The sequence below is a fragment of the Malus domestica genome, chromosome 01 (assembly GCF_042453785.1).
Source record: "Malus domestica chromosome 01, GDT2T_hap1".
NCBI lineage: Eukaryota > Viridiplantae > Streptophyta > Magnoliopsida > Rosales > Rosaceae > Malus > Malus domestica.
In genome coordinates this window covers 24,618,637-24,689,985 of record NC_091661.1, presented here as the reverse complement: position 1 = coordinate 24,689,985, position 71,349 = coordinate 24,618,637, and the positions used below count along the sequence as shown (strand labels likewise).

The following is a 71,349-nucleotide window of genomic DNA, read 5'->3' as shown; positions in this document are numbered from 1 at the left end:
TATACAGGAAGATTAAAAGATGCTGTCGAAAGAAATACTACTGGAAATTGGTAGTCATTGATGTTGATTGATATTATAGTAGATGACGAACTCAACATAAACTTAAGCTGCTTAAAGGCGTTTACATGATTATGAACAAAGGTTTTTGCATTCATACCCTAAAGATTTGAATACTTCGTAATCACGCGTATAATGCAGACTACTATTTCTGAATTAGTAGTATCCAGGGGACCTGGCGTATCCGTGATTAACTACAAATTCATCAGTCAGACCAAAAAGACTCGATTCATCAGAAGTTTAAAACCTTTGGCACATGCCTGCATAAATCCCTCAGAAACTTGTCTCACTAAATTTAGTACTTATCAAATATCATTTGCAAGAAAAGCATGGTAGGTTTTGAAAGAGATGGGTGAGTGGGATACGGGCTGAAGCCCCACAGAAGGGTCTACTAAATCATACCTTTATACATCCTGAGATATTGTTCATAGTCTTATAAGCTGAACTGAATCCTCGTACATGCTATCAGATAATCTCTTGCCACTATTCTAAGTTGAACATCATGTACATGCACATCGATATCTCTTGTATCTACATTTTCAGAAAATATTTGGACATTATCCATTATATATGATTACATTTGTAACCATGGAACTCATACAACTCCCTATCCTAATACATAATAACCCGAGAAAATAGAACTAACTTACTCACAATCAATGTAATTTGCATTATAGGGTGAAAAAATAAGTCTAAGGATTCCAGTGCATTTCAAGGTGAACAGACATGGTATGAAAATGGTAATACTTCTTTAAAGCGCATACACGAAAAGTTGTAATAAATAAATATTGGATTATATGTGTAGCACCTAAATGGCCATGGCAAGGAAGGAGAATTACATGTTCCACAAGTGAGGTTCTAGTGTACCAAGGGCAGACAGCATTGCTCCTGATATTGTCTTTCGCCCACTCACAAGCCAGATTTTTCGTAAGCTGATTGATTGCAGCTGAAAACAGAAAATTGGTGACAATACCAACAAGACTTAGCTTTCTCCTTCGCTCTCAATCGAATATAATCCATAAGATGCGGCAAAGAAAGACACCAAAACAGAGCAATGACTCACCTTTACTTGCTCCATAAATGGACCCGGAAGCTATACTGGCCAGCCCGGCAACAGAGGATACAAACACAATGCTTCCTCGCCCAGATGCTTTCAAAAGAGGATGTGCAAGTTGGGAAAGATGGTATGTAGATTCTAAGTTGGTAGCCATGAGTGATGAATATTCTTCAGAAGTGTACTCAGTTGTTGGCTTCCTGATGTTAGTCCCAACATTGTTTACCTAAATCCCATAACAAAATTCAAAGAAATTCTACGAAAAGACGCCTATTTAATTCGAGACTCGAATCGAAGTCACAACCACAAACCATTTCTACTCATCCACTGAAATATCAAAAAGTTTTCTTTTCTTCTTTGGGGCATTTATACAAACAGCTAGAGAGCAAATCACACAGACACAGGGTGAAAGGGAAGCTTACAAGTATGTTGAGCTTGCCATTGAAAGTGGAAGCGACTTGCTCGATGAGCTTTTCTCTCTCGGTTTTGGAAGAAACATCGCAGATTGACCCAGTGACTGAAAAGCCCTTAGCCTTCCATTGCTCTAAGCACTTGGAGAGTTCTGCTTCGTTTCGAGAACAGGTGTGCACCGCCGCGCCGAACCCAGCTAGCTCCTCCACCAAAGCGTACCTGAATTCAAACAGGACCGAAAAATCAAATCCCAAACAATTAATTTCAACGAAAAATTCAGTTTTTATTAATGTTCTTTAAGATATTAAGAAACCCACGAGACCAATTGAAGAACTTTGTAAGATAAAGTGTGCGTGAAATAGAGAGAGACCCAATTCCACGAGTTCCGCCGGTGACGAGGGCAGCCCCGCCGTGGAGAGACCATCTGGCGTTTGGGTAATTGCTCTCTGCCTTGGCCATTTTCGCGGTTTGCAAGCAAACTTCAGTGAACTGTAAACTTATCGCAAGTTGCCAAAGAGGCAGCGCCTCCAATACTACAGAAGAGACGTACCAAACTAAAGTTTCCATTAGCTTTTTTTTTTCACCGAATAATATTAGGTAGATTAAATTTATCGAGAAAATTTAGCATTCAAATTTAGAGATGAGCTCGGAAAACCAAATACAGAACCAATTGAAAAGGGAATTAATGCTAATATAATCAAATTGAACTGAAACTATTGGTTTGGTTTCAGTTTTGTTGGTTCAAAAATCAAATTGAACAGAATTGAACACATATAAATTAGTATTTTATTTATTTATTTATGTTAAGTATTTGATTTTCAAGCTCAATTTCAAATAAATTATTAGTTTAATTTCAACTTTAAGCCCAAATATACCGAGATCCTCTAGATTTTTTTTCTCTTCATCTTCTCTCCAATTTCTAAGTTAAAAAGAAAAAAAGTTGAAAAGAAAAAAATATCAAACCGAAAAAGTCTAACCGAACAATAAATTGGGTTTGGTTTTCAGCAAAAAAACAAACCGAATAAAACTGCACCCACCCCTATTTAAATGTTCGATTTGTGCCACTTTTCTTTTTTAAGTAGTTAAAAATATTTCCCATACACGAGGCCAGGTGTTTGATTCCCCAATCTTCCAATCTTAGTACTATTCTGGCCAGCCCATTACCATGAATTACTTGGGCCTCATACACAGTTCAAGTTTTGGGCTTCTTGGCCCAAACAAGATTTTCCTTCACTAACTGCAGTTGGTTCGGATGCCTTGGCATACAGAGGCCCTTTTTGCATGCTCGTTAATTTACGTGCAAAAGCTAAAACGCTACAAAGCTTTGCGGTCTAGTGGTATTCATTTTTACTTGTAAGTGAATGGGTTTAGATTTGATTCTTACAAAAGTCGAATTTGAACCACATTATTATTAGCCCATTGTGAGGTTAAACCCATCGCATCCTCCTTAAAGTAGATAATATTGTTGTTAAAAAAAAAATAAAACTGTTCAAACACTAATGCATTCCAATAAAGAAGCTCAATTTACACGCTTTTTTTTTTAATGCAAAAGCGAAAATACTACAATACTTTGGTGCATAAGCTGCACCAATATATTGGACGGATAGGTATTGCATGATTAGGGTTGAACAGTCTCAGTTTAATCATTCAAATACGGATATGCATCGCATACAACAATATTAAAATCACATAAAAAGCACCCAAAACCAAGTAACCCACCAAAAGCCACAAGCAATTTGTCAAAAGCTCACTTAAAGCTGAGGAGTACTACAATATCTCCTCATTCCCTTGTAAAAATTTCCTCTTTAGTGAAAGAAATAAACAGAGAGAGAGAGAGAGAGAGAGAGAGAGAGAGTTCATATATCCATGTGCTTTTCTGGCTCTACAACTGCACCTTAAATTAACCTCACTCTCAATAGCATTTGCAGACCTCGATAACTGGTAAAAAGTAGAACCAGACCAACGAAACTACTTGAACTGCCAGACCAGACACTGCCCCAAATAATATCGTTACCTTTTCAAACCCTCCCTCCCTCCCTCCCTCCATCCTCCATCCTCCCTCCTTACACAGAAACAGGTTCCTCAACCAAACCAAAGGAAAACTCCATATCTATTTACCCTTTTTACCCACCTCCAAATTCCTGCTCATGTAAATGTTCATGTGTGTGTGATGAAAGCATGCACATATATGTAAAAGTAAAAAGTCTTTCTCATTTTTCACACGTCCATCACCCAAAAGTGGTAAAAATATTGTTGGGGTAACATAAATTCCCTCCAGAGAGAAGAGATCATCTGAAAGTGCATTAAGTCAAAAGCGATGTTTCATCATCGCTTTACCTTATAAAGAAAACGTTGGAAAAAAACACACATTAAACCCTAGAAGGAATCTCCGTGTATTCTGCAGGAAGAGACCATTGTAATATATATTCTAGGGTTGCTGCACTACTATAACCAGATAGGGGTCTCGTCTATATAGGGTTTTGAAAATTTGACATTAATTTTGAGAACTTATTAGGAGAAGACTTTTATGGCACAATTACACTGTCACTGTAACGTTTTGTGCCAATGATATATGGTGTCATGTAAGGGGCGGCTGGAAATAGAGACCATGGTGGTCCTAGGACCAGCGAGTCCGGAAAATATATATGTGAAAGTCTTTCGTGGACCCTTCGAATGGTTGGTATGAGCTCATTTTGTGCCTATTAAATATTTGATGTAATGTATTACATTGACAACACTCACAAATTCTCTCTCTATATCACTTATCAGATTGTTTTGGCATATGCCAATATCTGTTGACATGTGCACAACAATCCCATCAAGTGATTAACTAATTTTTGTTCCTATCTAAAAAACTTGTATTTAGCACATGAACCCCCTAGTGTTCAAATCATTGATCCACCACTGGTCATGTATGAATTTTTTCCTTCCACATGACACAATATCATTGATAGCAGTGTAACCATGTCATGAAAGTTGCCTTCCATTCTTATGCTCTTTTTTCTATCTAGGGTTGCTGATTGGTCGTTGAGGGTTTCAACATGTAGCTAGAATGGTTCCAAAAGTAAAAACAATGGATTATTTGTTTCTCTCTGTGCCCGGATTAATTAATGGTTGCTCTTAATTTGTGGATTACATTATTTAATCGAATTTGATTCCCCTGGGTTGGTGGACTATTTGGAGGATTAGAGAGAATGATGGAGCATAGAATTACACAAGAGATCAACAGATCCATATTCCATAGAAGTGCTTCTTAAAATCTTAGAATTTATTAAGAAGGGATTTGACTTGATTTCATGTTGATTATATATTATGGGATGTGTTATCCACACATCCCTTTTTACTTCTCACATACCCTTTGTTAATTTCTGTCCGTTGATCTTCTTCAATTCATTTGATCCGACGGCCGAAAATTAGAAGGATATGTGAGAAGTAAAAAATGATGTTGTGATATCACACCCCTATACTATAATGTGTTATTAATTGATCTCTGAACTCTCTCAGTACTTTGGGATATTGTAGCTGAAATGACTTTTGATGTCAGTTACTAGTCAGTCCTTTCAACAATTTACAACTTCATAGATACAGTTAAAAGTTCCCTAGTTTCCACCTCTCTTTGGCAGAAGGGTAAGAAACAAATGAAATAAACATAAAAACAAGCACAAAGAAACCTCCTCCCTCCCTCCCTCTCTCATGATTCAAGTAGTCTGAGAACTGGCAGTCAACTAATGGTAACTACTGTGTATTTGTTTGAATTTCTGCTTACAACCTGAACAGGTACCTAGTAGATCTGAAAAAATTGATGGGAGTTTTATGTCTTTGGACCTCCATCTATCTAGCTATCTAACATGTGGAATGGAATATATATCACACCTCTCATAAACCCTAATGCAACACTACTTAATCATCATATCTTCCCTGGCACATCAAGAGATATAAAATTCTAACTTCTACTGTACCTTTTTCAGTGTGCTCTCTGCCATTTAACTTCCAGTTTCAAGCATAACATGGTATCGTCACATCAATATATAGCAGAAACTAATACGCTGAAAACCCTCCATTGATCAGAACTGGAAAATGAATATTTGATTGACAAGGCAGATAGTTAAGAAAATAAAGTGCAATCAATTTATCTTGAATTCAATTAATATGTGCACAGTTTGAATCCTTAATTAAGGGTTTGCCAAGAAAGAGATGGAAAAAGATGAAGGAAAAAGGAAATTGAAAGTGATCAGTTTCTTCTAATTCTCTCCTAAAAAAAAAAAAAAAAAAGCATTGCAACAATTAATATGATCAAGATGATTAGCTAGCCAATAATACAACTGCATGCCAATTGGCCAGGCCAACTATACTTTCATTTCACCTTTGGAGGGTCACCAAGCCTGAGCTCGAGATCCAAATCTTCCATGGAGCTTGCCACAAGTGCTCCAGCTACCTCTATTTCTGATTGCAGAGAAAATGGAAATGATGAAGAAATAGCTGCATTAGTTGTAGTCTTAGGCCTCTTACAACTCATGCTTGCTTCTTCCCCACAAGACCCTCCTTGTGATCTACTTCTGCTAACAACCGAGATATTCAAGCCCATCGACAAATCGGTTTCGACATTATAGTAATCACCATGATCATAATTACCTAGAAGTGATACGGAGTCATCTTCCCTGATCATATTCTCCTTTTCCAATTGGTCATCGGGTTTTGAATTATCTGATGACCAAGATGGAGCTACAGTAGCAGCAGTAGTAGATGAAAAAGGAGGAGAGAAAAAAAAAGCTGGTTCTTCAGTACCTGAATTCTCCTTTTGAGCAGCTAGTAAATTAGCTGCAGACGAGGGAACCCTAGAAGAAGAAGGTGAAGAAAATGGATATGATATTGACGAGATGTTATTAGGGTCAATATTGTGAACTGTGGAAGCTATAGGCTGATGATGTTGATGATGATGATGATGGTCATGTGTATAATGGATATGATGTTGATGTGGAACATGATGATGATCATGTGCATCATGGATATTATAATGGTGTGGGACATGATGAGGATCATGTGTAGTGGCGGTAGTATTATGGTTAAGGCATTGCTTAAGTTTAGCTCTGTCTCTCCTGTGGACATTCATGTGACCGCCTAGGGCTTGAGCTGACCTGAACTCTCTCATACAAAAACTGCAAGAGTAAGATCTTGGAGGCCATATGCAACCACCAAGAGGACCATGCCCTGCCGCATCTTCAGCAAAAGCCTTCTCTTCCCATGTTGATGAGCTACCACTCATGAATGCTGATGAGTTCATCGATGACGATGATGGTGAGTTGAAGATCTTCTCTTTCCTGCTGTTTAGCCCCCCCCAGCACTGAACTTGTTCCATCCACAACAGTTAGCCCACCAAAAAGAGCAACAGAGAGAGAGAGAGAGAGATTATAAGACTAAAGTAGAGGTATTTATGAGACCATGAGTTGAAATATATAACTAAGGGAGAATAACTTAAATAATAAATTCTGATCCGTGAACCAAACTTATAACTTAAGTGATCGATAGCAATAATTTTATAAATTTAAATAGTACAATGTGGGCAATAGAGCTTTAATATATATGATAGACCGGCGTTACCTTCGCACCGAATATCATAGTTTAAATCTCCTCTCTCTCTCTCATTTTGGTCTCATTTGTAAAGATGACGATGGTGGGAACTCAAGAACATATGAGTAAGAGAAAGAGGTCAGCTGAAAGGGTCTTGGTATTAGCTTTAAGCTGTGCGTTTCCTAATTTCCTCTATTTTGGCTCTAGCAATGAAGCTACTCTTTTGGTTTTTAGCTCTTTTGCTACCACAGTCCTTGTTTCTAGTATAATCTTGGAAATTTATAGAGGGTCCCAATTAATTAGGAGCAACTATCATGCATTTTCTTTGATCCACATGCATGAAAACACCATGAAGACACTGTCGATAATTGATAACTGATATGTATAAAGAGGAAAACAATAGAAATATTCGCAAATAATGATCGAAATGAAATGCCTAAGCTATATGCAACCTACCTATAGGTAGCTAGACATGCACCAAATTAATTTGGATTGAGATAACAGCTTCCTACACCATGACAGTTCATGTCAATGACACAATGTTATATAGAGATATTTGCACATGACATTGTATCTGTGCCATAAATATTCTTTGATCAAAGTATGAAACTGTTAATATAGAAATGAAATTTCACTCCAAGTTTATACTTTATACCCATCAACCAATCGGGATTTATTATTCTTTGAAAAAGAAAGGAAAAAGAAGAAGAGCATGATGGCTCTATGGGAACCATTTAATTTTGAGACTAGAAGAATATGTAGGATAAGAGCCATGCATTTGCAGTAAGGAGACCAATTCGTAAGGAGACTAGAAGAATATGGGGAAGGGAGACCAATCCATGAGGAGAAAGAGAGTTCCACAGACAAGACAAAGACCTGTGAAGTGAGGGAGAAATTGATATAACATATATAATTATGTATATCTCGATGATATAGTTAACATGGTCCACCTGGTGCCCTTTCTTGGATCTCTTGTTAGTTCGATGAGATATGTAGTTAATTAATTTGAAAATTAATGGTTTTCAGTGCAAATTGTCCTAATCATTTAGTCCTTTTCATAGCGCATAGGAAGTTATCCAGACAATTGTTTAGGAGAAGATTGACTTGTCAACCACTTTTAGCAAATTTTATCTCATAATTACTATATAAATACATGTTTATCATGATAACTTACCATCATTGTAACATGGTATAGTAATTAACGCTAAGCGTAAGCTATGAGGTAAAACGGTACGGCTGCACCAAATACCTAATTAAGAGCATCTTTAATGGGTATGTCAATTTTTTCTATCAAATTCTTAATTAATGATTGATGTGGCATTTTGAAGCATGATGTCAAATTTCTTTATATTCCTACCGGTATGTTTTTTTTTTTTTTTTTTGAAGAGAGACGATAGCTTTTATTGAATCAACAGAATTCAAACAACATCAACGAGGGCCTCCACAATAGGATCCGGAGGCTCCTCAAACCAACAAAACTCAATAGGAAAAGACATAGCCAATTTGGCCATACCATGTGTTGCAACATTCGCAGAATGGCGCACATAACAAACCTGAGATTCCACAAAGGTTTGCGAACTAGCACGAATGTCATCCACCAAAAGATCCATAGGAGAAGACCCCTGGAATCGGCTACCAACAACTTGAACTACCTACAACGAGTCACATTCCACAATAATGTGATCCAAATTCCTTTCCACTTCCCAACAAATTCCCTCACGAACTGCTAGAAACTTTACCATAGTGGAGCATGATGCAGAAGGTATTTGGCGAACAAAAGCTCCAGCATAGCTACCAACTTCGTCACGAAATACATCTTATACACTGCCTACATTCGACCAGAAAGGAAAGAACCATCAACATTGACTTTCACTCATCCAGCTAGAAGGAGACTCCAACGTGTCAGCACCTGCAGGGGACGTGAAACAGGACCGGGCCTAGCTTTAATAAACTCCAACAGTTATAACTTGAAATATGAGAGACTAAGGGCGGGTTCGCCACTTTATTCTCCCAAAGCAAGGCATTTCTAGCACGCCAAATGCCATGTATAATCATAAGCAGTAGCGCAAACTGCCATGAAAAATGGTCATCTCTGAGGTACCATTCCCAATCCGCCAGCGAGACCTTTTTCAAGGATCGATCTAGCTTCAAAGATACCCCGCCAACACACAAAAAGAGATGACCTAAGAGATGATTGCCAGAAAGAGTGATAAGTGAAGTACTTAGCCTTTAATAACTGAGACGCCAAAGAATCTGGGTTTTGAATCAACCTCCACCCTTATTTAGCAAGGAGAACAAGGTTGAAATCATATAATGAACTGAAGCCAAGACCATCCTCCTCCTTGGGTCGGCACATATTTTCCCATGACATCCAATGGATGTGATGAAAATCTTCACCATCCCCCTACCAGAACCGGCTAAGTATGCGCTGGAGATCCTCACAGAAGGTCTTCGGAAAGAAGAAGCAGTTCATCGAGTAAATAGGCAAAGACTGCCCTACAACCTTAATAAGAATCTCTTTGCCCGCAGCGCTCAGTAATTTCTCTTTCCATCATTTCAACTTTTTTCCAAAGATGATCCTTAATATAAGAAAACCGTTCAAAGTGATTTCTCCCAAGCACAATAGGCAAGCCAAGATAACGATCCTACACATCCACACGCATAACCCCAATATACGCAGCTAATATTTGGCGAAAACGACATTGCAACTTTTGAAAGTTTATACACTGTCCCAAAGCCTCCTCATAGAGATGCAAAACTTTCTTTAAGAACCAACACTCCTTAAAAGATGCTCTCATAAATAGGAAGCTATTGTCGGCAAATAGAACATGAGAAATGCTAGGCGTCCCACGGCAGATAAAAGCCCTATGAATAAAGCTAAGCCGTTCATAATGAGCAAACAAACTAGTAAGGCATTCCACACAAAGGAGGAATAAATAAGGGGATAGGTGATCCCCCTACCTAATACTATGAGTTGAAGCTTTATAACCTGTAACTTCACCATTAACCAAAAAAGAGTAAGTGACCGAACTAACAAAGCTCATAATTAACACAGTCCAGTGCAGGTCAAGGTCGAGTTGCAACATAATTCTCTTGAGAAAGCTCCACACCACACGATCGTATGCCTTACTCATATCAAGCTTCAAGGCTAAATACCCCTGTTTACCTCGTCGAAGATTATGAAGATAGTGACCCAATTCAGAGGCTATAAGGGAATTGTCGGAAATCAATCTTCCTGGAAGAAAAGCCCCATGTTTAGTCGAAATAATAGCATCAATCAGACCTTTTAGGCGATTCACAATGACTTTGGCCCCTATTTTGTAGAGAACATTGAAAAACGCTATAGGGCGTAGTTGGGTCATGTTTGTCGGCTCAAGGACCTTAGGAATTAAAGAGACAGCGGTATAATTTGGATTTGGATCCTCTCCTGAGCTAATGGAGAGGATCCTCCTGACCAATTGTTGTGGACCGTTGGATTTTCATCCAACGGCTAAAAACAGGTGGGTCCTGACCAATTGTTGTGGACCATTGGATTTTCATCCAACGGCTAAAAACAGGTGGGTCCTTTTAAAGTTATAATAATTATAGCCGTTAGATGAAAATCCAACGGCTCATAACACTTGATCAGGAGGATCCTCTCCATTAGCTCAGGAGAGGATCCAGATCCGTATAATTTAACTACTTGAGAATGCGACCAGAGGTGAGGAAAGACCTAACCGGTATGTTAGTTATTATTTTAATATCATATATGGCCCACTTTAAAATAAAATAAACAATAAAATCATTTTTAAAGCTTTATCTTGTGGATTACGGGCCTCACAAATTAAAAAAACAATAAAGTAGAAATGAAGGCAGCGTCAAAATTGACGCCTGAGAGCATCTCCGAAGGAGATGTCAAATTTTAAACAAAAAATTTGAATTTGAAAGCCTATGTGTCATTTTGACATCTTTCAAAATTTTGCTGTCCACCTAGTATGCCAAATTAAATATCATTTTATTACACTATTTTATTTTCTTTTTATTTTATTAAACTATTATTTTCTGGGTCTCAACCTTTGAAGGTTGATCAGCCACCACTTTGGCCATAGATAAAATGGGACTGTTTTGAACTGCAAAAATTGATGGGTTCTCATCTTCATACTTCATGGATCGCGGTCTTTTCCTCTTAGGTGCTGCAGATTCAAACCAAGACACTAAATTTTCATCACACCATAAAAACACAAAGAACCTAGCTTTGTTTGCTCACCGAAAAACTAATTCAATCCCTTTTCTCAGTCTCTCAGCAACCAAACAGAGCATTTGGGGTACCCAGAAAGAAATGAACAAAACCGAGAGCTCAGTGAGCTTATAATACCCATCAGCGGCGGACATGGAAGTGATGAAGAAGCAAGAATTCTGAGGGAAGGGCAACGTCTGCTGAGGAACCACACAAGGCGAGTTCGAGATCGGCGACGAAACTCTCGATTTGGCGTCGCTGGTAAATTTGTTATTGGTTTCTCTGGATTCGAACTTAATCGAATCGGTGGCTGTAATTTCTTGCTTCTGCCTCTTCATCTCGTACAACACCTCCACGACCTCTATTTCTATCTCGTCCTGATTAAAAGATGCAAAACTGATAAAAAAATTAATAAAAAAAATATTTGACGCTGTTGTCAAATTTGACAGCAAGGGGAGAGCTGCTATTCCATGTCATGCCACATCATATTTGGCTTCTCGGTTGGAAAACATTGCAACTGTCTTTTTTTACTGTTATTGCTGATTTGGACATTTTGACATCTCCTTTGGAGATACTCTGAGGCTTGGCTGCCATTCCAGGTCAGCTAAAAGACTGTTCAGTTAGAGCAATATTTGTTGTCAAAAGTGCTTAGTGGGCATTCCACCTAAGATTTGGCATCTCCTTTGGAGATGATATAACAATGTATTAACTTACTACCTAGTTAGAGATTACTATCACTTCACATCATATATGTTGTTTTGTATATAATTACAGTTTATCTTTGGATTATTATTAGCATTCTAAAAATTTCGTTAAGTACTCCTCACAAGTGTATTTTCTTTCTACTTATAAAAAATTTGAAGTAAAAAAATAAATTTTTTGGAGTGTCAATAACAATTCTCTTAATCTCAAATAAGCCCCTTAATTAAGATGCATACAATACTATACAACTCAAATTTTCATGTCGTCTTCCTTTTGTTTTCTTTTGTGTTTTACATGAAAGAACACAACCCTAGAGGAACGCTACTCGTAGTAGCTCCAGTAGCTCCTCATCTAACCCAAAGTCACATGTTGGATCAAGGTTTATGGGCACATAAATTTAATGGTGGTGAAAGTATCATTTTCATAAATTCCACATGGTGATGCTTGTTCATTTGAAAGACCCAGTCTTGATTTGATCATTTCAACTTCTTCTTCTGTGCAGAATCTTCGTAATTTTCCTCCATATCACGCCAAGTTAGCTAGTCAATATGTAATATGACATTTTTTGTTGAACATAAATAATAATATTTATTACTTTATTATACAGAACTATGTATTACATCAAATAATCTTGATAGAAGATTAAGACAAGCGTTTGAATATGTTTGTATCATACTTAGGACCTCCGTATTTAGACTTCGTATAAATACTCGGAGGACTCAAATGTAATTATGTAGGGGCAAATATGTAATAAGTGAGGAGCCCTTAATCTATAAAAGGGACTTCTCACCCTCATAAACCTTAGGACTCACATCCCCTAAACAGAGGCTCTCTCAAACTCTCTCTTTCTCCCCCTCACACTTGTAATCCATACATTCATACAGAGAAGAGAAATATATCAGTGTGGATGTAGCCCAAACATTGGGGTGAACCACGATATATTTTGTGTTCTTTACTTTCTTGCAGATTTACGGTCGGATTTACGTTGTCCCAAGACCTCCGGTTTTGTGCATCAACAAAATATATTTTCGTTGTCTAAGTTAATATTAAAATATCCATTAATTAAATTTGTTCTTGGTGAACTGGGTTTGAAGAAAAAGTTTAAAAGGTCAATTTACGGATTACTTATATAATTATAAAAGGGAAGTATTATTGACACTCCAAAAATCTCATTCTACATTCCTCACAAGTGTATTTTTCTGTCCAAATATAAAAAGTTTGGATTGTAAAATGAAATTTTTGGAGTGTCAATAATAATTCTCTTATAAAATTGATAAAATTAGTTATCTTCTGATAGCGTGATCAGTTGTCAATATTCTTTAAAATATGCGGCAGTTAACCCAGCTAGCTAGGTGCAAATGACTAAAGTTAAGCTGCATATATATGTCTAGCCGTAGCACGTATATGATCATATATATATATGGAAAGACCAAGTTAACAAAAGTAGTAAAATGTACAAAAAAAAATTAATTAAGTCGCATGCATGAATTGCGGGACGTTTTAAAAAATATTACCTTATTACCACACACTTTTGGTCGTAGTCCGATTGAGGGGTTCAGCACGTCGATTTTTTTAGTAATGCTACGCTTATTACATTATTTTTCGGATAATGTTAGGAGACTAAATTTATAGATAAAATTTACAAACCAAGTAATGCGTCATTCAGATCAAATTTGTAAACCAAATGATGTGTCAACAATAGGAAATAGGCACGTTAATCAACATTTGAGTAATAATACAATCATCACAAACACATCATTTAGTTTACAAAATTTGGTTTAAAAATTTGTCTCCCTAACATTATCCAAGCAATAATCTAATTGTCAATTTTCATATCATTTAGTTTACAAAACTTAGTCTATAAATTTACTCTTCCTATCGTTACTCTTATTTTTTAATCAACTTTGGTTTTTTTTTTTCAAGGGCTTTTTAGTCTACTTATTTTTAGTGTAGTGAAGCCTTGTAATCCCAAATTGGACTTTTGGTTTTCCAATATTAAAGATATATCCTCAGTGCAAAAAAAGTTTTACACAACCACATAAAAAGTTATTATTTTACTTAAAAATAATACATAGTAACATAAATATAATTTTTGTTAATATATCACAGAAGTGAGATGTAATATCCAACTTTATATGTAACACGTGATCATAAAATATAAGGAAAATTAATGAAAATGGCTTGAAAACTTTGAGTTTTAATGATAAGGACAAAATAAAAGGTAAAGTGAATAGTACCAGGATTGACTTTTTAGTGTAAAAATATGGTTTTTCATTAAAGTGAACAATACCGGGTGTTTTTCGTTAAAGTTCCCTAAAATATACCAGTGATTATATTTTTGGTACCCAAAATTTTATAAGAACTTTAACGAAATGCTCTCAGTACTATTTATTTTAAGAAAAAAATCATATTTTTACACTAAAAAGTTAATTATGATACTATTCGTTTTACCTTTTATTTTATTGTTATCGGTTAAATTCAAAATTTTCAAGTTATTTTAATTAATTTTTCTAAATTTTATCTCTCACTTTGCCCAGAAGTATCGGATGCCTTGCCCCATGCATTCACAGGGTTAAGCTAATTGCCAAACGACAGATGGAGTTTTCTATTCTATATTTTATTATGGGACTAGAATTAAAAGTTGACAAGCCAGTGCATGAGGCCACCTGCCACCCTAATGACCAAATAAATTAACGTATTCGGTGGAGTAAGCACTGTTTTAGTTAATACATATGTACAAATGTCAAATATATGTACACACACATGAACATGAAAACTATCTTATCACACGTCGATGACGTACTAAACGCCCTTTTTATGTAGTTCATGCAATTGGTGGAATGTATCTGTGAGAGAGTTCCAAACTCGAGCTGACAGTTTGAAACTTTTTTTCGTTTTTTACCAGACTAATCCCTTGAATGTATATTTTTACAATTATTTATATTAAGAAATGCGATAATAAATTGATATCAAATTCTATATTTATAAGATTTGAACTTAAAATTTTTGTTCTCACTTACAAATGTAAAAAAATATCACGAGATCATAATATTGAGTTATTTAATTAACACGTGTATGTGTGTATATATATAAATCTAAGATTAGATAAAATAATAAGAAAACTAATGAAAAAAGTTTGAAAACTTTGAGTTTTAATGATAAGGACAAAATAAAGTGTAAAGTGAATAGTACCAGAATTGATTTTTTCGTGTAAAAATATGATTTTTTGTTAAAGTGAACAGTACCATGTATTTTTCGTTAAACTTCTCTTAAATAATAGGTTATTGAATGGTCAAATGTCCTGTTTGATCGTAGTACTTCTAAATTGTCCAACCTTTGGGCTGGTACTGTGTAACTGTTCCACTGTGGAACAACGACGGTCAATACGAACAGAATGCTTTTTGATTCTTTGACTTAAGCCAAGAAGGATAAATACAACAAGAAACAATCGGAACCAATGAAGTCAATCTATCAAATCCAAGAAGTAAAACAGTTGAATTATACGGTAGGAATTATTCATCTATTATTTCACGAGTATATTATATAGGGAGTTTTAACGAAAAGCTCCCGGTACTGTTAAATTTAACGAAAAATTATATTTTTACACTAAAAAGTCAATCATGATACTATTCACTTTACCCTTTATTTTGTCCCTATCATTAAAATTCAAAGTTTTCAAACCATTTTCATTAGTTTTCCTTATTATATATGCATCTAGTCCTAATTACACAAGGAAACATAAAAGGACACAATCTCTAACCTTCCTAAAAGAAAACCCCTATAATATCTACATAATCTTTACTTACTCTTTAGGGTAAATTACATAATAACTTCTCAGGTTTGAGGTCTATTACAACTTCATACAACATCTTTAAAACATTTCACTTTCATATCTCACGTTCTATTTTATTTCAAAATAATACATCCGTTACTTTTTTCATCTATTAATCTGTTAAGTGCTGACGTGGTTGCCACATTTGTGTCACGTGGCTGCCAAATGTATGTCACGTGGTAAAAAAAAAATTTAATTTTTTTTTAAAACTTGAATCTTCTAAATTAAAAAAAAAATAACCAAAAACAAAAGTTGAATCCGCAACCCAAAAGAAGAAGAAGAGGAGAGGCAAAAAAAAAAAAAAATATATATATATATATATATATATATAAACACGCATCTTCATCTTTCTCGACTCTCCCTTCCTTGCAACCCACCCCTTTCTTCCCCCTCTTGTCTTCCCCAAACCCACCGTGCACCCATCCTCCATCTCATCCTCCGCACCCATTACCTGCAACCCAGAAAAGAAAAGAAAAAAAAAAACCCATCTCCCTTTCCTTGCAACCCAGATCCCGTCTTCCCCAATGAGTGTGGATTTAAGGCGGGGGTGGGTGCGTTGGGTTTTTTTTTTTTCTTCCTTCTTTCTGGGTTGCAGGTTGGGCTCGGGTTGGGGGAGCCGAAGATGCGAAGATGGGTGCGCAAAGAAGGTGGAGATGGGTGCAAAGGAGGAGATGGAGGATGGATGCACAAGACGGATGGAAGATGATCATGGTTCCAAGTTCCTGGTTCTTCTTCTTATTCTTCTTCTTTCCTTAAGGCTCAGGTATGGGGGTGGGGGGTAGGGTGATGAGATTTGGATTTTCTAACCTTTTTATTTAATTTAGAAGATTAAGGTTTTTTTAATCATCATATCTTCCCTGGCACATCAAGAGATATAAAATTCTAACTTCTACTGTACCTTTTTCAGTGTGCTCTCTGCCATTTAACTTCCAGTTTCAAGCATAACATGGTATCGTCACATCAATATATAGCAGAAACTAATACGCTGAAAACCCTCCATTGATCAGAACTGGAAAATGAATATTTGATTGACAAGGCAGATAGTTAAGAAAATAAAGTGCAATCAATTTATCTTGAATTCAATTAATATGTGCACAGTTTGAATCCTTAATTAAGGGTTTGCCAAGAAAGAGATGGAAAAAGATGAAGGAAAAAGGAAATTGAAAGTGATCAGTTTCTTCTAATTCTCTCCTAAAAAAAAAAAAAAAAAGCATTGCAACAATTAATATGATCAAGATGATTAGCTAGCCAATAATACAACTGCATGCCAATTGGCCAGGCCAACTATACTTTCATTTCACCTTTGGAGGGTCACCAAGCCTGAGCTCGAGATCCAAATCTTCCATGGAGCTTGCCACAAGTGCTCCAGTTACCTCTATTTCTGATTGCAGAGAAAATGGAAATGATGAAGAAATAGCTGCATTAGTTGTAGTCTTAGGCCTCTTACAACTCATGCTTGCTTCTTCCCCACAAGACCCTCCTTGTGATCTACTTCTGCTAACAACCGAGATATTCAAGCCCATCGACAAATCGGTTTCGACATTATAGTGATCACCATGATCATAATTACCTAGAAGTGATACGGAGTCATCTTCCCTGATCATATTCTCCTTTTCCAATTGGTCATCGGGTTTTGAATTATCTGATGACCAAGATGGAGCTACAGTAGCAGCAGTAGTAGATGAAAAAGGAGGAGAGAGAAAAAAAGTTGGTTCTTCAGTACCTGAATTCTCCTTTTGAATAGCAAGTAAATTATCTGCAGACGAGGGAACCCTAGAAGAAGAAGGTGAAGAAAATGGATATGATATTGACGAGATGTTATTAGGGTCAAGATTGTGAACTGTGGAGGCTATAGGCTGATGATGTTGATGATGATGATGGTCATGTGTATCGTGGATATGATGTTGATGTGGAACATAATGATGATCATGTGCATCATGGATATGATAATGGTGTGGGACATGATGAGGATCATGTGTAGTGACAGTAGTATTATGGTTAAGGCATTGCTTAAGTCTAGCTCTGTCTCTCCTGTGGACATTCATGTGACCGCCTAGGGCTTGAGCTGACCTGAACTCTCTCATACAAAAACTGCAAGAGTAAGATATTGGAGGCCATATGCAACCACCAAGAGGACCATGCCCTGCCGCATCTTCAGCGAAAGCCTTCTCTTCCCATGTTGATGAGCTACCACTCATGAGTGTTGATGAGTTCATCGATGACGATGATGGTGAGTTGAAGATCTTCTCTTTCCTGCTGTTTAGCCACCCCCAGCACTGAACTTGTTCCATCCACAACAGTTAGCCCACCAAAAAGAGCAACAGAGAGAGAGAGAGAGAGAGAGAGAGAGAGAGAGCCTTATAAGACTAAAGTAGAGGTATATATGAGACCATGAGTTGAAATATATAACTAAGGGAGAATAACTTAAATAATAAATTCTGATCCGTGGACCAAACTTATAACTTAAGTGATCGATAACAATAATTTTATAAATTTAAATAGTACAATGTGGGCAATAGAGCTTTAATATGATAGACCGGCGTTATCTTCATCTGTTAAGTGCTGACATAACTGTTATATTTGTGCCACGTGGCTGTCAAATGTATGCTAAGTGGCAAAAAATAATAATTTTTTAATTTGTTTTAACCTGAATCTTCTAAATTAAAAAAAAAAAACCAAAAACAAAAGCTGAACCCGCAACCCAGAAGAAGAGGAGAGGCAAAAAAAAAAAAATATATATATATATATACATATATATAAACACGCATCTTCATCTTCCCCGACCCCCCCTTCCTTGCAACCCACCCCTTTCTTCCCCCTCCTATCTTCCCCAAACCCACCGTGCACCCATCATCCACCTCATCCTCCGCACCCACTACTTGCAACCTAGAAAAGAAAAGAAAAAAAAAAAACCCATCCCCCTTTCCTTGCAACCCAGATCCCGTCTTCTCCAATGAGTGTGGATTTAAGGAAGGGGTGGGTGCGCTGGGTTTTTTTTTTCTTCCTTCTTTCTGGGTTGTAGGTTGGGCTCGGGTTGAGGGAGCAGAAGATGGGATGATGGGTGCGCGGATGAGGTGGAGATGGGTGTAGAGGAGGAGGTGGAGGATGGATGCGCACAACGGATGGAAGATGATCATGGTTCCAAGTTCTTGGTTCTTCTTCTTCTTCTTCTTCTTTCCTTAAAGGCTAAGGTATGGGGTGATGAGATTTGGATTTTCTAACCTTTTTTTTTATTTAGAAGATTAAGGTTTTTTCAAAAAAAAATTAAAATTTTTTTTTGCCACGTGGCACACATTTGGCAGCCACGTGGCATAAATGTGATAGCTACGTCAGCACTTAACGGATCAATGGATGGAAAATGTAACAGAGGTATTATTTTGAAATAAAATAGAACGTGAGGTATGAAAGTGAAATGTTGTAAAGATGTTGTATGAGATTGTAATAGACCTCAAACATGAGGGGCTACTATGTAATTTACCCTACTTTTTATGACTTACGCTAACACTCCCCCTCAAGTTGATGCATATATATCACACATGCCCAACTTGATGAGTGACTGCATGAGTGAAGACATTTGCAAGTTGCTCATTCGAAGTCACAAACAGAAAAGATACAATTTTTCTTTCGAGTTTTTCCTTGATAAAATGTATGTGTCCACATGCTTCGTCTTATCATGTTGTACCGGATTGTCCGATATATCTCTTGCGTACTTGTTATCACAATATAACTTCATAGTATCCTTTAGTTTGAACCTAAGTCCCCATAAAAGCTTACGCAACCAAAGAATCTCATAAATTCCTTGCCCCATACCTCTGTACTCCGTTTCAGCTGACGATCGTGAGACCACTTTCTGTTTCTTACTACACCACGTAACTAAATTACCTCCAACAAAAGTAAAGTATCCAGATGTCGATTGCCTATCAGTTACATCACCAACCCAATCTGCATCAGTAAAACCTTCAATTCTCATATGTCTGTGTCTCCCATATAATATTCCTTTTCCCGGTGCAGACTTCAAATATGCTAAAATACGCATGATCGTGGCCATATGTTCTGCACTTGGTGAGTGCATAAACTGACTCACAACACTTAAGGCATAGGCAATGTCAGGATGAGTATGAGCCAAATAAATCAGTATTCCTACAAGTCTCTGATATCTGCCTTTATCAACCGGTACTTGATCCAAATATATGCCCAGATAATGTTTCTCAACAATAGGAGTGTCTACCACTTTCCTTTAACAAATCCAACACATATTTACACTGAGATAAGAAAATACCTCTGGATGAACGGGCAACTTCAACTCCCAAAAAATATTTTAAGTCTCCCAAGTTCTTCATTTTGAATTCTACCACAAGGTTTAATATTTCATCAGAATCATCCCCTGTAATAATCACGTCATCTACATAGATAATCAAAGCAATTTCTTTATTCAATTTACGTTTCACAAACAACGTATGGTCGGAATGACTCTGACAATATCCATTATTCTTCATGGCTTGAGTGAACCTGTCAAACCATGCACGAGGTGACTGCTTAAGTCCATAAAGTGACTTATGCAATCGACAAACCCCCATCTTCCTACCTACATCATATCCATAAGGAAAAACCATATATACTTCTTCCTCCAAACTTCCATGATTCTTCACTTCGAATTGTTTTAGTGGCCAATTCATGTTTACAGCTAAAGAAATAAGAACACGTATTGTATTCATCTTTGCTACTGGAGAGAAAGTCTCATGATAGTCTACACCATACGTTTGAGTATACCTTTTCGCTACCAACTTTGCTTTGTATCTATCTATGGATCCGTCAACCCTATATTTAATTCTAAACACCCAACGACATCCAACCGGCTTCTTCCCGTTAGGTAGTTTCACTACTTCCTAGGTTTTATTTTTTTGTAAAGCCATCATTTCTTCATCCTTTGCTTTCACCCACTTTGGATCTTTTAGAGCTTCCTCCACTTGAGTTGGAACTTTAATGGACTCTATGTTATTTACTAAAGCCTTATGTTCAGGTGCAAGGTTCTTGCAGGATACGTAGCTGGCAATTAGATACTTCACTTTCCCTTCCGGAGAAAACCTGTCAGGAGACACACCTCGATTTTTCCTTGGTGACAACTTATATGTACTTACAATATTATTTGGATTAGTTGTATAATCATCTACTGTACTTACCTCAAGTATATTCAGAGAAGATGAATTGGACGGCACTGAGGAACTAGAAAGAGGGGATAATACGCTACTAAACTTAGCACTGGGTTCGATAGGAGCTTACAGAACCTGATTACTCTTCTCGGAAGCAGCCTGCTGTGGTGCAGCATTGGGTTCGGCAGTGACTTACTGAATCTAATCACCATTCTCGGCAATCATGACCTATTGCCCGTCTTTGCTATACACGGCAATATGTGTTGTTATGATAGTCACCCATCTTCATGCATTACCATTCTCGAGTTTACCACCCACATCTCCCCTTAAATCACAATCTAACCAACCAAGATCACCTATACTCTCACTCTACCCCTGGTGATCTGAAGTGGACCGGGTAGGAGCATAAAAATATTCGGATTCCGAAAATGTAACATCCATAGTCATATACATATGGCGGGTTCCAGGATGATAACATTTATATCCTTTTTGTTGAGTGGAAAAACCCACAAAGACACACCGAAGTGCACACGGATCAAGCTTACTACGATGAATTTTTTGGATATGAACACACGCCACAAAACCAAACACACGAGGGGTGAGAGTATTTGTGGACACCACATGGGCAGGTTTACTGAGCACCTGAAGTGGTGTTTGAAATCCCACAATCCTTGATGGCATACGATTTATGATATAGACAGCATAAGTGACAGTTTCAGGCCAAAACCGCTTAGGAATGGAGGCACCTATGATCAATGCACGAGCAATTTCCAAGATATGACAAATTTTCCTCTCAGTAATCCTATTTTGTTGTGGAGTGTGAGGGCACGTCGCTTCATGGAGAATCCCATGAGCATAGAGAAACTGAGACAACTCAAAAGTAATATATTTACCTCCATTATCAGAGCGGAAAACTTTAATAATAGAGGAATATTGTGTCTTAATCATCTGAGAGAAAAATTGAAACACCATAGCAACATCAATCTTATTTTTAATCACATATAACCAAGTCATACGAGTGCAATCATCAACGAATATAACAAATCATTTAACTCCAAAATTCGTACTTAAAGGGGATGGACCCCAAACATCAGAATGCACGAGATCAAACAGAAACAAACTTTTATTCATACTTGGAGGAAACGAAACATGATGGCTTTTAGCAAGAATACATACTTCACAATGTAAGTCCGATTCATTTATTTCATGAAATAAACTAGGCAACATACGCCTTAAATAACCAAAAGAGGCATGGCCCAAACAGCGATGCAACATCCATACTTCTTTCAAATTACTAGCAATCGATGTCCGAACCGCAGCAACTCTTCCCATAATGACATCATCCACATAATACAACCTCTTTCTCTTAGTGCCACGCCCAATTATCTCCTTAGTTTGAATATCCTAAAGCAGACAAAAAATGGATACATTAATACAACACAATCCAATTGTTCCGTAACTTGCGGTATAGATAGTAGGTGATGAGATAAGAGCGGAACAAATAAGCAGTGATGCAAAAAAAAAGATTGTAAGATCCCACATCGCCCGAGGGATAGGAGGTGATGTGCCTTGTATGTATATGGCCACCTCCTTATAGTAAGACGCGTTTTGGGTGGATGCTCAAGAACAAATCCGTGAGGGTGTGGCCTAAAGCGGACAATATTTTACTATGCAAACTAAGATGTGACAATTTGGTATTAGAGCCACTCCCCGACTGAAATTATGCCGATGACGGTGTCGAGCCCCTAATGGGGGTGGATTGTAAGATCCCATATCCCCCGTGGAAGATGAGGTGATGTGCCTTATATGTACATGTCCACCTCTCTATAGTAAGACATTTTTGGGGGGAATCCAAAGAACAAATCCTTGAAGGCGTGGCTCAAAACAGACAATATCTTACTATGCAGACTAGGATGTGACAATTTGGTATCAGAGCCACTCCCCAGTCGGAAGTATGTTGACGAGGGCGTCGAGCTTATAAGGAGGGTGGATTGTAAGATCCCACATCGCCCGGGGGAGAGAGGGTGATGTGCTTTATATGTACATGCCCACCTCCCTATAGTAAGACGCGTTTTGGGTGGAAGCCCAAGAACAAATCCATGAAGGCGTGGCCCAAAGCGGACAATATCTTACTATGTGGACTGGGATGTGACAGAGATGGCGTAAGACATACGGTGCCTGCTCCAATAACAGAAGCAGTAGTACCATTAGCAGTCTTCATATATGTTCTACGAGGCGTTACCATATACTGAAACAAATTCTTATCATATGTCATATGATCCGTTGCACCAGAGTCTAGAATCCAACTTGTATGATGAGCAGTGTCGGAGGCTAAGAGAACATGTCCTACAATACTTATATTTGAAGATGGTTCAGCAAGAGTAGTACGAGTCAACAAAGATTAGCTTGGTTCACCAGATTGCACCTCGGCTTGTTTATTGTTGCTCGGTGTGGCAGCAGCTAAGGATGCATATCCGCCACTAAAGCTATTGTTCCCACATTCTTTTGTACACAACCATTTCTTTGACTCTGGAAACCATTCGGGTACTCCATGCTTTGCAAAGCATATATCTTTGGTATGGCAGGTTTGACCGCAGAAAGTACACTTCAAATTATGACGGGAATTCAAAGATAAGCTTGACAAACCACCGAAATGAAAATTGGCAAGAGGCCATGACACCATAACCGCTACAGGTCCCCCTCCTTAGCTGCCAACAAGACTACCACCCATCATAGAGAACACCTCATCGACAGACGGTAGAGGTTGGGTTCGTAAGATATCACTACGAACCTTATCAAAGACATCATCCAAACCTGTTAGGAAGGTATACACTCGGTCCAGTTGGACCTCATTTCGTATGGTCTTCAAATATTGGGCTCACTCTATCTTAATTGGCATTCGTTAATCCAACTTCTGCCACAAGAATTTGAGATCAACATAGTACACCAACTGGACGCCCTTCTTGACGAAGTCGAAATGACTTAACCTTCAACTCATAAATTTGAGAGATATCAGAGCCATCATAGTACGTTCAAGCAACCTTTTCCCACACTTCTTTGGCAATACGAAGGTGAATGAAAAAACTCATGATAGCCGGCTCCATGGAATTAATCAACCATAATTTCATAATTGCATTCCCAGTCTCCCATGTCTCAAACTCGGTATTATCTTCACTGGGTTCCTTAATGCTCCTTGTCATGAAACCCTTCTTACCACGTCATGCGATATGCATCTCCAATGCTTTGGACCAAATAGGATAGTTTGATCCATTAAGTTTCACCACACTCGGCACTGCTGAGGCATAATTCTGGATTACCACAAAGTTCAGAACATAATTGTTAGATGGACCACCAACACCAACTCCAGGCTTCTGCCCCGAGCTCCCATCTTCAACGTTCACCATCTTCTTAATGTGTTACACATAAAAACGCAACACGTCTAACAAACCTTACAACCGCTTCCTTCACTGCAACACAACTACAAGGGCACGGCAAGAGCATCATCATAAATATACACGGCAAGAGAAAAAAACACAGCCCTTGCAGAATCACAGGAGTAGCAGCATGATGGAAATTTTTTAGAAGGCTAAATAGCCAAAATGGTCCATGAGATTTGCATAACTCATCACTTTGGTCCCTAACATTTCAAATCGATAAAAGTAGTCCATGAAATTGTCCACCATCCATCATTTTGGTCCTTCCGTTAAAAACTCCATTAAGTGTCCCGGGGCTCTTGGCCGGAAGTTTGGGCAATTTTCAAAGCTTCGTAACTCAATCGTTTCTTAACCAAAATTGACCCATAATTTATCAAAATGAACATAGGAAAGTGTAGAATAAGACTGTACCTATTTGGAAGCCCAATGGCTACCGGAGATGGCTATAAAATAGTCTCAAAGTTGACTGATCCGAGAGAAAACTGGAAAACTCGCCGGAAACTGGGTAAACTTTAAACGTTCATAACGTCTTCAATTCTCAACGAAATCAAGTGATTCAAAAATGAAAATCATAATTCTCAATGAGATGAAGAGAATGGTATCTTTTTAGATGGAAAAATTGTCTTGGGTTGGCCAGAAAACAGCTCGAAAGTGGTTAACTTGAGACCAAGACAGCCACTTTCGAGCCATGTTCCAGCCAAACCACTGAGAGTTAGCCATAAAAAAGCTACAATTCTCTTCGTCTCGTTAAGAAGTATGATTTTTGTTTTTGAATCACTTGATTTCATTGAGTATTGAAGAAGTTATGAACATTTAAATTTACCCAGTTTCTGGCGAGTTATTCAGTTTTCCTTCGGACCAGTCAACTTTGAGGTTATTTTCCGGCTATCTCCGGCATCCATTGGGCTTCCAAATAAGTATAATCTTATTCTACACTTTTTCATCTTCATTTTGATATATTATGGGTCGAATTTGGTTAAGAAACGATTGAGTTACGAAGCTTTGAAAACTGCCCAAACTTCCGGCCAATAGCTTTGGGACACTTAACGGAGTTTTTAATGGAATGACCAAAATGATGGATGGTGGACTATCTCAGGGATCACTTTTATTGATTTGAAATGTTAGGGACCAAAGTGATGAGTTATGCAAATCTCAGGAACTATTTTGGCTATTTAGCCTTATTAGAATTAGGGTTACGACACACCAGGCTCAGATGCCAAGTTGAATTATACGGCAATAATTATTCATCTATTATTTCATGAGTATATTATATATACATCCAGTCCTAATTACACAAGGAAACATAAAAGGACACAATCTCTAATCTTCCTAAAAGAAAACCCCTATAATATCTACATAATCTTTACATACTCTTTATGACTCACGCTAACTAAAACATCTTTAAGCTCTAGTTTTAAAATCCACTTACTCTTCAGGACAACACAGCCAAATTAATCCCTGGTTTAATTCTGGATTAGAGTAATACAATTTGCTCAACTCCAGGCTGCAGCAGATTAGACAAAAAAGCTTTCATGCATGGTAGGTATGTTATGATTCTGAAGATCAAGCTAGGAGGCTAGGAGCTTAGAGCGAGACAATTTGCTGGACTTGATTCCCTTTCATTTGGTAGTGGCCAAATGTCGTATTTCAAAGACTGTTTTTTGTTAATTGGGTTTGGTCAAGATTTGTGTAATTCTAAAACCCTAAAAAAATCAGAGAGTAAGGCTATAATACAGGATAATATTTCTTAGTTGTATTTGTGTTGGAGGGACAAGAGGTAAGGCTGGGCAAACGGGTCCTGGACCCGCGGGTCGGGGTGGGTAATACGGGTACGGGGCGGGTACGGGCCGGTTCTTAATTTTGTAAAAACAGATCGGGGCGAGGCGGGCCGGGTAATTGAAGTTTTCGATTCGGGCCGGTTCCAAAAGTATAGGAACCGCGAGTACCCGGACCGGCCCGTTTGTGTTACAATGGACGGACGAGATTTAAGATATCATATCTCCATCCAATCTCAACCGTCAGTTTCAACCCTAGCCAATTCCACCTCCTGAGTTCCAGAAACACCCTCAGTCTCTCGGATTCTCAAACTCTCCCTCGACTCCCTCTCCCTATCCCTTCCCTCGACTCTAACTCTCACTCTCACTCACAGTGCTCACCGTCGTCGGGACCAACACAACAGCACCACCAACTCCACCATTGCGACCACCATCACTCACCTCATCACCACCGTCGAGCTTCAACTCTCAGACTTCACAGCGCTGTCGCGACCAACACAACGACACCACCTCCGCCGTCGGTACCACCATCAGGTGCTTCTGCTTAAATCTGCTTAATTTTTCAGCACTATTCTTCGTGTTAGCCATAGCCTATAGGGGAATTTGATTGTTGAAAGTGCTTTTGCAGATGGGATAATTGTGCACAGTCAAATTTCTTTGGGTTTGGGCTTAACGCTTTACATGCACACTCACATTTTCATTTCTCAATTTTTCTTTCTATGCATGTAAATTGTAATGAACCTTTAGGTTTCTGGGTTTGTATGTATATGAATTGAACTTTTGGGTTTCTGGGTTTGTGTTTAACTGCATAGAAATTCTTGGATATTGTGTCATTTCTTTTTTTTTTTCTTTCTTTCATTTTCCGTTTTGGTGTTTTGGGTTATGTTCATACATAAATGGTAAAAGTCCAAAAACTTCTTATGCATATTTCAATCATGGGAGTATAGATAATATATATTGATTATTTATGCATGTATTGAATTTCTGGGTTTTGTGTGATAGAAATGGATTCCTGGGAATTATCCTTTTAAAATTACATTTTGGTTGCTGTTTGTAGCTTTTGCAGGTTTTGGGATTTCAACCTTTTCTTGCGTGTATCTGTCTTTATGACTGCTGATATATTGAATATTTTTCTATTTTCATAGATATATAGGAAGATAGGCGAGAAATATGGAGTGGAGTACTCAGAGGCTGAGATTTTAAACAGATACAGAAGAGCTTACGAGCAGCCTTGGGGAAGATCTCGTCTTAGGTCTCTTCCCATCTTCATTTTCACTGTTTCTATTTCCCCTTTGTATACTGGGGTACATATGGTTTTTGCTAATCCATTTGATATCCTTTAAAGTGTAAATTTTACGTCTTTAGTTTTTGATTCGTTGGCATTTTATGGGATTTAAAATCTTTACATCAATTTTTTCCTTTAATAGCTATTATTTGGCAAAGATGTGATGCTGCATGCAATCAACTCACTTCGTTTTTCATAATCAAGTAATTACTGGAAAAGATCTAACAATCTAATGGTCTTATGGCTCCTTATTGTATTTTGGGAAATATATTGACAGTCTCCTAAAGTTTATCATAGAGTTTTCCCCTGTCTAGCCATTATGTTTTCAATGAGGTTGGTCAAGTAGAAGTGAATCATTTCTTTCTGTTTCTTTTCAGTGTCCCCCTTAATCTTCATGCAAATGTTTGTTTGTTTGTTCCTTTCTTCACAGTCAAATTTCCAGCATGTTTGTTGTTTATTTACTTTGTTCACTCTGTTTAGGTGGTTTTTAACAAGAAGAAGGAGTTCCAGTGGTAGAGGCTCTCTGTTTTCTTAAAAAGTAGGTGCAACTATGTATGTTAACTTGTATCTCTTAAAGTTAGTTTCCTATAGGAATGTGTAAACTGTAAACTGGAATCTGTGCAGCAAACATTTTTAAACAGCAAAAAAAATAAAAGGATTTTTAAATAGCAAAAAAAAAAAAAAAGGACCCGTGTACCCAGACCGAACCGGCTCGTTTTAACCGGGCCGGGTAAGGTCCGGTTCCTATTTTCAGAATTGTAATGCCCGGCTTGGCCCGTGCCCAGCCCTAACAAGAGGTACTCCATCCGGAGGTTTGGTTTTTATATAATTGCTATGAGTGGAATGAAAGTAGGTTGTAAACTTGTAATAGTAGTTCGACTGGCCTAACCCTTCACCGCATTCCGTTGATTTTTACTTCTAGTTGTTCTGTTTGTACGGGTTTGTTTATTCTCCTTCAGTAATGTAATATCAACTTTACATCAAAAAACACAAAATTAAATTACAGAAAGTACGCAACATAAAACATGCTCCATTTAATTGATCACAATCCAAGTTGGTAACCGCATTGGTTCAGTTAGTAAAGTCGTGCTTGTGGTTAATTCCTTATCTAAGTTCGATTCCCGTTGCCAGCAGTTCTCGTTGGTGGATGATCTGTAAATTCTTACGTCAAGCTATATCCATGTCAGCTAGCATTTAAATGACGCGTAAGTCCTTCAGGCTTAAGGTTGTCTATATGTCGCCAATTTTCCCCGAAATTTTTAAAAATTAGAACATTGACTACGTACATGAATGCCTTCTTGATTTAATTTGATAAACAAAAACATAAAATACTATATATTAGGGTTGTCTCCTACTCGTAGGGTTCTATCTAAAATGTCTTCATTCTCAACTTGTGAAACAAGAAAATTTGAATGAGATCCCGATAATCGTTTGATATTTATGACTTTGATTACAAAACAACAAGGAAATAATTATAAATAAACCTTTTTAATTAAGAATAACCTAATTGTTTAGAGATCTGTAACTTTAATATTCTATGTGCCGACTGAGATAAAATCCAGTCATAGACTCGTATATATGGCGTGACACCTGGGGACTAAAAGAAGAAGTAAGCACTAGTTTAACTAAGTAAGGACGTTTGAATATTGAGTAATTCATGTAGTATAAATATTAGGATTTATTTAGAATTACTTTTAAAATGGTTGAAAAAATATATTTGGTTAAAGTGTTTTTAAGTTTCAAAAACATTTGAAGTGTTTTCTACATAAAATACATAAATTGGTGCTTCTTATAGGAAGCTCTTCAAATACTCTTTTAGGATTCACTTACATTTTGACTAAGGATTGGCTTCAAAGCGCTTTAAGTCATTTTAAAAGTACTTCCAAACAAGTTCTAGATTCTTGATCAAGTCTAATTCGATTTATATTATAAACCTATAGTAAACGACTACAAGTAATTAATCATGGACCATAATCAAGAGTAAAACCAATCAATAGCATTACCATGTTCGATTCTGTCTCTACCAATCTTGATAGTTAAGAAAAATAAAAATCAGTATGGCACAATTTTAAGATCGTCCAACGCAACCATTTTCTACTGTCTTTCATAAGTACTAATAAGGACACAAATATCACGAGGCCGTTACTTTTTTTGTAGTAGTAGTAGTAGTTTTTTACTTCTTATATTTCTTGTAGCTGTCTTCCCTTGTTAATATATCATGAGAAGTATTTTTACTTCTTATATTTCTTGTAGCTGTCTTCCCTTGTTAATATATAGTAATTGTTTTAGGATCTAACATGAGCATGCTTATAAGAGGTTTTTGGATTATTAAAAGAATTGGAAATAAGTTAAGAGGTTGTTACCCTAAAAACAAAGACATGCAATATCTAATAAGGCCAATGGAAAAAGCAAACACTGCTAACTTGTATTGGGTGTCCGCACATGAAGGATTAATTCACCTTAAAATGCATTTGAAAAATAATTAAAACTACAAGTTCAAATGGACACTAATCAATATTTAATCGTCATGCTAATTAACTTTAACTATAAGCCCAAACTATAAGTTCAAATTGACACTAATCAATATTTAATTGTCATGCTTATTATCCCATTAAACAATGCACTCAGTACTACAATCTGATGATATTTCTCTTCATTTGTAAGTGAGAGGTCTTAGGTTCGAATCTCATGGATGGAAAATTCGATACAAACTTAGGTTGCTCATTGTGTGGCTTAGCCGAAATCTCTCTCCCTTAGTGTAAAAATATATTGTTTTACTCACAAAAAAAAAACAAACAAATACTATTATAAATCTTCAAGGATGGGCTTGTTTATTTGTTTTTTTTTTTTTGTCAAACGATAAATTTTATTAGATTAAATGTTAGAATAGCCACCGATGGAGTTTGAATTCACACCATCATACAATGATTCAACACCTTTTCACGACGGTAGTAAAAGACAACTTGTGACTTGTTTATTTGTTCTTGCCGTAGACAATATTACCGGATAATTTGGGCTTCTTCAACATGCCAGCGGCCCAAGAAATCAATAATATAATTTTAAAATTTTTCTTTATTTTTTTCTCTCTTTTTTCTTTTAAATGAATGGGTTTTTTATTGACAATGAGAGAATAAATATACTATATATTCATCTAAACTACATGGAGGAAATTTGAGTTTAAGCACATAGCACACTGTTTTAGCCAACTTAGTTAAATTCATATTTTTTAAAAAAAGCATAGAAACGTAGTAAATATAGAATTTAGTCCCATATCTCTAGTTCGTAGATAATTTCTAACCATTGTTGAGACACTTTTGCAATGAGAAATGATTTTCACAAACTCCTTATCTCCTTCTACGCACTTTGCTCATTTTCTTTGAATGTGATTTTAGTTGAATAAATCAAACGAAAAAACGTAAATAAAAAGAAGCCTGTATAAAATCACTTCCTTTTTGCAATCCATGGCTAGACAATTGAACGTGGTGCTGCACATGGTTCGTTAGGACCTGAAAAGAGGGCCCAAACCGAAGGACCATAACATTTTAAGTCATTGGGTCCAGTTTGGTGGTACTTTTTTAGACGGCCTGCATTGCATAAACTGCAGCATAATGATTGTTCCCTATTGAAATGGCCAGGCAAAAAAAGGAAGAGTTTTCCATCTTTGATAACAAATAGGAGATGTAGGATAATCGGATTATAATTTCAATAGTAAAACAATTAAGATTTAAACTTTGGTGATAAAATTTGTTAGCAATTAAACAGTTCATCACAAGGATTTGATTCTTAATTTTTTTTTTTTAAAACCATGGTAGATATATTCCGAAGATTCTATCACAGACACTATTTATATAATTAGACCCTTGTTTAAACAATTGATTTGTTACATTTGGTTGTTGGGCTTCACATTTAGTCGAACACACCCTGATAACGTGAAGGAATTGAGATATTGATCTCAAAACCATTTAACTGGTTGACGTAAAGTATGCGTGGTTGTTGAGTTTCGCATTTCACATATGGATGAACATGTTATGATATCTTGACGAAAGTTAAGGTTGAAATCTTAAGAGCATGTAACTAATCATAATGCAAAACACATGATTATTAAGTTTCACATGTGGGTGAAAGTGGTCTACATTGATTAGTCCTTACAAGTGACTAGTGCACATCCTTATAAGTTCTTACAATAATTTTTAATTATTTTATCACGGCAACTCTTTACATCCTACACCCGAAATCAAGTCCACGGTGCCGGAGTGGACTCAAAGTGTCATGGCCCACAGGGATAAGGCTACATATAGATTACCAATCAAATAGAAGTCAATACACTTCTTCACACTCTGGACCAAACAATTTCACTGAAATGTCTCTGTAATTAATACGATAGTGGTTAGAAAAAGGCTAAAACACCTCTGTAAAATCTTTCTTGTCTCCAAAAGATGGATTGACGTGGTTGCGACCAGCTGGTCCCCTTTTCTGAAGAAAAAATTTTGAATTATGCAACCTTGGTGCTTGAGTGAGTGCTTTGTTAACTCTGACAAATACAAAACCATTATAATTTTAAAGAAAATTAATAGAAATGACTTAAAATTTTTGAGTTTTAACGATAAGGACAAAATAAAGGGTAAAATAAATAGTATCAAGATTGACTTTTTAATGTAAAAATATAGATTTTCGTTAAAGTGAACATTACCGAAAACTTTTCGTTAAATTTTCTTATATTTTAATCGTAGAAACAATTAATTAGACAATAATCCTGGTGTATGCGGAGACACGTGTACAGATTTTTTTATTAACCATGTTAAGGAATCGCCTTCCCTCATGATTCCATTTAGTTGGGTCCGTCGTCCTAAACACCTAATAAAGTAAAAGGGTTTGTTGCTGGGAAAAAGGACAAAAGAAGAACTAGCAACGGGAGATTTTTTAATATCATCGAAATACATAGTAATATATTACGTGTTACTATATAAATTATGAGATATATATGTTAAAAAATTAATAATTTAAAAAATAAAATATTTCATCACTTACATAAAAATACGTGATGTATTATCCGTATTCTCATCATAATAAAAAATTTCTCACTAGCAACGAGGTGGCATTCTCTCTCTTCATCGAATCTGTCTTTTTACTAAGAATTAAAGACTTGCTTGTGTTGGGTGGGTGATGAGGGTAGTTCACCACAAACTCCATCAACCTCTAATGTAAAAGAAAATCCATTAAAAATCTTTCAAATTGGTCAAATTTGTTGGAGAATAGGATTTCACATTGGTCATATGACAAAATAATATAAAATTAATATATGAGAGTTTCTAGCCCTAGTATTACCGAGACATTTCGTGGTAAAACTCAATACTTAATAATAGGTGGTTAAGTTAAGATAATATCGATGATACTGGTGGCTGATCATGCTTAGGCCTATAAAGTTTCATATGGTACCAGAGCAAGCTATTTTTTCGACATGTCTTGGGCCTAATTTACTGAGCTCGAATTTGCCTCATTAAGTTGGGCTTTCGAAAAGTTGCACTAGCTCAAACTTAAGGATAATAAATAATTAGGCTTTCGAAAAATTACGTTACCCCTAGTACTTGAATGATGATCAGGTTCTCGAAAAGTTGCGTTAGCTCCGGTATAATGACTTAACTAGTTTATGATGTGGGAATTGGTTTCCTTTGTAACCCTATGTAGGGTCACTCGTGAAGAGGCATGTTGGAGAATATGATCCACATCGGTTATATGACAAATTTTATACAATTAATATATTAGAGTTTTCACACCTAATACCACCAATGCCTTTTATGCTAAAACTCAATACTAAATAATAGGTGGTTAAATTATCAGTGATATTGATAGTGGACAATGCATGGGCCTATGAAGTTTCACATGATTGATACCAAACTCATAACTTAAGTCGTTCAACGTTTATTGCTACACCGAGATTCATTTTAGACTGATTTTTTTTTTCGAGTCGTTCACAAACATGCGAACATAAATGACCAATGATGGTTAAAACTTCAAAGTATCGTGCGAATCTTGGCCGCTTGATGGTAATAATGTTTAAACCAAGAAATTGAGTGTTTAACATTTAAAAGTCAAAATGTATGTCATATGTTGTATTTTCTCTCAAAAGAATGTCCATGTCCATAAATGCCGGTTGCTTATTTTACGTAACTTTTTGTTTTCGCCAATCATATGACTCATGTTAATATGTTAAATTTGAAGTTTTAACTGGCAACTATAAAAAATCATCATGAAATAATGCATGACGATTTCTTTGAAATATGAACCACAATTCCCTCGACAAAATTGCTAAAATACAAACTTATTTCCCAATTAATTACATACCCTAAAAACAAGACAAATTAAGGGAGTGTATTCAATTGATAATTTGAAAGACTTTAATAGATTTATAAATTCATGGATTTTTATGAAGTTTAATTTTGTAGAGATTTCATATAAAATTTTGATTCAATTTCCTTGAAATCTCATAGGAATATGTGAGATTCGTGGATGCTTAAAATATACTACGAAATCTCTCCAATTCCTCTAATTCCTCAACTTTCTCAAATTTTTTAAAATCAATTTCTAATTGAATACACATGGAATGTTATAAATTTATTTAAAATCCTAATTGAATACACCTGGATTTTTAATTATTTTAATAAACTATCTTAAAATTCTAATTGAATACACATTGAATTTTAGAAAATCACTTAAAATTCTGATTGAATACCTTTAAATTCATTAAAAGAATTAAAATTCTTCAAAATCTAAATTGAAGGTAAACAAAATAAAATATCTAAAGTGGAATATACACTGTACAAATTTCTATATATTTTCACTCCGCATCTCATATTTTCCATATTTACAATATTTACACCTATCAAAAAAATCGAAAGCAAATGAACGACACCTCTAAAATTGCGTACAAATAGTTACCTGTGCCAGCAGAAATTAACCAGGCCAAGGTATCCCATCTCTGTAAAACTGTAAACAGTAAGAGCCAGCTTTCTCACTCCTCCTCCATATATTTGCTTCTTTCTTCGTCCCACAACCATTTCCCCATACTTTCTCTCTCTAAAACCCAGTTGTTCTTACTATTTTTTCTTACGCTTTATCATTGTGCCGATCATTCCCACTTCTCCTCCTACCCTGACCCTTTCATCGTCTCTCAACGAGAAGCTCTCTGATACCGGAGAATTTCTGGGTTTGGGTGTACAGGAGAGATTTTCTGCAGTCCGGGGCAATTTCATAAATACCCAATTCCCCGGGGACGTCCACAGTCCAAATTAGAACTTGTGCAGGGGGTTTTGGGTAAAAGTGAGAAAAAAAATGCAGAAAACGAGTCCGACTGGGCTGGACAAGCTCAAAGCTTCCAACTTGTTCGCATTCCCGGAAAAAATCGGCTACTACTTGGCCCTCTGCCTGCGCGTGGGCCTCCTCCTATGCCTCCTGGCGTCGATTTCACTCGCGCTCTTCTCCGCCTTCTACACCAAGTCACACTGGTTCCCCATGCCGGACTTCACCCGGACCCGAACCGACTTCATAGCTCCGGGACCGGGACCCGGACCCCAACCAGAACCCGAACCCAAACCAGAACCCACCAACACCTCCCACATTCTCTTCGGCATCGGCGCCTCCCTCACGACTTGGCACGACCGGAGCCGGTCAGGGGAACTCTGGTGGGACCCCAACACAACCCGCGGTTTCGTATGGCTCGATGCGAAACCCAAAAACGAAACGGACTTCTCCGGTTCGATTCCGTACCGGGTGTCGGAGGACTGGACCCGCTTCAGGTACTCGAGTTCGCAATCGGCGGTTCGTATCGCGCGGATTGTGTACGAGAGCTTTAAAGTCGGGCTGCCCAACGTGCGGTGGTTCGTGATGGGGGACGACGACACGGTGTTTTTCACCGAGAACCTGGTTTCGGTGCTGGCGAGGTACGACCACGACCGGATGTACTACATTGGCGGGAACTCGGAGAGCGTGGAGCAGGACGTGATGCACGCGTACGACATGGCGTTTGGCGGCGGCGGGTTCGCGATCAGCTACCCCCTCGCGGCGCGGCTGGTCGAAATGATGGACGGCTGTCTGGAGAGGTACTACAATTTCTACGGCTCCGATCAACGGGTGTGGGCCTGCGTCAGCGAGATGGGTGTGCCGCTCACTAAACACGCTGGGTTCCACCAGGTACGTCGATACTTTTCTTGCTTTGTTTTTTGGTTACACGTGGCGGCGTTTGGTTGTTTTACTTAGCAGCCAGGGGAAAGGGGTGGCGGAATACGGAGGCGGTGGGTCAACAGTTTTTGGTTTTGTTCGTGACGCATTTTTAACGGCAAATGTGGGCGGGTCATTGGGTTCGCGCCACGTGTGTGGAGTAGAGGACGGGTTTTTGAAATTTGTGTTGGAGGACCAAATGGTGAGCTGCCACCTTACCTCGTCAATCATACTACAAAATGGTTTTAATTAATTGACTCAAGAGTCAAATTTTTGGAAAATTCAAATCAGAAAATTTGAAATGATTAGAACTAAAGTTTATTGGTGAAGTGATAATTCTCTCTGTATTTAGAAAGACTAAAACCCTACTTAAAAGTTTTCAAAAAAAACAAAAACAAAAACCCTACGTTAAAAAATCTTCATGTAGCTCATTCGTATAAAAAATCTTGGTCCCGTCCTTATTTAGACAGGATTGACTCGGAATTGAAAACAAATTTAGTAGTCTTATTCTTATACAAATGTGACAAAAGTATGTGCAAAACGCACTAGGTTTAGAACGATGTGGATTCTCTTATTGTTCCTAAACTATATTATTGTTTATATTAAGGTCCTAAATTATATTATTGTTTACTTTAAGGTCCTAAACTATATTATTGTTTATTTTAAGGTCCTAAAGTATAATATTATTATCATGACACGTGGCAAAGCATGCCTGCAATGCGATGTTACTGTTGGTAGGTTTTATAGTTACTCTGTACGAATAATATTTGATTTTAAAGAGAAGAGATCCATCTCTTCCACCAAGATTACCAGATCAAGTGATCCAAATCTTTGAAATTTTATCCAACGGTTAAAAATTATTATAACTTTTAAAATGTCAAAACATATAGGATGTTTGATGAAATTTTAATGGTCCGAATCACTTGATCAAATCTCCTTGATGAAAGAGATCCGGACGTTTTTAAAAGCTGCATGCATGTGTTTGGATTGTCGACGTCGTGTCTCATAGCAAAAAGTTGAATACGTGTCCTTGAATTTACATTTTTTTTTCTTCACAGGATTACTTTAATGAACATTCTGTTTAATTTATTGTGACAAAGATTAGCGTTGGTGGCCTAAATCTCTCTCCTCTGTCTTTAAGCAAGCAATTGCCTTTGATAGACATGGAATACGCATCGTTTACTACACCTGTTTTTGTGGCGTTTATGGCGCCATGGAATTGGAAAAAGTTGGTAGCTATGCTCCCACCCGCCAGGTGTAAAGAATTCCACTCCACACTTTTGGTGTAAGAGTGAGGACATTTCATAGTTTCATACACCGATATCTTAAATCAATCTTGTACCATCGCACTAACACGTGAAAAAGTAAAAATTTATGTAGATTTGAAATAAAGATAATCGTATATTTTATATGTGTAAGTTTGTCTCATAAAACACTGATCGTAACAATAAGTTAATTGTTCGTACATGTGATACTGACTTTGTCAAAATGTTTTGGAGGTTTCTTTGGTGGCTCCGGTGACAATACCGGGTCATCTTTGTCCTTGTGTACTGCCCACTTAAATTTTTCCAACCATTTACGCAAGATAGTTGGTGGGTGAGTTTTTGATAAGGCTGTAGTAGCTTTCACCATATAATTGTATGGTCGAAATTAAGGTTGTTAGGTTTTAAGAAACCCATCTTGTATGGGATGTATAATCTATTTTGAAATACGGTTATTTGGTCTAGTAATACTCGGTCACAATACATTGTTCCGTCAATATTTTGTCATTGTTGACTATAGAATATGAATGTGACCCGTTTGGTTTATTGTAATTTTTCCATTTTTCAGTTCGATATCAGAGGGGACCCCTATGGTGTCTTAGCAGCGCACCCATTGGCACCACTAGTGTCACTTCACCATCTGGACTCCATGAAACCCATGTTCCCAGACCAGACCCATTTAGACTCACTCAAATCCCTTCTTCGTGCATACCGGGTCGACCCGGGCCGGATCCTACAACAGAGCTTTTGCTACGATCACCGGCGTAAATGGTCAATGTCCATTTCATGGGGCTATACCATTCAGCTTTACCCGTCATTGATCGGAGCTATGGATCTTCAGATGCCATTGCAGACGTTCAAGACATGGCGGAGCTGGAGTAATGGACCTTTCACGTTCAATACCCGACCCGTGAGTTCCGACCCGTGTCAGCAGCCCATCATTTACTTCTTGGAGCAGGTTGCTGTCGGCAAGAGTGGGATTGTGACTATTTACAAGAGGTTTGTGGCCAATGAGGGGAACCAATGTAAGCAAAAAGAGTATGCCCATGCAATGGCAGTGCAGAGGATTGAAGTCTCCTCAGAGAAGATGGACCCTCACTATTGGACAAAGGTAACCCTAGCTCTTTTCACAATGATAGTATTCCTTTTTCATACGTATGGGTCCTACATATGTGTTGAGTGTTACACAAGGAAAGCTTCCATGCATTAGGACGTCATTGTGACAGTATCACAAGTCAATTACGTATATTGTGTTTTAGTACGATGTGATTAGCTTATAATACTGGCCTAATCGTGTAACGCATTGGATTAGTGCATGTCTTTTGAGCTTAATTTCGTGATTAGTGGCCTAATTAAAGGTTGTGTTTTTTTTGTAGGAAGAGGCTCCACGAAGAGAGTGCTGTGAGATTAAGAACCGAGGAAGCATAAAGAATGGAGGCATGGGGCTTAGGATTAGGGCATGCAAACCCAAGGAGTCAATTACTATGTAGATGTTTAGGAAATTATGCAATGCTGCACTATAGAGGCCACTTTTTTGGTTTGGGGGGCCCCCCCGGGGGGCCCTTATTAGCATACTACTCATATAGATCCATTCAGCCGGTCCACTTATGTAACAAATCAAGCAATAATACGAAGGCTTAGATTAGTTCACACATATAACGCAAAATTATTGCGTAGTAATAAAATGCAGTCACTTGATATACTTAGTCTACTTGTGCTTAATGATGATGAACGACAAATCTGATATATCCAACAGACTCGTGATTTGCACAATAATTAGTCGACGACTTCGTGTCATTTTTCTTTGTCCTTGTACGTGTGAGTGATGTGTCAATTTTTCAAAGTTTAACGGGGGTGGCTTTTTAGTTTCAGTGGTGGTAGAGGAAGCACTAGGCTCATATCAACAAGGGTTAAAATTGCACTTGCAACTTGACCAATTGTAGCAAGACACACACCAAATGGCCTGAAAGCAGCCGCACTAGCAAATGAAGAAGGGTACGATAAATCCACAACTTTCCCATCCACTCCAAAACTCATTGCATTTGTCTACTCAAAGGGTGAAAATAAGGAGAAAAAATTGAAAAAGAAAGGTTGAAAGCATATTTGGTGGTTTTGAAAGGTCTACGGACAAAGCAACAAAAGGAGGGAAAGGTAAAGGAAAAAAAGGCAGTGGAGCTATTATGATTGAGGGAAAAGTTTACAATTTGTAATGATAGGAGGTTGATTAAGTGCTAATGGGGAATTAATATATTGAAAGCAAAACAGACTGGAATCGATCAAACGTTGTGGATCAGTTGAATATCATCACTACACCAAGCATTGGGTTAACATGTTTAATGTGGTTTGCTATTTGATAATCTCTCAGTGGAGCTAATCTATTTGGATAAAAGTGATGAGTTAAGACGCAAAAGCATAATATGATGATCTCACTGAACAAAATAAGTGATAAATTAAGACGTAATACCTGGTGAAAGCTGAGGCCAATAATGGTTTACTTGTCCATGGGGAGAAACAATGAACAGATAAGAGTTCAGCGGACTGCTCACCTAAGCCTCCGACAATGGTCATTAACACAAAACCGAAATTTCAGTGAATGTAATAGGCAATACCAGGTAAAAGGTACAGAAAAAGAAAAGATAAAAGTGTTTATTTTAGATCGTAGCTGGTTGGAAATAGTTGTGTGTGTTTATGTATACATCTGAACAAATGGAAGGCACAATTACTTACATACCATACAATAGTTACTTCACATTTAGTAACAAGCTCCATTCATGAAAATTGCAGCTTCTGCAAATCCAAATTTTCTCTTTAAAATGTAATCCTATATTTTATCAATGATCTATTAATTGCAAAGCAAGTTTTCGCGTGTTGGATTCACCCTGTTAACAAAATAGTGGCTTTACTGTAAAACTGAGCAGATTTGTGAAGATAAATGCATAGATATAAAGTAATCTTTTATTCTTACCGATCAGCAACTTTGCAAAGATATTCACGTTGATCTTCTCTCAAAGGCACATCTGTGAAATCCGTCGACACAGAAGGCAAATTATCCAAAATCGATTAAGTTCACTGGATTGTAAGTAACACCGCCTAGAAAATATTCACTCTATGCTTGGTTCACCCCCAACGAAATGGAAACATTCCATTATCTTCTTTTTTTCCACGGAAACTGGCCAAAGAAAACTGAAGCTACTCTGGAGACTGGAGAGAGAACTAGACAGTACACCAAGAAGAAAAACTCATATTTTTTTTTTGTTTTCTAATTTTCTATCTTCACTGTAGTATTAAACTAGTTCGCATAGATTGGAGTCAACCTAGTGATGAAATCTCCTAGCGGCAAGTGTTAAGTCAAGCTATAAACAATGTTAGCATTAAGCAAATTTCCACATACCTACACCCATGATATTTGACCTTTTGAAAGATGTGTTGCCAGTGGCATCTGCACCTTCCAAGTTAGCGTTGCTCATATTTGCCTGCAGAAGTGGTACATGTGTGAGTGAGAAGTTAGGACTGAGAAACACTATGATAAAAATTTCTTCATTTTTTTGCTTGAACATCAACTGTTACTACCAATGAATCCCAGACAGGATTCTCTCATCCTTCAGCTTATTATTCCACGTCGTAATCCCATAACTCTCCGAAATGGGAGCTTCAGACGCATTGTCGACACATATTAGTATATTACTGAAAATTCCAGTCTATCACTCTCTCTGCAATTTTCACCATTTAGTAATTTACCAACGAAACTGACAGCGGAGCATCTAAATTAGGGTTCTTATGAATCAAAATGTAAACTAAATGTTCCATCAAACTTCACCTTTGTCACATTGGCCAAGGAAGAGTCCAGAGCTCTTAGATCTGCATCAGAAAGATCAGCCCCTGGAGAGAGAATATCATAGTAAATAAAACAACGAATTCAAGCCAATGCATATAAAAAGTTCCTTCTTCCTTGTCCTTCCTAAACATTTGAAATACGCACCAATGTCATTCGAAGATTACAGCATTTGTGATAATAAATTGTTGAAAACATATGTACCTGTTAAATCGGCATCAAAGAAGCTAGCACCTAATAACTTGGCGCCTTTGAAATTCGCTTGCCTCAACGTCGACTGCGACAAAATCAACACACACAAATTCAAAATCTTCGAATGCAATAAACATCAAACACTTAACATTTCACAAAATCGATTGATTTTGGACAGTTTTGAAGTCTTGCTTGATCAAGGTATTGCCGCTAAAGCCCTTGCCAGTGAGGTCCTGGCCCCTAGCCACCTCCTAACCGTATGGACCTCCACCCTTTCATCAACAACGAGACGGTATTTAAGTACATTGATTTATTTTCCGTCACTTTCTCGGGAACCAAACAGATTATTAGCATTCAGGATTGAAGCCTTAGCTTAAAGGCGAGTGCAGGATCGGCTACGAACACAGCAGCGGAGAGCAGATCAGGCTCGCCTTGCAAACGGACTCTCCCAGCGACAATGTAGAGCTTCCAGCAGCTTCGAGGCGATTTTTTACTACCTGCGAAAGAAATTTGAAAACTGAGAAATCATCAGAGCGAATTGGCTGACGTACGCGAGGTGTGCGCAGCGCGCAATATGCTGAAATGAATAAGAGAAAGGGGACGAAGGGCGGAGGGAAGGAGACGAGGTGCTCAGTGTACCTGGGGCGCAGGATAGCCGGCGGAGAGAGGGAGGTGTTGGCGGGAAGGGTGAGGTTTGTTGGGGAGAGAGGGAGGGTTTTGGTGGGAGCTCGGAAGAGCACGTGGAGACGTTGAGAAGCGCCATTTGCGAATTTTCAGTCGGAATTTTTATTCCCTTGCTTTTGTGTCAGCGGATAACGGTGAGATCTGAATTTGGATAGGAGGCAGATTCTCTTCCCTCCCCCTTTCACTTTCCGTCCCTCCTGTTTTGTGCGATGAAATTAAATCACGTTAATATTATATATATATTTTTTATAAAAATAATAAAATAAAAGTAGATAGTAATATAAAATGTTAACGTGACTAATCCTTACCGCACAAACAAGAGACACGAAAAATGGGAGGCAGAGAGAATCTGCCTTCAATATTATGGGGCCGGGGGTTCTGCAAACTTGCTCACACCTATCAGTGAGATCCCCATATCCTACGATTTGAATTTTGAAATATAGTTTTTATCTATTAATATACAACGACACAATGATTGAGTTATTAGGTATTGACTTGCCAATTAGGTACGTTGAATGTAAACATCATATTAAGAGCAACTCCACCCATGGAACCCTCATCTTGACAATCCACTATTGAATCCACCATATTGAATAATAACCGTCTTTAATGAATAGTAATTGCTATTAATGAACAGTAATTACCATTTGCATCTCTATCCTTAGAGCCCTCCCTCTGGCAATAGGCAATAAAATATTAGTTTTTTTTGTTTGTTTAAATAATACAAAATAAAATTATTTGTAATTTCGGATAAGATTTTTTAAATCGTTCTCGTTGCGCCACGTGTCATTTTATAAAAAAAAAACAATTATTTAGCGATAGAGTTCGATAAGATTTTTATCCAATATCATCGTGCCACGTGTCGTTATCTTTTGAGAATCTTTTATGATAGATTTTGATTAGATTTTGAACTCGTTCAAAATTGCGCCACGTGTCATTATCCGAAAAAAGATAATTATTGGAGATCGATTTTGATAAGATTTTTATCCAATACGATCGTGCCACGTGTCATTATCTTTTCAGAATCTTTGAGGATAGATTTCGATCAAATTTTTAACGAATGATGGCATGCCATGTGGCCTCATCTACAATCCGATCCTTTCTGAATCGTCTATATAATCCACCATCCATCCTCACAAATCTCACACCAATTTTCTTAACATCTCTATCTCATTATTCATAGTTTCTGCTTCTTCTTCACCATCCATCCTTACAATGTCTTCTTCTTCATCAAGGATGAAGTGGGAAATCGATCAGTAAGAGGAAGAATTGTTTAACCAATCTGAAAGAATGTTCAACCTTTAGATAGCCGAAAATGAGATGGAAGAGGATTTTTTCCATTTTTTTAAAAAAAAAATTCAAATAATTAATCTCTGCCATTGGATTTTAAAAATTTTGAATTCCAACACTTCAGATTGTGCCACGTGTCACAACAGTAACTTTTATTAATTTTAAAACTATTTTTTCTTTATTTATAAAGCATATTAATATCGACCATTGATCTCAGATCGAACGGTTGATATTAAATAAGATTTTTTTTATTTTTTTACCGTTGAGATCCAACGATCCAAATTAAGGAGCCGTTGAAATCGAACGAACCGTGGGAAGTCACGTGGCTTCCCAATGGTAACTGAGACCACTGCAAAAGTGGACTGCTTTTCTGAAAAGCTGTCGGGCGGCGTGCCCCCACGTGCGAGTGGGGTGCACGCGCCTGACAGAAAAAAAAAAAAAAAGGTTTGGAGCTCGGGCTCACGGGCTATCAAAAGTTGACAAGCCTTTTACTCGGGCCTTCTCACCAGCTCGGGCTTTTCAAGGTTGGAGTTGATTCATAGGGCCTCGGGCCCTTTCCTCTCCCCTGGGCAACTCTCATGGCTGGAGCTGCTCTAATAAGTGGAAATGAATATCATATCGTAATAACAAATCTTATTTGCACACTTGTTAAAGATACTCATTTATATTCATTTTTTTTATATATTTGAATAAGCAAATTTTGTGATAACACGTATTTTGTCTTAGTTGTATGGTGAGTGCGGTTATGTTTGGATCGATTTTAGTATTGCAAAATTACAACTCAACCAATTAACGTTAAGTGGTGCAATACAGTTTAGTTTAAGCTAAACGAAAAGAGAAGCCAAATAAAACCTCGTACTTATAATCTTATGAAGTGAAAGTCATCAACCTAAGAATGTTAACTATTTTTAAGCACATATAAGGTCAATATTGCATATGTTATTCCACCAAGTAACAAAGTACAAATCCTATATTATATTAAAGGTTCATGTCAATGTGTTAAATGAAACATAATAGTAAATAGTGACATATACTATTTTTGATACATATGATATTATTTACAACAAGAATATAAATCAGACAAACCTCCCAATGATCTAGATATATATTTATAATAATTTGACGAGAATCGAGTTTAAGACATGACTTACCGCTACGTAAATACTGATCGGCATCAAAATGTTATTATTATTAAAACACAAAAATAAAACACGGTGGTGGACTCATCTTCTTTTCCTTGTTTACTGGCAGTGTACTTTCTTCTTCTTCATTTCATTTGTTTCTTCCCCTAGATCCTTGGCCGGACTCCTCGCTCTTCCATTTTTCCAAGCAAGGTAAATTCTTCTCTCTCACGTAACTTCACTCGCATGGAATCTTCTTGGCATATCAATTTTTTATTTTTTATTTATTTTTCTGATATTAATGGATCGCACGGTCCGCCGGATCTGTTACCAGAGAAGCGGAGCGGTCGAACCCGAAGCTTGCAGTTGGGCTTGAACCGGAGGGGGAGAGGAAGGAACCGGATTGGGAGGTGTCAGGCTTGGGATCGCAGGCGAGGTTGAAGGCAGGACTGCTTGGTAAGTAGCCAAACGAAAATTTGGAATTTGAGTTGTTAGTCTCGGACAAATCAGATGCTTGGAGCACATTTGGCGTCCGAAGTTCGGATTCGGCTTTTGAAGGGCCAATGTCGAGATCAATGGAACCAAACAGAGCCAATTTTGGTTTACTTTTTCTTGGGGCGAGCTGTTTAGTGTTGTTTTAGGTTTTAAGTTGTTTAGAATCAAATCTTTAGTTTTCGAATGGAAATTGACTGCGTAATTCTCCGTTGCGTGAAAGCTTAATTTTGTTCAACTCTTAAGTTGGAATTTATGTATGAAGTTTAACCTATGTTTTTATTAGTGAAGGTAGTGTAGGTTTTTTGTGTCATTTATAGTGTGTTTAGATGGTATGTGTACTTGTAAAGACATTTAAACTACAGAGCGAGACGGGAAGTTATGGTTGTTGAAAATTAGTAGGAGTGGTTATGGGAGTCTAAATGTCTGCATATGATTTGATTACGAATGTCTTGAATTATGCCTCTCGATTAATTGTTATACATCAGTTAGCTTACTTGGTATGTTGAATTTCAGTTAGGTATGCGTTGCCTATGCTTCTTTGCCTTCTCTATATAGAAGCTGGTAAATACAGCTAGAACTTGGGTTCTGTTCAAAAGAATATTGTTCAGAGATGGGGCGTCTAAAGCTGCAAACTGGCATCAAGGCAATTGAGGAAGAACCCGAGGACTGTGAGGCAGCCAATTCAAATAAAGCTACGTTGGCATGCATCATCAATTCAGAAATAGGTTCGGTATTAGCGGTTATGAGGAGGAATGTAAGATGGGGCAGTCGTTATATATCCGGTGATGATCAGCTGGAACACTCTTTAATCCAGTCTTTAAAGGCATTGCGCAAGCAAATTTTTTCATGGCAGCATCAGTGGCATACCATTAATCCTGTTGTGTATCTCCAGCCATTTTTGGATGTGATTAGATCTGATGAAACTGGTGCACCAATCACTGGTGCTGCTTTGTCATCTGTTTATAATATCTTAACACTTGATGTGATTGATCAAAATTCCGTAAATGTTGAAGATGCCATGAACTTGTTAGTTGATGCCATCACTAGTTGTCGATTTGAGGTCACCGATCCTGCATCAGAGGAAGTGGTACTGATGAAGATACTACAGGTTCTTCTGGCTTGCATGAAGAGTAAAGCATCTGTTATGTTGAGTAACCAGCATGTTTGCACTATAGTGAATACGTGCTTTCGTATCGTTCATCAAGCAGGAACAAAAGGCGAGTTGTTGCAACGAATAGCTCGCCACACAATGCATGAACTTGTTAGATGTATTTTCTCACACCTTCCTGATGTTCACGACACTGAACGTGCACTGTTAAATGGAAGTACTACAAGAAAACAAGAGGTACTGTGACTATCAAAGTTTACATGCATTAGGTCTTAGCCTAGATGTGATCTGTTGATTATGTAGTGTAAACTTATTAGTTGATACACAAGCGTCCAATGTCAAGAACTTGTTTGTGAATATGTGATGGTTTTTTCTTGTGCAGATTGCTGGGCTAAATAATGAGTATGCTTTTGGGAGTAGACAATTGGAGAATGGCAATTTGAGTTCTGGGTATGATGGTCAACCATTATCCACAAGTCCTCCCTCAAATGCTTCTTCAGGCCTGGTAGCACCTGGGATTGATGAAAGTGTACTCACGGTTTCTACTGAGAAGGAGGCTGTTCAATATGATTTGCATATCATGACTGAGCCATATGGGGTACCCTGCATGGTGGAAATATTTCACTTTCTGTGCTCTTTGTTAAATGTTTCTGAGCATATGGGGGTGGGACCCAGATCTAGTACCATAACATTTGATGAAGATGTGCCTCTTTTTGCCTTGGTTATGATTAATTCAGCTATAGAGTTGGGTGGATCCCACATTCAGAATCATCCCAAGTTATTGAGTTTAGTTCAGGATGAATTGTTTCGAAATCTTATGCAGTTTGGTTTGTCAACGAGTCCACTTATTCTTTCAATGGTATGCAGCATTGTTCTTAATTTATACCACCATTTGCGCACTGAACTTAAACTACAGCTTGAGGCCTTCTTTTCTTGTGTGATTTTGAGGCTTGCACAAAGTAAATATGGAGCTTCTTATCAGCAGCAGGAGGTTGCTATGGAGGTTCTTGTTGACTTCTGCAGGCAGAAAAAATTCATGGTGGAGATGTACGCTAACTTAGATTGTGACATAACATGCAGCAATGTCTTTGAAGAACTTGCTAATCTGTTGTCAAAGAGTGCATTCCCTGTCAATTGCCCTTTGTCTTCAATTCACATTCTTGCTTTGGATGGCCTTATTGCTGTTATTCAAGGAATGGCCGAAAGGGTGGGGAATGGATCAGTTTCTGCACATACGCCAGTGAATCTTGAAGAGTATACTCCATTCTGGATGGTGAAGTGTGACAACTACAGTGATCCTAGTAATTGGGTTCCATTTGTTCGCCGGAGGAAGTACATAAAGAGAAGGTTAATGATTGGAGCTGATCATTTTAACCGTGACCCAAAGAAAGGACTGGAGTTCCTCCAAGGAACATATCTGTTGCCTGACAAACTTGATCCACAAAGTGTGGCCTGCTTTTTCAGGTACACTGCTGGGTTGGACAAGAATCTAGTTGGGGATTTCTTGGGAAATCATGACGAGTTTTGTGTTCAGGTTCTTCATAAATTTGCCGGTACCTTTGATTTCGCAGATATGAACTTGGATACTGCACTCCGACTGTTTTTGGAGACATTTCGATTGCCTGGAGAATCACAAAAGATACAAAGGGTGCTTGAAGCATTCTCAGAGAGATATTATGAGCAATCACCACTAATTCTAGCTAACAAGGATGCTGCGCTTTTGCTGTCATATTCACTCATAATGCTCAACACAGATCAACACAATGTTCAGGTAAAGAAGAAAATGACGGAGGAGGATTTCATTCGGAATAATCGGCACATCAATGGAGGCAGTGATCTTCCTCGAGAATTTCTGACAGAGCTTTACCACTCAATATGCAAGAATGAGATCCGAACAACTCCAGAACAAGGTGCTGGTTATCCTGAAATGACCCCAAGCCGGTGGATTGATTTAATGCACAAATCTAAGAAGAACGCTCCATTTATCATGTCTGATTCCAGAGCCTACCTAGACCACGATATGTTTGCTATAATGTCGGGCCCTACAATTGCTGCTATCTCTGTGGTATTTGATCATGCAGAACATGAAGAGATTTACCAAACTTGCATAGATGGATTTTTAGCCGTTGCAAAGATATCAGCATGCCATCATCTTGAAGATGTCCTGGATGATCTGGTTGTATCTCTCTGTAAGTTTACCACCCTTTTAAACCCATCATCTGTTGAGGAGCCTGTGCTAGCCTTTGGTGATGACACAAAAGCAAGAATGGCAACTGTGACTGTATTTACAATTGCCAATAGGTATGGTGATTACATTCGCACAGGTTGGAGAAATATTCTGGACTGCATCTTAAGATTACACAAGCTTGGCCTTCTTCCAGCTCGTGTGGCCAGTGATGCAGCCGATGAGTCGGAGTTTTCAGCTGACACAGGGCCTGGGAAGCCTATAACAAATTCTCTCTCTTCTGTTCATGTATCTTCCATAGGTACTCCTAGGAGATCCTCTGGATTGATGGGTCGGTTTAGTCAGCTCTTATCTCTTGAGACAGAGGAGCCAAGATCGCAGCCTACTGAACAACAACTTGCTGCTCATCAACGCACCCTTCAGACAATTCAAAAGTGCCATATTGACAGCATATTTACCGAGAGCAAGTTTCTGCAGGCTGAATCCCTCTTACAGCTTGCACGCGCACTGAATTGGGCTGCAGGACGACCCCAGAAAGGGAATAGCTCTCCTGAGGACGAGGATACTGCAGTTTTCTGTTTGGAGTTGCTGATTGCTATTACCCTAAATAATAGGGATAGGATTGATCTTCTTTGGCAGGGAGTGTATGAGCACATATCCAACATTGTTCAGTCAACTGTGATGCCTTGTGCTCTGGTAGAGAAGGCTGTTTTTGGACTTCTTCGGATTTGCCAGCGGCTGCTTCCCTATAAAGAGAACCTTGCTGATGATCTCTTGAAGTCCCTGCAGCTTGTCTTGAAGCTTGATGCTCGGGTTGCTGATGCTTACTGTGAGCAAATTACACAGGAAGTCAGTCGCCTTGTGAAAGCAAATGCCTCTCACATCAGATCCCATGGGGGGTGGCGCACAATTACATCCTTACTCTCTATCACAGCCCGGCACCCTGAAGCTTCTGAGTCTGGGTTTGACGCACTGTTCTTCATTATGTCAGAAGGAACCCACTTGTTGCCGACCAACTATGCTCTCTGTGTTGATGCTTCGAGGCAGTTTGCAGAATCTCGCGTTGGGCAGGCAGAACGATCTGTTTGTGCACTTGATCTTATAGCAGGTTCTGTTGATTGTTTAGCAAGGTGGGCCCGTGAGGCTAAGCAAGCTGTGAACGAGGATGAAGCGGTGAAAATGTCTCTGGATATTGGGGAAATGTGGTTCCGACTTGTTCAGGCACTAAGAAAAGTTTGTTTGGACCAGAGAGAAGATGTCAGGAATCATGCTTTGTCTTTGTTGCAGAAGTGCTTGACTGGAGTGGATGGGATCCCTCTTCCACATGGTGTGTGGTTACAGTGCTTTGATGTGGTGATTTTCACAATGCTTGACGACTTGCTTGAAATTGCACAGGGACACTCCCAAAAGGACTACCGCAACATGGAAGGCACACTTATCCTTGCCATGAAGCTCTTGTCCAAGGTGTTCTTACAGCTACTTCCTGGCCTATCACAGTTAACAACCTTCTGCAAACTATGGTTGGGTGTTCTCAGTCGAATGGAAAAGTATATGAAGGTGAAAGTTAGAGGGAAAAAAAGTGAGAAGCTTCAGGACCAAGTACCCGAGCTACTTAAGAATACCTTGCTTGTGATGAATTTAAAGGGAGTGCTCGTGCAAAGGAGCGCTCTAGGAGGAGATAGCTTGTGGGAACTGACATGGCTACATGTCAATAACATTGCGCCATCCTTGCAATCTGAGGTTTTCCCTGATCAAGGTTCAGAACAGTCCGCGACTAAGCTGGGTGAAAACGGAGGTCTAGTTTCTGAAGAAAAGGGTAATGTACTTCCAACTGAAATGGCCTCGACAGAAGTTTCTGGCACTGCAGGTTAGCATGTTGTATGGTTGTTTGCAACTAGAACTGGTCCTGTTCGTGCATGTTAATAAGCACGCATGATCCCGGATTCTGAATAGTTATTTTAGGAGGCATCTTGTTGTGAAATCTTTATCTTGCAGAAACTGGCAGAAGACATCTTTGATTGTTTTCTGTAGAGCTGCTAGATGTGGATTATTACAGAGGGTGCTGCTATACATACTGGTTGTTTGAAAAACCAAGCGGATTGGTCGTTTCTTTGTACTCATCTTCATCTTCCTTCAACCGGTGTCCTCAACTTCGCCTCCGGATACTTCTGTTGCAGTGTATTCCCTGTCTAAAGCTAGCATGTGTGTTTGGCCTCCTAGGCGGTTGCTAGTGAATCCTTCTATATTTTGTACTGCCTTGTTCATCAATGTACAGAACTCGACGATTGCTGCTTCTAACTAGAATTTGTACTCGGCATCTAATCGTGCCATGTTTGACATAGTTTGGAGTTCTTGCATCGCAAATTGCCGACGTTTTGTTGCGAAAGTTGGTATTTGCTGATGCATTGTTGAGCCTTGTGTAAGAGGAGCATCCGATTACAGGTTCATGTGGTGTAATATAGTCTTCCCCCATCATGTTTGTCATTTAACCTTTCATCTTCTTCTTGTTCTCCCCCTCCATCCACTTTTGGACCTTAATGTAATCAATTTTGAATTAAACTTTTGATGCTTTCAGAATCAGGCGATGTTCGAATCTAATTTAAACTACGAGGAGATGGATTCATACTTGAGTGTAAAAGGCGAGCACACTGCTGTACATAACTTGGTTTCCGTAATTCCTTGTAGACTTCTTGAATCTTAGCAAATATTTTAGGGAATTTTAACGAAAAGCTCTCGGTACCGTTTACGTTAACGAAAAATCATATTTTTACGCTAAAAAGTTAATCCTTGTACTATTCACTTCACCCTTTATTTTGTCCTTATCGTTAAAACTCAAAATTTTCAAACATTTTTCATTAGTTTTCCTAATATTTTATCTGTTTTTTACCCAATATACAACAAAGAAAACAATTTTTTAACCAAGAAAAATCAAAGCAAAAACTTGATAGTTTAAGAGCTTTTGTCCTTTGATAAAATATCTTTGAAATAACTAAAAGTTTGTTTGGAAGTGCTTTTAAAATGATTAAAAACACTTTAAAAAAAAGTTATTGGATTTCAAAAGCACTTGAAAATTGAAATGCTTCATGGAAGAAGCACAGAACATCGTGCCATCCTTGCCATCTAAGGTTCTCTGTGATCAAGGTTTAGAGCAGTCTAAAACTAAGCTGTGTGAAAACGGTGGTCTAATTTCTAATGAAAAGACTGATGTTTCTTTTAGAAAGCACTTCAACGTGTTTTACAAGAATTTACTTACGTTTTTACTAAAGATTGATGCTCAAAATATTTCCACCAAAAATACTTTCAATCATTTTAAAAGTATTCACAAAAACTCTTCCAATCATTGATGCCATCTCTCTTTGTTAGTCACCTTTTGAGTTTGTAGAGCAATATTTTTTTATTTTTTATTTTTTGATTTAAACGAAAATACTATTTTGATGGGAATCAAGAAAAATGAAAGAAATCAGACGGTCCACATTTGAAGAGTGTCTATATTCTGGAAGATCTCGTTTTTATGCCCCCCAAAAAAGAACGGAACGTATTTGTTTACAGTTCAACAGCCGATCTGGTACCAAAAGTGGGTTGGTGAACGGGTCGAACCAGAAGTTGACAATTAGGGCCGGCAACCGCCGCGAAACCGGATTTCAGAGGCTTCCGGCATGAGATCGCCGTCGACCTCGAAGGGAGGAGAACTATCGGGTAAGTACCCAACTCAAATTCCCCTTTTTCTCACCCAAATCTGTGGATTCGACATTGGAAGCGCCGCGCCAATGACAAGATCAATACGAATCTCCACCTTCTCTTCCCCCTCTCTTTCTCTCCCGTTTCTTTGTGAGCTGATTAGCATTTAATTTAGTTTAAAGCTTTCTAATCAGAATCAAATCTTGGGTTTTTAGAATCGAAATTCTCGAATAATTCAAGGCTGTGCGAAGCTTCATTTTTTCATTGTAGGATTCCATTGAATCTTAATTTTTGTTGTTATTGTTGTAATTTGTTTTCAATTGTTGGTTGAGATTATGCATGAATCATACTTTTCTTGTCATTTCTTTTAAATTTTGTGTTATGCAAATAAATATACTGTATTCCAAGTTATGGGTGTGGAATTGGGTAGACTGGCAATGAGTGTGGGTCGTGGGAGTGGTTGTTCGAATTTGGGACTAATAGCTGTGAACTTATGGCCAGTTTCTTTGTCTGCTTATGATATGATTGGGGGAGTTTTAAATGTGGCTTCTTGATTTCTGGTTCTTCAGCTTATTTGATGTGTTGAATTTCTACTAGGTATGCTTTAGTAGCTTCGTAGACCGTGAAGGTATGCAATACCTTTAGACTTGTTTGCTTCTGTGCGTTGAAGTTGGTAAATACCGAAAGAACTTGGGTTCTGTTGAAAGATGGGGCGTCTGAAGCTGCAAAGTGGAATCCAGGCAATTGGGGAAGAACCTGGGGAATGTGATGCAACGTATCCTAATCATGCTACTTTAGCATGCATCATTAATTCGGAAATAGGCACTGTATTAGCGGTTATGAGGAGGAATGTGAGATGGGGAGGACGCTATATGTCTGGCGATGATCAGCTGGAACACCCTCTAATCCAGTCTTTGAAGGCACTGCGCAAGCAAATCTTTTCATGGAAGCACCATATGCATTCCGTCAATCCTTCTGAATATCTCCAGCCATTTCTGGATGTGATTAGGTCGGATGAAACTGGTGCACCAATTACTGGTGTGGCGTTGTCTTCTGTTTACAATATCTTAACACTTGATGTAATTGATCAAAATTCCTTAAATGTTGAAGATGCCATGCACTTATTAGTTGATGCGATCACTGGCTGCCGATTTGAGGTGACTGATCCTGCATCAGAAGAAGTGGTATTGATGAAGATACTGCAGGTTCTTCTAGCTTGCATGAAGAGTAAAGCATCTATTATATTGACCAATCAGCATGTTTGCACTATAGTGAACACATGTTTCCGTATTGTCCATCAAGCGGGAACAAAAGGTGAGTTGTTGCAGCGTATAGCTCGCCACACAATGCATGAACTTGTTAGATGTATTTTCTCACACCTTCCAGATGTTCAACCTGCTGAACGTGCATTGCCAAATGGAAGCAGTACCATCAATGGAGAGGTACTACTAATATCAAAATTGACGAGTATTATTCGGTCTTAGCATAGAGGTGGTCTGTTAATTCTCGAGAGTGAAACAATAAGTTGTACTTGCGGATGTCCAGTCTTAAATACTCTTCTTATTCACGAATTTTTGCTGTTGTGCAGATTGCAGGGAAAAATAATGAGCATGCTTCTGGAAGTAGACAATTGGAGAATGGCAACATGATTTCTGAGTTTGATAATCAGCTATTATCTACAAATCCTGCTTTGAACACTTCCTCAGGTCTTGTAGAATCTGGGATGGATGAAAAGACAGCTGGTGCTTCTAGTGGGAAGGAGGCTGGTCAATATGACGTGCAACTCATGGCTGAGCCATTTGGGGTTCCCTGCATGGTGGAAATATTTAACTTCCTGTGCTCTTTATTAAATGTGGTTGAGCATATAGGAATGGGTCCCAGGTCTAATACCATAGCTTTTGATGAAGATGTACCCCTTTTTGCATTGGGTTTGGTTAATTGTGCTATAGAGTTAAGTGGGTCCTCCATTCGGCATCACCCCAAGTTATTAAGTTTGGTTCAGGATGAATTGTTTCAAAATCTGATGCAGTTTGGCCTGTCAACAAGTCCACTTATTCTTTCAATGGTATGCAGCATTGTCCTCAATCTGTATCACCATCTCCGCACTGAACTTAAGCTACAGCTTGAGGCTTTCTTTTCATGTGTGATATTGAGGCTTGTGCAAAGCAGGTATGGGGCTTCTTATCAGCAGCAGGAGGTTGCCATGGAGGCCGTTGTGGACTTCTGCCGGCAGAAAACTTTCATGGTGGAGATGTACGCGAACTTGGATTGCGACATAACATGCAATAATGTCTTTGAAGAGCTTGCTAATCTGTTGTCAAAGAGTGCATTCCCTGTTAGTTTGCCTTTGTCTTCAATTCACATTCTTGCTTTGGATGGTCTTATTGCTATTATTCAGGGAATGGCAGAGAGGGCAGGGAATGGCTCAGTTAGTGCTGTTCAGGCTCCCCCCACGAATCTTGATGAGTATACTCCATTTTGGCTGATGAAATGTGACAACTACAGTGATCCGAATCATTGGGTTCCATTTGTTCGCCGAAGAAAGCACATAAAGAGAAGGCTGATGATTGGAGCCGATCATTTTAACCATGACCCAAAGAAAGGGCTGGAGTTCCTCCAAGGAACCCATCTCTTGCCTGACAAACTTGATCCTGAAAGTGTGGCCTGTTTTTTCAGGTACACTGCTGGGTTGGACAAGAATCTTGTTGGGGATTTCCTGGGAAACCATGATGAGTTTTGCATTCAGGTTCTTAATAAATTCGCTGGTACCTTTGATTTTCAAGACATGCATTTGGATACTGCACTGCGACTGTTTCTGGAGACGTTTCGATTGCCTGGAGAATCACAAAAGATACAAAGGGTGCTTGAAGCATTCTCAGAGAGATATTATGAGCAATCACCACAAATTCTTGCTAACAAGGATGCTGCTCTCCTGTTATCATATTCAATCATAATGCTCAACACTGACCAGCACAATGTTCAGGTGAAGAAGAAGATGACAGAGGAGGATTTCATTCGGAATAATAGACACATCAATGGAGGTGATGATTTACCTCGAGAATTCCTTTCAGAGCTTTACCACTCAATATGCAAGAATGAGATCCGCACAACTCCAGAACAAGGTGCTGGTTATCCTGAAATGAACCCAAGCCGTTGGATTGATTTAATACACAAATCGAAGAAGAGTGCTCCATTCATTGTATCAGATACCAGAGCCTACCTTGACCAGGATATGTTTGCTATAATGTCAGGCCCCACAATTGCTGCCATTTCTGTGGTATTTGATCATGCAGAACATGAAGAGATTTACCAAACATGCATTGATGGATTTTTATCTGTTGCAAAGATTGCAGCGTGCTACCATCTTGAAGATGTGCTCGACGATCTGGTTGTGTCTCTTTGTAAGTTTACAACCCTTTTAAACCCATCATCTTATGAGGAACCTGTTATAGCCTTTGGTGATGACCCAAAAGCTAGAATGTCAACTGTGACAGTTTTCACGTTTGCCAATACATATGGTGATTACATTCGCACAGGCTGGAGAAATGTTCTCGAATGTATCTTAAGATTACACAAACTTGGTCTTCTGTCGGCATTTGTGGCCAGTGAAGCAGCTGGTGATTCAGAGTCTTCTGCTGACACAGGTCATGGCAAGCCCATAACCAATTCTCTATCATCTGTTCCTATGCCTCCTGTGAGTACTCCTAGGAAATCCTCTGGATTTATGGGCCGGTTTAGTCAGCTCCTATCTCTTGACACAGAGGAGCCGAGATCACAGCCTACTGAAGAAGAACTTGCTGCTCATCAGCGCACCCTTCAGACAATTCAAAAGTGCCACATTGATGGCATATTTTCAGAGAGCAAGTTTCTGCAGGCTGAATCCCTGTTACAGCTTGCACAGGCACTGATCTGGGCTGGAGGACGACCCCAGAAAGGAAGCAGCTCACCTGAGGATGAAGATACTGCAGTTTTTTGCTTGGAGTTGCTGATAGCTATTACCCTAAATAATAGGGATAGGATTATGCTTCTTTGGCAGATTGTGTATGAGCACATATCGAACATTGTTCAGTCTACTGTGATGCCTTGTGCCCTGGTAGAGAAGGCTGTTTTTGGACTTATTCAGATTTGCCAGCGGCTGCTTCCTTATAAAGAGGACCTTGCTGATGAACTCTTGCGATCATTGCAACTTGTTTTAAAGCTTGATGCTCGGGTTGCTGATGCGTACTGTGAGCAAATTACGCAGGAAGTTGGTCGCCTTGTGAAAGCAAATGCCTCTCACATAAGATCACCATTGGGGTGGCGCATAGTTACATCACTACTCTCCATTACTGCTCGGCACCTAGAAGCTTCAGAGGCTGGATTCGATGCACTGTTCTTCATTATGTCTGAAGGAACTCACTTGTTGCCTGCCAATTATGTTCTATGTGTTGATGCGTCAAGGCAGTTTGCTGAGTCTCGTGTTGGAGAGGTGGAGCGATCTGTGTGCGCACTGGATCTTATGGCAGGTTCTATTGATTGTCTAGCAAGGTGGGCCTGCGACGCTAAGCAATCTATGAATGAGGAAGTAGCTCTGAAAATGTCTCAGGATATTGGGCAAATGTGGTTGCGGCTTGTTCAGGGGTTGAGAAAAGTTTGTTTGGACCAGAGAGAAGAGGTTAGGAATCATGCGTTGTCCATCTTACGGAGGTGTTTGACTGGAGTGGATGGGATTCCTCTTCCACATGGTCTATGGTTACAGTGCTTTGACATGGTGATCTTCACAATGCTTGATGACTTGCTTGAAATTGCACAGGGACACTCCCCAAAGGAATACCGCAACATGGAAGGCACGCTTATCCTAGCCTTGAAGCTCCTGTCCAAAGTTTTTCTGGAGCTACTACCCGAGCTATCACAGCTAACAAACTTCAGCAAACTATGGCTGGGTGTTCTCAATCGAATGGAAAATTATATGAAGGTGAAAGTTGGAGGGAGAAAATGTGAGAAGCTACGGGACCAAGTGCCGGAGCTACTTAAGAACACCTTACTTGTAATGATTTTAAGGGGAGTTCTTGTGGAGAAAAGTGACGGAGGAGATGATAGCTTGTGGGAGTTGACGTGGCTACATGTAAATAAAATTGCTCCATTATTGCAGTCTGAAATTTCCCGTGATCCAATTTTAGAGCAGTCAGATACTAAGCAGCAGGGTGAATCAGGGCGAGTTTCTGATGTGACGGGCACTTTAATTCCAACTGAAACAGCTGCTGCTGAAGGTTCCAGCAGTGGAGGCTAAAATGCTGGATAGTCTTTGCAACTGGATCTGGTTTTTTAAGGCATATTAGTAAGCACACATGGTCGCGACCATTGAGTAGTACAGAGGGAGGTGGTCTTGTTCTGGCAGGCGACCTCTTAATTTTGGCCGTATAGCTGCAAGATGCGGGATTTAGCACAGTGGGAACTGCTATATCTGGTGGTCGGGAAACCCAAGCAGATCGAACTTTATCTTAGTAATCATCTTCAACTTTCTTGATATACTATCTTCATCTTTACCTCCTCCATCTATAACTTTGTTGTCTAAAGATATCATATATGTCTTGTTTTGTAGTAGGGTACCTATGCCCTTGTTTTAACTCCCCACACCCTAATTTTTTGTTGCGTCGAGAAAATCCGGAAGGGAATGATTCATTTCTTGCCAAAGAGAAAGGTGAAATATTTTTGTTTGATTTGTCGAACAATGTACAGAACTTGATTGCTAGTTTAACTAGTACTTTTACTTGGGCGTGGTACCGTTCTTTGTGCTTGTGTTTGACATTGATATGTTCTGTTTGATGAACTGCAAGTTCGTGACATCGTCGGGATTTTGTAATGGATTTCTGAGAGACTATTGTGTTTACCAGAGGATCTGTTTTTGTAGGCAAAATTCTTACCTGATTTCCGCTGGTGATTTCACCTTGCTCATATTTTTCGATTTTATGTTTGAAGGACTAATTGCACATTTGCCTTCCAAACATGAAGGGTTGTTCCGTTTTTTAACCCCGATTTTTGTTTTTTCTCCCAAGTTGGCCTCTAAAATATTGAAATTTGTAGAATATGTTGGAACGTAAAATTGGGAAGTAGTAAATTCTGGTCTTCAAACTGTCGTATAGGTCAACAAATTTGTATTAGAAGAGATATTTACACTATGTTTGGATAAGGGAAATAAACTTGAAATTTGGATAAAAGTCAGAATTTATAAATTGACATGCACCAATTTCCTTATTTGGATTCATAAATATAGGAATTTGGAATTTCCGCGTGGAAAAAAAACTTGAAATTTGGAACCTCAAATTCCCAAATTTAAATTTTATGTAAATCTGTGTCATTTCTCAATTTATATGATCGAGAGCTTAAAAATAACAAATTCTGTAATTAATTTCATTGTTCTTTTATGTTAACAAACAAGAAAATTCATAAATTATAGAAAATAAAATCCCGTCAATTTAATTTTCATCATTTTAAAATTCCTGAGTAATTTTAAACTTCATCAAACATAATGTTAAAGAATTTGTCGGAAATGCTCGTAATATCGTTTTAAAACTAGGTTTTTTCGTAAGAGGGAGGAGTATAAACAACCATGGATAACTGAGCTTGTTCGGCAGCTGCATTTTCTCACCCTTCTCCATCCACTTAATTAGCTGACGCAGCGACTCCATGCACACAAGGCTTGAAAGTTTGATTGCTTTTTTACAAGCTTAATAGTAGATCGAATTGTTGGGAATTTAAGGGTTTGAGAAAATGACCTTTTGTTTTGTATGGAGTAATAAGTAGGTTTTGCGGGATATTAAAATCGTAACAATTTATGTTTTATATTAGCTTGACTTTGTTGCTATCTGTTAAATTGATGATGTAATAATATAACGATTTCGGATTTCAATTTTGAGTTGACATAGAAGTTACCTTTACACTACGTTGATGAAAGTCATCACGAAACATTAATTTTTATCCAATTGATGTTTCGTATCCCTAAACGACAATTAGATGCAAAGTTTGATCATAATGGCGCAAATGTAGTTTATAAACAAGTCAAACATTTCACACTCGTCACCGTAACGGGAGAATTAGACAGTCAAATAGACAAGAAAAAAAATTCCAACTAGTGCAATTTTGAAATCTCATGAGCAAATAAAAAATTCATGATACTAAAAGATGGGTTATTTTGAAAGATGAGAATTATCTTTCCTCCTAATTTCTCTCTTCTTTTCTTTTCTTTTATTTGAACGGTTACGATTAAATCATTTTAATTTCTTATATTGATTTTTTTTATAAAGATAAAGACAAAAAGTAAAATGTGAAAGTAGGGAAATTGAGACGGAAAGAGAAGGAAGATAATCTTATCACGTTAGGTTGGTACGAGTAAAAATGCTTTAGTAGGCCAGAGAGAGGGTAAAGGGGTATATACTAGAAGATGGTAAAAACTTGTGACAGTGCCAGAGGCCAAAGACTGTCCGCAGTTTCTTGCTAGGCTTAACATTGGCAGAGCAAACATAAATCAAGATTATTTTAATTTTTTTTTAAACTGAATATAAATAGTACTTGATAAAACTAACCGCACGATATACTATAAACGGATACGGTTTAAGAATTCCTGGGATTTTCACAAAAAAAAATCTAAAAAGAATCCAAATTCATTTAAAATTTAGGTAAGATGATTTAACAAAATAATTTAACGGTTAGTTAGTCCGACCATTTAATATTAATAATATATTCATGTTGCAGTCCTATTAGATTAGGAATGTGATTGTGTAAATCCTAGTATATCTTGGAATATCTCTTATATTCCTATTAGGAGTAGATTACCTATTAAATGTTGTAATCCTAAAGGGTAAGGAATTAACATTCCCTACTACTATAAATAAAGGCACAATGGGGTGGAATAGAACACACCCACAATTACACATATCTCTCTTCTTCTCTCTACTATTGCCGCACCTTGCCTCTCTCTCTGGCCTCCATAATTGTTCAGTAAATTATGCCTACAACACGTTATCAGCATGCTTTTGACGTTGTGCTAAAGAAAATTTATTCTTCAATCAAGGAAATATTACGTTTTAATCATTCTTTTTGTGATTAATTTATTGTTTTGAATTGATCTACATGCTATTGATTCAATTTAATTTTTCTTTATTGAACGTGATACAACGCATTGGAGATGTAATTCCGGCTTTCCGAGAAGGAACTTCTACAAATTCAAAGACTTTTATTATTTTCTGACAATCATGTATGCTTAAAATAAAGTAAGATATTTGAAACGACCTTGAAGCATGAAAACATTCCCTATGATGCACGAACCACCTACATTTATATTTACCTTCCGATATATATATATATATATATATATATATATATATATATTGTATATGTTCATATATTTTTCAATATATATATTTTTTCATGCATTACGCAATTAAATTGCTATGTGGAATATATGAGTCAAAAATTCGAAATAAATTAGAAGCAATTTAGGGTTTTTCAAACCCTAGGGATGTCGAAAAAAAAAATCATTGCGACACCATCGTGGGCACCACAGCTGGCACCGTTGTTGGCCTGAAGCCTAGCCGTGCAGTGCAATTGGACCCCTGCAGCAGCCCTTTAGGCTTGCTGCCATCGCACCACAATCAGGTCTCGGTCTGGGTTGAACTCGCATGGGCCAGAAGTTCTTGGTCCAAAACCGAAGTCCACTGCTAGCAAGCCTTGCTTGCTAGGCCCCCATGTCATAACCCGTGTCCCTCCATAGGCAGCCCAAGCAGCTGGGCTATGTCCACATGTGACCCGGCATACCTGTAGCAGCCCTTGCAAACTAGGCTTGTCCTTGTCTCGGCCATTTTCCTGCTGCAATTGCAGCTTGCTTTCTTGCATAGGCTGCCCCCTCGTGCAGCCTGACCCAAGCCCAAAGGCTTGCAATTTTTTTGCAGGGCTGTGTATTGCAGCCAACCAAAGTGTGTTGGGCTGCATTCTTTTTCGACCCTATGCTATTATTTTAACCCGAATGTTATTATTATTTTTTCTCCTACAATCGATCCCGTTTGGTCCCAATTTATTGAATTAATTAAAAGTGACTTGCAGTCCAATAATCTGATACAACAACAACAACAACAACAACAAAGCCTTTTCCCACTAAGTGGGGTTGGCTATATGAATCCTAGAACGCCATTGCGCTCGGTTTTGTGTCATGTCCTCCATTAGATCCAAGTACTCTAAGTCTTTTCTTAGAGTCTCTTCCAAAGTTTTCCTAGGTCTTCCTCTACCCCTTCGGCCCTGAACCTCTGTCCCGTAGTCACATCTTCGAACCGGAGCGTCAGTCGGCCTTCTTTGCACATGTCCAAATCACCGGAGCCGATTTTCTCTCATCTTTCCTACAATTTCGGCTACTCCTACTTTACCTCAGATATCCTCATTCCCAATCTTATCCTTTCTCGTGTGCCCACACATCCCACAAAGCATCCTCATCTCCGCTACACCCATTTTGTGTACGTGTTGATGCTTCACCGCCCAACATTCTGTGCCATACAACATCGATGGCCTTATTGCTGTCCTATAAAATTTTCCCTTGAGCTTCAGTGGCCTACGACGGTCACACAACACGCCGGATGCACTCTTACACTTCATCCATCCAGCTCGTATTCTATGGTTGAGATCTCCATCTAATTCTCCGTTCTCTTGCAAGATAGATCCTAGGTAGCGAAAACGATCGCTTTTTGTGATCTTCGCTAGATTGCTCCGATCATTAGTGTGGATAAGTATATAAATGGATAGAGATAGGAAAGCAAACACAAGATGTACGTGGTTCACCCAGATTGGCTACGTCCACGGAATAGAAGAGTTCTCATTAATTGTGAAGGGTTTACACAAGTACATAGGTTCAAGCTCTCCTTTAGTGAGTACAAGTGAATGATTTAGTACAAATGACATTAGGAAATATTGTGGGAGAATGATCTCGTAATCACGAAACTTCTAAGTATCGGAGTGTGGTGTTGTCTTGACTTGTCTTATCTGTCTCATAGGTAGATGTGGCATCTTCTCTGGAAGTACTCTTCCTCCATCCAGGGGTGGTATCTTTAACTGGTGGAGATGCACAAGGTAATGTATCAATTTCACTTGAAGCTTACTTGTAGTTTCAAGCTTGGTCAAGCGCGATACAAACCATGTAGTAGGAGTCCCCCAAGTCGCCGAGCTAGGGGGTCTGCTGAAAGAGGTGACAGACAAGGTAAGCAATCAGAGCTCCGACTGATTGTTCACCTTCTCCCCATCTTGCAGCAGCATGAAGGATAAAGAGAAGAAAAATGAGAAGAGATGATATGAGATACTTTTGCTTTTGAAGAAGTAACTTTCCACAGGCTTATTCTTGAACTGAGCTGGAGGGTTTTCTGGTTTCCTCCAGAGTATAAGGCCGACTGAAGAATTTGAGGGTCAAAACAAGTCCATCAAATCTAGAGTACGTTCCACCCTGCTGATATGGGATATTTTTGCTTTTGACAGAGTAATGGATGTATCGGCACGTGTGCTGTTACGCTTGTCTCCACATGCTTCCTTGTATCCTTCGCACTTGCCCTATCTGTTCCTCAAGCAGATGCGGAATCTTCCCTGGAAACATAAGATGTTGAAGATGAGTACTCGAGAGCAATGCCAGGTAAGTAATCAGGTAAGGGGTTCCAGGCAGTCAGTTCCTGGCTGGAAGCTTGATTCCAAGTGCTGACTGATTGCTCTCTTTCTCCTTGTCTTGCAGGTAAAAACAAGGCCAAAGGAAAAGACAGGGAAAAAGCATGATATGAGATACTCTTGCTTTTAACCCTGATGATATGAGATATTCTTGCTCTAGTATAGCTTGTTTGCAGAGGTATTATCGGGGGGAAAGAAAGCTGAATATTTCGAAAGGCTTCGTTGGGAGTGCCCTCTCAGATATGATGAAGGGTTGAGCATTTTTGCAGGTCTGCCTGTCCGTTGGGGATGGAAGTCGACATATATAGGAGTCTCCCTAACAACAAGTAGTAATGTTATTCATTTACCCTGCTTGGTCATAGCACGGTAGTGGGAGCTGCTAGTTTCACATGTTTTAACTCTGTCAGAGCACTTTGAAAAAATGGTCTGTGGTATCTGGCTCTCGAGATTCGGAGAACGATGCCTCTTCGATTTTTGAGAAAGCAATCATGATGGGGGTCTAGCTCTCGAGATTCGGAGAGCAGTGTCTCTTCGATTTTTGAGGAAGTAATCATGTTGGGAGTCTGGCTCTCGAGATTCGGAGGGCGGTGCCTCTTCGATTTTGGAGCAAGCAATCCTGTTGGGAGTGTTGTCTCGAATGTGAGTAAAGGTTGGGCATGTTTGCTAGTCTACCTTGCCCCGAAGCACAAAGGTTGACACACATGGACTTTCCAATTATCTAGCAATGGTACTGTTCCTTTACCCTCTCTTCGCTTTTGAGAAAGTAGTCATGTTGGGAGTCTGGCTCTCGAGATTCGGAGGACGGTGCCTCTTCGATTTTGGAGCAAGCAATCTTATTGGGAGTGTTTTCTCGAATGTGAGTAAAGGTTGGGCATGTTTGCTAGTCTACCTTGCCACGAAGCACAGAGGTTGACACACAGGAACTTTCCAATTATCCAGCAATGGTACTGTTCCTTTACCCTTGTGGGTAATAATATGGTAGCTAGACCTTCAAAATTTATGTGTCTAAACTTTGTTAGTGTTGTTTCTTTGCTATTCTTTTACCTTTCTTGGTCAGAGCGATATAGTGGGAGCTGCAAGCTTCACGTGCTCAACTTTGGCAGAGAACTTTGGCAAAGTTATCTGTGGTACCCATGAGCTATTGTTGCGTGTGGGAAGTGGGTGATTGAACAGTAAGATTCATGTGCTTTCTACTTCACCAGAAGTCTTCGACAGAATGCCCATAATTTCTGCAAAGCTGAGTGTGCGTGTGACAGGTGCTGACAAGGCTAGAATAGTAGGTGCCTCTTCGATTTCTGAGATCGGCCCTCGTGGTCTCTGAGCAGCCCAGCTTTTGAGAAAGCGAGCGCCTCTTCGATTGATTCGGAGAACGATGCCTTATCGATTTTTGAGAAAGCAATCATGCTGGGGGTCTGGCTGTCGAAGATTCGGGGAGCAGTGTCTCTTCGATTTTTGAGAAAGTAATCATGTTGGGAGTCTGGCTCTCGAGATTCGGAGGGCGGTGCCTCTTCGATTTTGGAGCAAGCAATCTTGTTGGGGGTGTTTTCTCGAATGTGAGTAAAGGTTGGGCATGTTTGCTAGTCTACCTTGCCACGAAGCACAGAGGTTGACACACAAGGACTTTCCAATTATCCAGCAATGGTACTGTTCCTTTACCCTCTCTTCGATTTTTAAGAAAGTAGTCATGTTGGGAGTCTGGCTCTCGAGATTCGGAGGAAGGTGCCTCTTCGATTTTGGAGCAAGCAATCTTATTGGGAGTGTTTTCTCGAATGTGAGTAAAGGTTGGGCATGTTTGCTAGTCTACCTTGCCACGAAGCACAGAGGTTGACACACAGGGACTTTCCAATTATCCAGCAGTGGTACTGTTCCTTTACCCTTGTGGGTAATAATATGGTAACTAGACCTTCAAAATTTATGGGTCTAAACTTTGTTAGTGCTGTTTCTTTGCTATTCTTTTACCCTTCTTGGTCAGAGCGATGTAGTGGGAGCTGCAAGCTTCACGTGCTCAACTTTGGCAGAGAACTTTGGCAAAGTTATCTGTGGTACCCATGAGCTATTGTTGCGTGTGGGAAGTGGGTGATTGAACAGTAAGATTCATGTGTTTTCTACTTCCCCAGAAGTCTTCGACAGAATGCCCATAATTTCCGCAAAGCTGAGTGTGCGTGTGACAGGTGCTGACAAGGCTGGAAAAGTAGGTGCCTCTTCGATTTCTGAGATCGGCCCTCGTGGTCTCTGGGGAGCCCAGCTTTTGAGAAAGCGAGCGCCTCTTCGGTTTCTGAGATCGGCCTTCGTGGTCTTTGAGCAGCCCAAATTTTGAGAAAGCAAACGCCTCTTCGATTTATGAGATCAACCCTCGTGATCTCTAAGCAGCACAGCTTTTGAGAAAGCAAACGCCTCTTCGATTTCTGAGTAGGCGCCTCTTCGATTTCTGAAGCTCTGTCGAGTGCAGATTTTTATAGGGGCTGGCATTAAGTTCCAAAGCACACTTGAATCTCCACCAGTAGAAGCTTCATTCATGCACTTCTAAGATCTTGATTTGTCCGACCTCTTCTCTCTTCAACACCTTTGAAAATGTCTGGCCCCTCCGACCGTCGTTTTGACTTGAACCTTGTTGAAGAGGCAGCCCCGCCTTCTCCAGACAACATATGGCGCCCATCCTTCGTCTCCCATACTGATCCTCTTACCGTTGGGGATTCCGTGATGAAGAATGATATGACCGCTGCGGTGGTGGCCAGGAACCTTCTCACTCCCAAAGATAACAGACTACTTTCCAAACGGTCTGATGAGTTAGCTGTTAAGGATTCGCTGGCTCTTAGTGTTCAGTGTGCAGGTTCTGTGTCTAATATGGCCCAACGTCTATTTGCTCGAACCCGCCAAGTTGAATCATTGGCGGCTAAAGTGATGAGTCTCAAACAGGAGATTAGAGGGCTCAAGCATGAGAATAAACAGTTGCACCGGCTCGCACATGACTATGCTACAAACATGAAGAGGAAGCTTGACCAGATGAAGGAAACTGATGGTCAGGTTTTACTTGATCATCAGAGATTTGTGGGTTTGTTCCAAAGGTATTTATTGCCTTCGTCTTCTGGGGCTGTACCGCGTAATGAAGCTCCGAATGATCAACCTCTGATGCCTCATCCTTCTAGGGTTCTGTCCAGTACTGAGGCTCCAAATGATCCCCCTCCGGTGCCTTCTCTTTCTGGGGCTCTACCGACTGCTGAGACTTCTCCTAAGCAACCTTTGTGAAGGCTCCATCTTGTGTGTTTATTTTAACTCATGTATATGTACATATTTGTAGCTTATCGGGGATATCAATAAATAAGCTTTCCTTCGTTTCAACGTATTGTGTTAAATACACCAAAGCCTTCTTCGCTAAGTTCTTTGAATTTTCTTTTGTTGAAGCTTGTATGTTGAAGCTTTCTGAGTGGAGCATGTAGGTTGGGGTATTGTTCCCTTAATTTCCCGAGTGAGGAAAACTTCTCGGTTGGAGACTTGGAAAATCCAAGTCACTGAGTAGGATCGGCTATATGAATCTTAGAACGCCATTGTGCTCGATCCTGAGTCATGTCCTTCGTTAGATCCAAGTACTCTAAGTCTTTTCTTAGAGTCTCTTCCAAAGTTTTCCTAGGTCTTCCTCTACCCCTTCGGCCCTGAACCTCTGTCCCATAGTCGCATCTTCTAATCGGAGCGTCAGTAGGCCTTCTTTGCACATGTCCAAACCAGCGTAACCGATTTTCTCTCATCTTTCCTTCAATTTCGGCTACTCCTACTTTACCCCGGATATCCTCATTCCTAATCTTATCCTTTCTCGTGTGCCCACACATCCAACGAAGCATCCTCATCTCCGCTACACCCATTTTGTGTACGTGTTGATGTTTCACCGCCCAACATTCTGTGCCATACAGCATCGCCGGCCTTATTGCCGTCCTATAAAATTTTCCCTTGAGCTTCAGTGGCATACGGTGGTCACACAACACGCCGGATGCACTCTTCCACTTCATCCATCTAGCTTGTATTCTGTGGTTGAGATCTCCATCTAATTCTCCGTTCTTTTGCAAGATAGATCCTAGGTAACGAAAACGATCGCTCTTTGGTATTTCTTGATCTTCGATCCTCACCCCTAACTCGTTTTGGCCTCCATTTGCACTGAACTTGCACTCCATATATTCTGTCTTTGATCGGCTTAGGCGAAGACCTTTAGATTCCAACACTTCTCTCCAAAGGTTAAGCTTTGCATTTACCCCTTCCTGAGTTTCATCTATCAACACTATATCGTCTGCGAAAAGCATACACCAAGGAATATCATCTTGAATATGTCCTGTTAACTCATCCATTACCAACGCAAAAAGGTAAGGACTTAAGGATGAGCCTTGATGTAATCCTACAGTTATGGGAAAGCTTTCGGTTTGTCCTTCATGAGTTCTTACGGCAATCTTTGCTCCTTCATACATATCCTTTATAGCTTGGATATATGCTATTCGTACTCCTTTCTTCTCTAAAATCCTTCAAAGAATGTCTCTTGGGACCCTATCATACGCTTTTTCCAAATCTATAAAGACCATGTGTAAATCCTTTTTCCCATCTCTATATCTTTCCATCAATCTTCATAAGAGATAGATTGCCTCCATGGTTGAGCGCCCTGGCATGAACCCGAATTGGTTGTCCGAAACCCGTGTCTCTTGCCTCAATCTATGCTCAATGACTCTCTCCCAGAGCTTCATTGTATGACTCATTAGCTTAATACCCCTATAGTTCATGCAATTTTGTACGTCGCCCTTATTCTTGTAGATAGGCACCAAAGTGCTCGTTCGCCACTCATTTGGCATCTTCTTCGTTTTCAAAATCCTATTGAAAAGGTCAGTGAGCCATGTTATACCTGTCTCTCCCAAAAGTTTCCACACTTCGATTGGTATATTGTCTGGGCCTATTGCTTTTTTATGCTTCATCTTCTTCAAAGCTACAACCACTTCTTCCTTCCGGATTCGACGATAAAAAGAGTAGTTTCTACACTCTTCTGAGTTACTCAACTCCCCTAAAGAAGCACTCATTTCATGTCCTTCATTGAAAAGATTATGAAAATAACCTCTCCATCTGTCTTTAACCGCGTTCTCTGTAGCAAGAACCTTTCCATCCTCATCCTTGATGCACCTCACTTGGTTTAGGTCCCTTGTCTTCTTTTCCCTTGCTCTAGATAGTTTATAGATATCCAACTCTCCTTCTTTGGTATCTAGTCGTTTATACATATCGTCGTAAGCCGCTAACTTAGCTTATCTGACAGCTTTCTTCGCCTCTTGCTTCGCTTTTCTATACCTTTCACCATTTTCATCGGTCCTCTCCTTGTATAAGGCTTTACAACATTCCTTCTTAGCCTTCACCTTTGTTTGTACCTCCTCATTCCACCACCAAGATTCCTTTTGGTGTGGGGCAAAGCCCTTGGACTCTCCTAATACCTCTTTTGCTATTTTTCGGATACAACTAGCCATGGAATCCCACATTTGGCTAGCTTCCCCCTCTCTATCCCACACACATTGGGTGATTACCTTCTCTTTGAAAATGACTTGTTTTTTTTCTTTTAGATTCCACCATCTAGTCCTTGGGCACTTCCAAGTCTTGTTCTTTTGTCTTACTCTTTTGATATGTACATCCATCACCAACAAGCGATGTTGATTAGCCACGCTCTCTCCTGGTATAACTTTGCAATCCTTACAAGTTATACGATCCCCTTTCCTCATTAGAAGAAAATCTATTTGTGTTTTTGACGACCCACTCTTGTAGGTGATCACATGTTCTTCTCTCTTCTTAAAGAAGATGTTGGCTAAGAAGAGATCATATGCCATTGTAAAATCCAAGATAGCTTCCCCATCCTCGTTTCTCTCCCCAAAACCATGGCCACCATGAAAACCTCCATAGTTGCCTGTCTCCCTGCCCACGTGTCCATTTAAATCTCCTCCTATAAATAACTTATCCGTCTGAGCAATTCCTTGCACCAAGTCTCCAAGATCTTCCCAAAATTTCTCCTTCGAACTCGTATCCAACCCTACTTGAGGTGCGTACGCACTAATCACATTGATAAGTTCTTGTCCTATTACAATCTTGATTGCCATGATTCTATCTCCTACCCTCTTGACATCTACAACATCTTGTACCAAGGTCTTCTCCACGATGATGCCAACACCGTTTCTCGTTCTATTTGTGCCCGAATACCAAAGTTTAAACCCTGAGTTTTCTAGATCCTTTGCCTTACTACCAACCCACTTAGTTTCTTGTAGGCACATAATATTTATCCTTCTCCTCACCATAACTTCCACTACTTCCATAGATTTTCCCGTTAAGGTTCCTATATTCCACGTTCCTAAACGCATTTTGCTCTCTTGAACTCTACCCTTCTGTCCTAGCTTCTTCACCCTCCCCCGTCTAATAGGATCAAAGTACTTCTTTTGTGTGTCCCGGGTAAAGTTGATAGGAGTATATGCTCCCAAACAACTTTGAGTGGAGTCGTTCGAAAAGAAGTTTCTATGGCCCCCTTGCTCATTTAACACTGCATCCGGGTGCCGATGGAGATACAGCGACCCTTGCTCACTTATCACTGTGCTCGGGCCACACAGCGCGCCACTTACGGGTGACGCCCTAGCTTTAGCGCGATTTTGTTCTGGATTCATTTTCATAAGGATTCAACGTGATCATGGAGTGCCGGCTGTCGACTACTTGACGCCCTCATTTATATTCTTTGAACCGTTGACCCACTTTCGTAGTCCCGAAGCACTCACACTTGAGTTCCTGAAGCAACCCCAAATCCACTACACTTAGTTGTATATTGCATTCTGTGTTCTTGCAGGAACCTCTCTTTTATGAACTAAATGTTCATAAACTAAATTGAACCTGTAGTTTCAAATTTAGTGCCTTTGAAACCCGAAGTTTTCATAAAACAATACTCCCATGAAAACCCGATGTTTTTCCATGAAAACCATGTCTTAGAACTCGAGTGTTCTAACTTTGATGCTTATGGATGATTCATTCCCATAGCACCAATCACAATCTTGTTCCCTCAAATTCAATGGATTATCGAACCGTCACAAGTTTGATTTTCCTGATTTGGACGTTTCTAATAGAAACCACTTTATGTAGGGTATAAGACGTGAATCTTCACTTGACTAACCATTAAAGCCAACAATGGCATGGAAGAGCTGAATAAGCCTCTGCTATGATCTTCATTCGAATACTTATGCTCAAAGCATTACAAAAGGAAATACCTCCCGATCGAGGATTCCATGGCTCTTTGGCTCGCTTCTACAGACCGTCTAATCATGAAAGACATTGCCTGAAGCACACCATGATTACGTCTATGAATGAGTACAATTTTGAAGTTTATAGATTTGATCAAATTTTGACTGGAGAATATTTTTCTCGTCCTTCCTTATTTCTAACTTACCCATGAAGCAGCAATGTAGATAGCAGAAGTTTACCAAATTCTTGGATTTGATTACTACCATGAACATATGGTAGAATCAGGGTCTGCTAAGATGTGGCATGATGCCTATAGCATGAACCTTGGTACATAAGACCTAAAACTTCAAGAATAAGGGAAAATATTCCTGAACCTTAACCCTGCATAATCTATTACCGTCTCGATGGAATAGACCATTAGTTATGCACCTGTTTGTGCCCCTACCAATGTTGTTAAGGAAGTACCATTCTAGTAGTCAATATGTGAGACTAATTTTGCTCCACCAAACACCGTTGGAAGAGTAGAATTTTGACATGGATGGCCTTGTTGGCCGAATCCCCTTAGTAAACCATTTACTTTGTGAACATTTTTCCATGTTCCTGGATTCAAGTTTGGTGTATGTTTTACTTATGGATACTCTTATTGATATTGTCCTTGAATATGAGTTAATTGAATCATGTTTCTCCATACATGTGACCGATTCAATTAAACACGTGATTAGGTAGGAATGTGGCAAAGTTAGTTGTTTGGATGAATGCGTACTATGCACACTAACTTTACACCTAAATCACATCTCTAACAATGACTTCATGTCTATCCCACCTGATTAAGAGTATTGGCACGCTCCTCATTGTATGAATGGTACCAAATCACCATTTAAGGGACCTTAAATTCTCCCTGACGTTGAGTTTTTAAGGATATTCGAGATGACAATGATCATAAATGAAACCACTGAAGAAAATAGAGTGAAATATCTTTGCACCACCTCCAAAAATGAGCCTGAAGCTTTGATTTGAGGCCAATAAGTTGTCTCCCAACTAGGAATACACCATATATGGTCGACCTGGAGCATGATGATTGAGCAGTTTACTTGCTTTGGCATGACCTTTTGGGACACTTAGGTCGAACAATGATGCTACAACGCATCTCCTTACCTGAAGTAAGGATCTTGTGCCTACAAGCACAGTTTGGCAAGCATGCTCATTAGGGAAATTGATTTTTCATATCATTCCTCGCAAAGATACGACATGACTATCTTTTCACAGTGGATTCAAGGGAATTATGTGGACTAATCCAACCAAAATGCGGACCATATAAATACTTATGATTTTGGTTGATGAATCGACAAACTGGTCACATGTTTGTCCACATACATTGCTGCTAAACCTTATGGCCAATTAAGGGTTCACCACCCTACTTATCCCTTAAGGTCCAGAAGACTGGATAATGCCGGAGAGTTTATATCAACGATTTTCGATAAAGTATTGCATGTATTTTGGGTTTATAATTGAACATCGAATTCCCATGTTCACCCCAAATAGCCTCGCCTATCGATCATAAAACGCAATTTAAATGATCGCTTAAATTTTGTTAAATGTACCAAGTTTTTTGGTTTTTGCCCAGGGCTATGCAATCTTGTACGCATCTATGTTGGTTCGCATTGAGGCCTATTACCACCCAACCTATATGACATTACCGTTGGTTACTGGGTACGAACCTGACGATTTTCGTATTTACCCATTTGGGTGTGCATTCCATGTGCCAAGTTGCGCCGCCGCAACGTACCACCATGGGTTCTCAAAGAAGGATGTGTATTTTTTGTCGATCATGATTCTCCTTCGCATTAGCTCTCTTAGAGCCCTTGCATATGATCTCTTTACTGCTCATTTGCGAGTTGTCACTTTAATG

General features: G+C 38.9%; 6 protein-coding genes and 1 long non-coding RNA gene across 8 annotated transcripts in view; 3 read left to right on the top strand and 4 right to left on the bottom strand.

Annotated features, from left to right (window-relative positions):
• Nucleotides 1-2,184, bottom strand: part of LOC114824442 (tropinone reductase homolog At5g06060-like) — a 3,188-nt gene extending 1,004 nt beyond the window's left edge. The window contains exons 1-4 of the mRNA XM_029101466.2: nucleotides 1,893-2,184; nucleotides 1,534-1,741; nucleotides 1,121-1,337; nucleotides 897-1,003 (exon numbers count right to left, since the gene is read on the bottom strand). Of these exons, the coding sequence (XP_028957299.2) occupies nucleotides 897-1,003; nucleotides 1,121-1,337; nucleotides 1,534-1,741; nucleotides 1,893-2,089 (729 nt within the window). The 5' untranslated portion in view covers nucleotides 2,090-2,184. The remainder of the gene's footprint in view (nucleotides 1-896; nucleotides 1,004-1,120; nucleotides 1,338-1,533; nucleotides 1,742-1,892) is intronic.
• Nucleotides 2,185-5,640: 3,456 nt separating this feature from the next.
• LOC114826601 (zinc finger protein 10-like) lies at nucleotides 5,641-6,907 on the bottom strand. The gene has a single exon (XM_029107217.2). The coding sequence runs from the start codon at nucleotides 6,876-6,878 to the stop codon at nucleotides 5,877-5,879; it is 1,002 nt and encodes a 333-aa protein (XP_028963050.1). The 5' UTR covers nucleotides 6,879-6,907; the 3' UTR covers nucleotides 5,641-5,876.
• A 9,892-nt stretch (nucleotides 6,908-16,799) lies between these two features.
• Nucleotides 16,800-18,160, bottom strand: LOC114826600 (zinc finger protein 10). Its single transcript, XM_029107213.2, has one exon. The coding sequence runs from the start codon at nucleotides 18,129-18,131 to the stop codon at nucleotides 17,133-17,135; it is 999 nt and encodes a 332-aa protein (XP_028963046.1). The 5' UTR covers nucleotides 18,132-18,160; the 3' UTR covers nucleotides 16,800-17,132.
• A 16,139-nt stretch (nucleotides 18,161-34,299) lies between these two features.
• LOC103406357 (uncharacterized) lies at nucleotides 34,300-38,666 on the top strand. Its single transcript, XM_008345350.4, has 3 exons — nucleotides 34,300-35,671; nucleotides 37,529-38,071; nucleotides 38,337-38,666. Exons 1-3 carry the CDS (start codon nucleotides 34,814-34,816, stop codon nucleotides 38,448-38,450), a joined length of 1,515 nt encoding a protein of 504 aa, XP_008343572.2. The 5' UTR covers nucleotides 34,300-34,813; the 3' UTR covers nucleotides 38,451-38,666.
• Nucleotides 38,667-39,584: 918 nt separating this feature from the next.
• On the bottom strand, nucleotides 39,585-41,837 carry LOC108171382 (uncharacterized). The gene is made up of 7 exons (XR_011583077.1): nucleotides 41,624-41,837; nucleotides 41,177-41,481; nucleotides 40,997-41,069; nucleotides 40,778-40,839; nucleotides 40,352-40,433; nucleotides 39,926-40,173; nucleotides 39,585-39,839 (listed from the first exon to the last, which is right to left on the bottom strand). It is a non-coding gene; the product is annotated as an uncharacterized lncRNA (long non-coding RNA).
• Nucleotides 41,838-44,145: 2,308 nt separating this feature from the next.
• On the top strand, nucleotides 44,146-50,444 carry LOC103435338 (ARF guanine-nucleotide exchange factor GNOM-like). Of its 2 annotated transcripts, none has more exons than XM_070819089.1 (5): nucleotides 44,146-44,292; nucleotides 44,414-44,535; nucleotides 45,092-45,919; nucleotides 46,065-49,734; nucleotides 49,863-50,444. In XM_070819089.1, exons 3-5 carry the CDS (start codon nucleotides 45,185-45,187, stop codon nucleotides 49,883-49,885), a joined length of 4,428 nt encoding a protein of 1,475 aa, XP_070675190.1. In that variant the 5' UTR covers nucleotides 44,146-44,292; nucleotides 44,414-44,535; nucleotides 45,092-45,184; the 3' UTR covers nucleotides 49,886-50,444. The 2 variants fall into 2 exon arrangements, with proteins under 2 accessions (XP_070675190.1, XP_028957286.2); XM_029101453.2 differs by having other exon boundaries at nucleotides 45,088-45,919.
• A 911-nt stretch (nucleotides 50,445-51,355) lies between these two features.
• Nucleotides 51,356-57,414, top strand: LOC103435347 (ARF guanine-nucleotide exchange factor GNOM-like). The gene is made up of 3 exons (XM_008373738.4): nucleotides 51,356-51,563; nucleotides 52,143-52,987; nucleotides 53,134-57,414. The coding sequence occupies exons 2-3, from the start codon at nucleotides 52,253-52,255 to the stop codon at nucleotides 56,812-56,814; spliced, it is 4,416 nt and encodes a 1,471-aa protein (XP_008371960.3). The 5' UTR covers nucleotides 51,356-51,563; nucleotides 52,143-52,252; the 3' UTR covers nucleotides 56,815-57,414.
• The last annotated feature ends 13,935 nt before the right edge of the window (nucleotides 57,415-71,349 follow it).

Excerpts from the sequence above, each read along its gene's own strand:
- LOC114826601 (XM_029107217.2), bottom strand. The coding sequence starts at position 6,878 with ATGGAACAAGTTCAGTGCTGGGGGGGGCTAAACAGCAGGAAAGAGAAG.
- LOC103435347 (XM_008373738.4), top strand. The coding sequence starts at position 52,253 with ATGGGGCGTCTGAAGCTGCAAAGTGGAATCCAGGCAATTGGGGAAGAA. Across the intron at positions 52,988-53,133 it reads GCAGTACCATCAATGGAGAG|ATTGCAGGGAAAAATAATGA; the intron begins GTACTACTAATA and ends GCTGTTGTGCAG.
- LOC103435338 (XM_070819089.1), top strand. The coding sequence starts at position 45,185 with ATGGGGCGTCTAAAGCTGCAAACTGGCATCAAGGCAATTGAGGAAGAA. Across the intron at positions 45,920-46,064 it reads GTACTACAAGAAAACAAGAG|ATTGCTGGGCTAAATAATGA; the intron begins GTACTGTGACTA and ends TTTCTTGTGCAG. Across the intron at positions 49,735-49,862 it reads AGAAGTTTCTGGCACTGCAG|AAACTGGCAGAAGACATCTT; the intron begins GTTAGCATGTTG and ends TTTATCTTGCAG.
- LOC114826600 (XM_029107213.2), bottom strand. The coding sequence starts at position 18,131 with ATGGAACAAGTTCAGTGCTGGGGGTGGCTAAACAGCAGGAAAGAGAAG.
- LOC103406357 (XM_008345350.4), top strand. The coding sequence starts at position 34,814 with ATGCAGAAAACGAGTCCGACTGGGCTGGACAAGCTCAAAGCTTCCAAC. Across the intron at positions 35,672-37,528 it reads AACACGCTGGGTTCCACCAG|TTCGATATCAGAGGGGACCC; the intron begins GTACGTCGATAC and ends TCCATTTTTCAG. Across the intron at positions 38,072-38,336 it reads ACCCTCACTATTGGACAAAG|GAAGAGGCTCCACGAAGAGA; the intron begins GTAACCCTAGCT and ends TTTTTTTTGTAG.